General features: G+C 35.2%; 2 protein-coding genes across 3 annotated transcripts; one reads left to right on the top strand and one right to left on the bottom strand.

The window, feature by feature from the left end:
• Positions 1 to 155: 155 nt before the first annotated feature.
• LOC149786803 (interleukin-1 receptor-associated kinase 1-binding protein 1-like) lies at positions 156 to 4,657 on the top strand. Its single transcript, XM_089977307.1, has 3 exons — positions 156 to 574; positions 2,232 to 2,428; positions 3,844 to 4,657. The coding sequence occupies exons 1-3, from the start codon at positions 287 to 289 to the stop codon at positions 4,109 to 4,111; spliced, it is 753 nt and encodes a 250-aa protein (XP_089833433.1). The 5' UTR covers positions 156 to 286; the 3' UTR covers positions 4,112 to 4,657.
• A 9,378-nt stretch (positions 4,658 to 14,035) lies between these two features.
• On the bottom strand, positions 14,036 to 59,191 carry LOC149786804 (CTP synthase 1-like). Of its 2 annotated transcripts, none has more exons than XM_089977305.1 (16): positions 59,046 to 59,191; positions 52,306 to 52,506; positions 51,548 to 51,718; positions 50,557 to 50,657; positions 46,110 to 46,226; positions 39,588 to 39,671; positions 37,918 to 37,998; positions 36,643 to 36,797; positions 34,381 to 34,513; positions 32,619 to 32,707; positions 31,906 to 32,000; positions 30,718 to 30,824; positions 28,632 to 28,728; positions 27,463 to 27,518; positions 22,606 to 22,702; positions 14,036 to 19,302 (listed from the first exon to the last, which is right to left on the bottom strand). In XM_089977305.1, exons 1-16 carry the CDS (start codon positions 59,095 to 59,097, stop codon positions 19,046 to 19,048), a joined length of 1,893 nt encoding a protein of 630 aa, XP_089833431.1. In that variant the 5' UTR covers positions 59,098 to 59,191; the 3' UTR covers positions 14,036 to 19,045. The 2 variants fall into 2 exon arrangements, with proteins under 2 accessions (XP_089833431.1, XP_089833432.1); XM_089977306.1 differs by lacking the exon at positions 59,046 to 59,191 and adding an exon at positions 58,946 to 59,028.
• Positions 59,192 to 72,089: the final 12,898 nt, after the last annotated feature.

Raw genomic sequence — 72,089 nt, forward strand, 5'->3', positions numbered from 1 at the left:
ACGTAAGTGATGCACTCTGCCAAAAGAAGTATCGCCAAACCCATCAAATCTGTTTGTATTTCCGATCTAAATATTCGAGGTTTTTCAAAACCTGATGTTCCGATTGTTGATAGAAAGCCACGATGTGTTCCGATTGCAAACGTTAGCATATACTATCAAGCCTCCTCACGATCGAGACTTTCGTAGAATACATGTTAGAACACATCTTTAAATGTTCTCTAATTTAGAGGGAAATTCCTATGTTACTTACAACAAAATGCACCGATTTTGAAGTGTAACCTGAGCAATGGCAGGTTATACACCATCGAGAGTGTTTGCCTCAATCCCTATACCATTTAAAGAGAATTCCAGGCCCGTGCAAATGGATGAAAATTTGGACATGTTTCTTCCCGGCAGAGGGTCGACCAGTCGCCAGATAGCAGTGACAGCAGTTGGAGAGGTGTCCCTACCCCCAGACAGGTGCAGGGTGACGGTCAAGGTTTCGAGTCAAAAGGACAATGTATCAGATCTTAAGAACAGCATTCAGAGGCGATTGGAGTACATTCTGCAGACCATTCATAACCAAGGAATTAAAGTAAGATGACGGCTAAAAGGTGTCACGCATTTTCGAGTCTTTCTTGTACGATAAATCAAACCCCAAATGTGTATTGACACAGAAGGACGTTTGTGTTTTATCACACCTATTTATTAAATTGGGCAATTGGTGAAGACAGATCTGTACCCAACAAAATAGTGTAACAGTTTAGACACATTTTTCGCGGTTCTTGTGTTACGGTCGGCTGCAAGAGGTGTGTGTTTGTGTGTTTTGACTTTTAAGGTAGCTTTAAAAAAATTTCAGTCATATCACTTCGACGTCTGCAGTTTGGCCGTTTATAGTGATGTCTAGCACTCATCATGCCACATGTATCATCTTGTCCCACCCAATCACATTACCCTGACACCAGGCCGACCAGTCCAAACACAAACCTCTTATTGCTAAACACTTAGCGAGGCAGTACCATTTTTATAAGTCTTTGGCATGACTCAGCCAGGGTTCTAACCCGCAACCATCCTCATCTGAGGCAGATGCTCTATCCACCAGGCCACCAGAGTGGTCATTCGCCTGAAGGTCCCGAATATTTCTGGATATGGAAATATATTTTACAGCTACTAACTTAACACAGAATAATGCAAACCCACAATTTCAAATTTTATGACTTAATCATGCTGTTTCATCATAACCAGCAAACGGTCAAATTCAACTTTTGCCCAATTGCTCATTTGAAAGTTTTGACTATCCATAGATTTGTTATGTGACAATGATTTGCACTTTAGAATCAATTATCAGGTAAGAATATTTAATTAGGAGGATTTCTGATTCAATTCATTTAACAGGATTAGACCAGCGACAACAAAAATAACGGTGAGCTATATCCTTTCGTCATCACATAACTAAGGCAACTGAAACTTTCAAGTACTGAAATGAGTGAAAGCTGCATCAGATCAATTGATAGATCTTATGAAACAGATGAAGGTAGTCATTAAATTTTAAATGGTACCAGGAGGTACTTGTAGGATTTGTGTTATTCTATGTAGAATTACATGTTGTTAGACATGTGATTTGATCTGGAAATAATCTGTACATATCAGTACATATCACCAAAAGGACTTTTCAACCAATCAAAAAGCAAGAGCTATTAAAATTATTTATGTGTCTAAAAGGATCTGTTGAGCATAGATTTGTCTCAACCAGTTGCACATTTGAATGAATAGTTGAGCTCAGATTTGAACCATTAGGCAGTATCAGTATAGATCTGTTAGCTGATATAATTGACTTAAGTGAGTGACCCTCTCTGGAAACAACATTACCATCTTGATGGCCATGATAAGAATCATCTCACGCAATATTAAAATATGTAAAAACCAGAAAACATTTTTTATGCACAGAAATGTATCTCCCCTGCAAATACATTTTATTAGTTGAATTACTCTATAAAATGCCAAATTTACAATAAATTAACAATGGGGGATTGAAAGAGGTCAGTGTGAGATATTTTTTGGAAGCATACTTCAAAAATTACATTACAGTATACTAAGAGTTAATATAAATGATACGAACTGTATTTCCCGTGGTGGTATTTTATCAGAGATATCTTACTAGTGAAAGCCATTCATTTATTCTTCTTTGTTTTCTTATCTAGGTAGGAAGATTTTGATTTTTAGATAAATATATCAAACTGATTTACCTTCAGGATACTGATATAAAAGTACACAAGCAAATGAGAAGAATAGACTCCTTTTATGAGATGACTGCAGAGGTGGTTGTGGTGTTTCTGGACTTTCACAAATGTCAGACAGCTTGTAACCTTCTTGTGGAAAAACTTGATGAGACAGTCATTGTGTGTCCACCAGAATTTTACCATGCCAGCTCCACGCTAGAAAATCTCAGGTATCTCAGACAATTTGTATATTGTATTTTGTTTGTGTTTTTTTTTTTTACTTTTTGCATCAGCACTTTTACTTAAATAATGATTGGTCCTTTCCTTCCATGTGGCTGCCCATTGGTCTCTTGGTTCTCCTTGCAACCTGGACTTATTTATAACAAATGAGTGAGAGTAATCATTTAGTAGTGTGCTTCTTGAGGATGAGAAGATGGAAAATACTCATTATAGCCTTGATGCAGCTCCCTTGCATGGAGCTGTTGGGCTTCAAACAGTCACTTTTTAATGGGTAATCTGACTCCTCCATGTAACCAGAACTAATTATATCCTGGATTAAGTCCCCCTGGATGGAGTGTAAGTTGTGGGTCATTAGGTCACACTTTCATGGCTACTGGTAACCTTAGCTCATTCTACACCATTTATGTCCTACATGCAGCTCTATGCATGGAGGAAGAGTTTGGATTCAAAAGGTCTAAATTGTAAGACTGATTTAAACTTCTTATATAATATGAACCCATTCTACACTAGTTGTATACTGGATGAAGCCCATGCATTGAGGAGGGTTGAAACATGGGGTTCAAAAGCTTTCACTTTGATGGTTAATTTGGACTATTCCATGTAACCTGAACTTTTTTGACACCAATTGTATCCTGGACTCAGATCCCTGCATGGAGGAGGGATTGGGGTTCAAAAGCTCATACATAGATAGTTAATTTGGACTCTTAATTTAGCCTGAATTCATTCTACACCTGATATATCATGGATGAAGCTCATTAGATGGAGTAGGATTTGTTGTTCAACTAGTCATACTTTCATGAGTTATTTGGACTCTTCCATGTAACCAGAATTCATTTTTCACCAATTGACATAGGGTAAACACAAGAATAAGTGGGATGTAATTTCCAATCATAAATGCATCCATGAGGCCAGAGGAGACAAAATAAAATTAAAACTTTGTTTATTTGTGATGGCTTCTGTCTGTAGTCAATATACGTTTTTACATGAATCTTTAATTTTTAGTGTAATTGCATTCTGTAGGCTTTTGAAAAAGTAAGTCCATTATATAGAAAAATGTGGAAAAAAATAATGACAACTGAAAATCCACAAGAAATTTAAGGTCCTAGAAGCAAGGAGTCGCACTGTAGAAAAAGATCTATTATGAACAACTATATAGATAGATGTGTGTCTGTGCTTGTACCTGTGTGAGAAATATATTTGCATTTATTAAACGTTGAAACAATAAGTATTATTATAACAGAATCTATATATCCTTTGCAGACCTATCTCATGCTTCAAATGAATTTGATCGATAATCTGATAATTTAAAAAATCTCACAAGTAAAACTAATATTTAAAGAGGGAGAGAGATAGATAAATAGATAATGTGTTTTCTTATAAATAGATAATGTATTTTTTTGTTTAGACAACAAGCAAGTCTTCTGGCCATTCACAATGCAAAGCAGAAAGCCCAAGAAATGGCAAGATTCGTTAACCTGGCTGTGGGACGACCAATCAGCATTCAGGAGGAGGAAAGCAAAGAGTGGGAGGGGCCTTCAGACAGTACTGCAGATGTAGATGCAAATCCATCAATACAACAGCGCATATCACAAAACACAGTCACAGTAGCCTGTAGAGTATCTGCCTGTTTTGAACTGAAACCCAAAGTGAAAACAAAATTAGCCAAATCATGAAGGATATCTTCCTAACCAGTTCTGTGATAATATTCTATATTTACTTGCTTACGAGTCCAAATGCAAACTGCACAAACCCAGATCTGCTGGCACATAATACACCAGAACATCTGGGTCTGTGCTTTTTGTTAGTAACAATCAGTAGAATAAACAACATAGACCCTGATTGCAGTCACATTACACCTTGGCAGATCAGGATTTTTGTTATTTGCAATTTGACTCAACTTATAAGCAAGTATATACAATACTGTATTTATCTCATGATAAGCCCATGCTTGATGATGAACCTACCTCCATTTTTTTAATAATTTATTTGACTGGACCCCAGATCTTATCACTGGGAGAAATACTGCATGGAAAGAGAACAGTTTCATATACATCAAGCTAAATTATACACTAAAGCTTATTAATATCATTTCGTTTATTGCTAACAAAGGAAAATTTGCCTTGTAATGTAGAAATAATTTGTCTTTGTACTACAATCAGAAACCTGCAATGGACTTTCTGTTTGTATCATTGTTAACAAAAGTAAAATATAAATAAATACATCTCCTCCTTTATTTCTTTTACCCGACATGCTTAAAAAAATTACTTCCAGTGGATGACATCCTTAAATCATGCAATGAACTTCATCTGGTGGCCTAATGGTTAGAGCATCTGCCTCGGATGAGGGAGGTCATGGGTTCGAACCCAGGCACAGTGATACAAAAGACATAAAAATGGTACAAGCAGATGCTTCAATTGGCATTCAGCATTAAGAGGTTAGTCATACCAAAGCTGAGTCATACCAAAGATTTATAAAAATGGTACTAACAGCTGCCTCACTTGGCGCTCGGCATTAAGAGGTTAGTGTTAGGACTGGTCGGCCTGGTGTCCGGATAATGTGACTGGGTGGGACATCATGCTACATGTCTGAAGCATGGTGCCCCAGTGCTAAAGTTCACTAGAAACTGCCACACAATAGACATCAAGACATTGTAGCAATGTGACTGAAATATTGTTAAAGCTATGTTAAAAATCCAAATCACACACACACATATTGTCTTTCCGGTTGAGTGTGCAGTTAATTGTACTGATAGGTAGCAGTCACTTTTGAGTGTTGATTAACTTGGCCAGCAAATGTTTTCATTTCATTGGGCTGGCCCCTCTCACCATTTCTATTTTTCATCAATAAGCATGGGACATGTACTGTACAGAAATATGTTGGAAATAATTAACATGCTTTGTTCTAAACAATACCATAAACAAATTGAACAAAAAATAACTTGTCCTCTGGATGACAGTGACCTAATTAATGATGAATTCCATATAGTAATACTGTGTTCTGCCGATGGTCGTTTGACACATGGATTTGTACACAGTAGAGTAGATAAGTATTATAAATTATTAGAATGTTTTATGCCTGGCCACAACAGCATTGGTTCCTTCAAGGGATGCTTGCATTGACAAATACGATCACATACCAATGATTGGAACTGCCATTTTGTTGGATTTCAACCACATTTGGCATGCAGCTTTATATTGATAATACCTTGAATACAAAATTCCACATGTTCCTTTAGAGGAATTATTGCACCTGATTGACCATTATTTTGATTTCTGCAGCATAATGTTGGTTTCGGCTGGATAACTTTACCAAAGATTGTTGGAATTCAGTTAAATGTATACCCGTTATCTTAAGTGATATGTTAGATGAGCTAGATTTTGAGCTTTCTATATACATGTATAGGAGTCATTGTCACTGTTGCTCTGACCCAACAGACAGTATTTCAAAGCATTACATGAGATATGAATATTAGAAATTAATTCAGTTTGTTGTCATGCTTCATGTTTGTGAGATCTTTGAATGAACTTGACTTCCAGGAGAACAGGGAGCTTCCCATTGTCATAGCAACAGCTTTAAAAAAAAAGTTATAAATATTTTGTTATAATTTGTTGGTTAATAAATTTAACACCAATTGACAGACACAATAATGTTGTATAAAATGGCTGTTGCTGTATGGGCAACATGCCAGACACATGCAAATATGTTGGATGTAACATAGGTAAATGACAGTGATGTAAAAATGATGGAGAATGAGAACAATTCTTCTACTGAGCTAACAGCATACTGTAAAAACCAGGTGATCTTAGGGTACTATCACAATGATGCCAAGGCTGACTTGGATAAAGGTTACAGATGGAATTATCTGTCATCCTACAGTTTTTAGGTGGTATCATCATTTTATAAATGGGGGCTGATAATGACATTCATTTTTTGCATTTTATATGTCAGGAATACACAGGGTGATATTACTTTAGCAAAGACGGAACTTTACTGTTTGACCCTTGCCACCACCCTCAGAGGATATGTCCTTTGTAAGCTTTGACAAACAGCACTATTTTGTTTTGATCACAAAAATGATTTTTGAAAAGCACACAAATCAATTAAACTGAATGTCCTTTACATAGTCCCTGAATCTTGGTTTGACTGGCTGATTGATCTAACTGGATCTTTCTGACAAGCTGACTAACTTGGTTTGACTGGCTGATTGATCTAACTGGATCTTTCTGACCATATGTCTTGTTGAGGAAGAGGTCAAAGTATGTGTTAAATCAGAGTGGCAGCCATAGGTCTCTCCTCTACTCAAGCAACAGGATCCTCTCCTCCAAATACCCAGGACGCTACCCATGCCAATAATGACCTTCCATTCAGGAGAATATAGTGACTAAATGATGGCCATATTGGATGTCAGATTGGCATCATTTTTGTTCAGGACAAACTAGATTACATAAGACTTCTGGTGTAAAGTCTGTGTTGATATGACTTTACATTTAGCTGAAGTAGAAAGATTTTTAAGATGGCTGCCACATTCAAGGTCTGATCAGCACCATATTCGTTCAAAACTAACTAAATATCATAATTAGTCCTCTTGTGAAAACTTTATGATAATCTGACTTTACATTTGGGAAGAGCAGCAATAATGATTTTCAAAACAGCTGCATGGTAGCCATACTGATATTAGATTCGTACCATTGTCATATTAACTAGAATTCATAAGAAATTTTCTAGAAGACGTGGCAATAAGATTTTCAAGATGGCCACTGTGGCAGCCATATTCATTCTCAGGATTGGCACAACTCGAATCTATCGCAGACATCACAAATATTCCAGTGAAAACACCATGAAGATTCAACTTAGATTAAAAAAAAGACGAGTAGCAATAACAAGATTTTCATGATGACTGCTGTGGCAGTTATATTGGATATCTGAGAAGCACCATTTTCATTTAGGACCAAGTAGACCTTAGAATGAATGTGTGAAGTTTCATGGCAATCCTCGAATGAATGTGTGAAGTTTCATGGCAATCCTCAAAATAATTTAGTTAGAATTAGTGATAATAAACTTGGGCTAATTTTCAGACTACAACATGCCACCCCACCAGCTCTTCTGATCTACGACTAGTCGAGTTAAAAATATTCAGAAATGGAACACACACACACACACACATATATATATATATATATATATATATATATATATATATAGACACTCACACACGCACCAGTCAAAGGTAGACTTGAATTTTAGGGTGTAGTGACTTTTGGATAGAACAGGATGAAGTGAGAGCAAAGCAAGAATATGTACCATATATACTCGTGTATAAGCCGAACAATTTAGGAAAAAAATAAAGGCCTGGAAGAAAGGGGGTCGGCATATAAGTGGGCCATTGTCTAAACTTTACAGTTTTGAGGTATTTTTGTTGACTACTATAATGGCTGTAAATCTTGGGACACGAACAAATATTTTTTCCATGTCCTAAGACAGGCATTTAAAAAAAAAAACTTTCCGTGATCCGACAATTATTAAACTGTTATAAAGTACTATGATTGATTTTGCTATTATTCTGCATGTGCATATTTTCTGATTTCTCCAACATGAAATCAGATATAGGTAAATACAGACTTGATAATTTGCGGACCGGTTGAGTTTACCCGGGAGACCAGGCTGAACTATAATGTACAGTACTTACACAGTGCAAAGTGTGAAAAGCATCAGTTAAATCCTTATTTATTCCCAAATCAGATGCACATTTTGCTTTATTCATTGTTTCGACCAAATTGCATTCTCCAATGAATCATGAGTTACTCATTTTCACTAAGCAATCCTAGAAATTTAGGTAATATTTTGAAAAGGGTACGCATGTTTAATTGTACCAGACACATAACTATCATAATTTACATGTTCATGAAGAGTGCTAATAATAAAGGCTAAAATTCTCATATAGATCATCTAAAATCAGCATCAATCAATTTTAGTTTTGTATTTTGTTTGAACAAACATCATAACTTTCTACACAATGAAAAGCTTTATGTTTCGGTGTGTCCTATGTTGATAGTGGGCGAATTTCTTTTCTTTTGCGATAGCATTACAGGCCAGTTAATCGTTAAAACCCTGAAACTGGCTTGTGTTAAGAGGGAGTTTTGACTGGCAACTATACCAGTACATTGATTAGTTTTATAAAATGGGGTGTAAGGCATACCTATGAACTTGTAAAAATCCATGTTTTTGAATTAAAAAAGACTGAATAAAAATAAAGATTGGGAGCTAAAATCGGGAGGTTCTTCGTGGCATTTTTAAAGTCTTGTTTTCACTCAATTTTGATCGATCTTCCTTGTCCAATATGCGTGAACTTCACAAAAGACTTGCCGGTCTTCCCTGTGACTTGCCCTATTTTCATATTCAGGTCAGCTATGGTCAAATGGCACAATAGCTACAGATTAGTCTTAAATAAACAAGCAAGAAAGACAGGGGGTTAATTAAAAGTTAATCCTTATCGATGCAACTCTTTCTTAATTAAAGGTAAACAAGGTATATTGTGTATAATATGCAAGCACCAGCAATTGATTGGCAAATTAAGGATTCCCAATTTTGTTGAACTAAAGGTACCTAAATAGGCAGCCTTATGGTACAGTACATGTGGCAACTATTTTCCCCTCGTTGTATATCCGACCTTATATCCTTATTATTAACTCGTAAAGCATTTAGTATTATTTACTATAAAAGAAGTATTCTGAATTAGTTTTTTGAGGACACATTTGCTGCGTAGTATGTATTTTCATTCCTTTTATTGTAACGATGGTAATTAACATTAGTATATTCTTTCGTGGGAATGGTGCTATAGCATATGGAGTTAAGCATTCGTGGTGATCCTTCTTCGGATCAAAATTAATTGTGGACAATTTTATTGTTATGATTTATGTGTTTGTTTTGGTTTATTTTTTATTTTTGTATTGCTGTAGAGATATAAAAAAAATCATTAATTTACATGAATAATGTTTAAACTTTTCATTCTATTTAGTGAAGAAACGAATTCTTTCTAGTAATTATTTCGTCACAACAATGTCACAGGTGATAACACAGAACATGTAGGACTTTTCTTGTTTAGAAGAAATGAAAATCGAAGACGTAATGTAATAATCGGGAGTTCTATGCAAAACTCGGGAGGTAGGCGTGGAGCGAACCCAAAAATTGAGTTTTTCTTCTTCTTCTCCCGGCATGAAAGTTGACAGGTATGTTTTAAGGTCGCTTACATCAAAGCAAATTACAACTGAGCTTTTACGGTATTGGAGATATTAAAGTTTAGTGCTCATGATTCGACTCCAAGGGATGTACTAAATTTAGTGCGCAATCAAGCCTAAAATGTACATGCGGTGGTGCCATTATGTAAATACGTTCAGTAGCCTAATTGCAAGCATTGAATTGAATCGTATTGTTGTCATACAGGGATTACACTTTAATGTGTTAGGTATTTACAGTTTCAAAGCAAAGTAAAAACATAATGACCGGTGCACTGATATAAAATGCCCAATGCAATAATGCATAAACAAACAATAATCGAGAGGTAGTGTTACAGCAACTCGCGATTCCTAAATTCTTGTCATCATTTGATCAAATTATATACAAATCTAAATAAGGCAGGAAAAAAAAAGAAAACAGAAAATAAAATAAATTACTTTTTAAACAAGTTTATACCATCTCTTTTTAATACTCATGCATGCCTTTGTTGATAAATCAGCACTTCACCCGAGATGATATTGATTTTCAGGTGAGGGGCTAACACCTATTCATTAAAAGCTGCAATTATCTGCATACAAATTTGGTTGCAAACATCGGTGTACATGTTATACACTTACCAGTTTTTCTCGTGGCAGTGCAGCTACTGTTGGCTGAAGGGTTCTTTTGGTGACATGTAGATTATATTTCCTGAGCAAATCGTATGTCTGGTGACTTGTAAATCCACCTGGAATAGCACAACCATCTGTCATGTGGCCATTTTGAATTTCGTGCTTGATATGGCTGTTACCAATTACCGGTATGTGTATAAAGTGTATGCCGGTTTGTTCCAGAATGATTTGCATGCAGCAAAATTGCGTCCATCATTATCAACACAGATTTGTGGGGTTGATTTATCAGACTAATGCAAGCAACCTCGAGAGAAGTATACATGTAATTTGTTTAAAATATAAGTGTGCCTAAGTAAATGCATTTAGAAATTACCTCGTGTATCTTGAGGTGTCTCATAATTGTGGGCTGGCTTATACGTGGGTCGTGCATTTTTTTAAAGTGTTTATATCTGTTCAATTTGGGGGTTGGGTTATACACAAACGGGCTTGTATGCCAATATATATATAGTACCCCTCATGAAAGGCCACCCAGCTAACACGATCAGCACATCAGTGCAATAATATAAAATTTACCCCTCACAAGCGGCCACATTTTATTTTAATATGTATCTAGAACATGTATTTTATTCATAACGTGTGTCCGATTTCTGTTTCCCAATGTCAGGTTTTCGTTACTGAAAGAAGTGTTGAATAAAGTACATGTACCACTAAAGTTAATATTGTATCATTTACGCCTCATGAGAAGCCACATTTATTCCATAAAGCTGAGAAAGACTAAAATTTTAATCCATACAAAAGGTTAAGTACATGTAATCCAACTAGCCTTACTCCTGTATTATCATGAGATGTCCGGTTTACAATTATTGGACAGTAGTAATAGCTGAGAAGTGGCAGTATCAATGTACAATACACAAGTCAGCAGGAAAATAGTTTGATAGCCTTTATGGCTTCCATTAGTAAGATGTTGAGCTTGTTCACTTTGATAATTAGTGGCTATTACTACTGACAATAATTGTCAAGATTACAAATCCTAATGGCCACGAGATCAGATCTGTGTGATGTTAATGGTACATAACGAAGCCGTTTTGGCTTCTCTCACTTAGTTTAAAGAAATGTATAAAAACAATAGGGTACCAGACTACGACTAATGAATCATGCGACAAGATCACTTCCTTTAAAAACACGTGGCCATTTGTTTAAATGCATAAAAAAATTGTTTTACCAGTCTTGTAGTTGGCAACTTGATTAACTTACTGCAAAAAGATCAACATGTCATCTACGAAAAGAAAAATTCTCAATACAGAAGAGAAAATGAAAGTAATTCAACTGACTGAAAAGGTGTTTTTTTTTTTCTTTCGAGGATCATTGCAGAAAACTGTGATGTCGGAAAGACTCAGATAAACAATATCATGAAAACTAAGGAAACAACTCTGCTGAAGTGGGAAGGTGGAATGGATAGAGAAAGGAAAATTGTTTGAGCCAGGAGATGTTTGCATACTGATTTGAATAACAAGGTTTTTGAATGGTTTTGCACTGCGTGTGCTAAGAAAATTCCACACACTGGTCGAATGATCCAAGAAAAAGCAACAATTTTGTCAGTTGAAATGGGATATGACGACTTTACCGCAAGTAACAGATGGTTGTACATATTTCAAGTCTGACACAATAATAAGTGTTCTGTCCTTAGTGGAGAATCAGCTGATGATGATAATGAAGTTGTCAAAAATTGGAACAAAAGACTCAACGATATATGCAGGGGATATGACAGCAAGGATATTTTTAATTGTGACGAGACTGGCTTGTTTTTTAGACTGTTACCAACAAAGTGACAGATGATTTGATCTATAACATAATTATAAAGAAAGTTTTAAAACTATATCAATGGTTATTCATAACATTCTTTTGAAAATGATGAAACAGTTTGTTTCACAACATTCATGTGATTTTTTAATGAAAATATTAAATGTTTTAGAATTAAATGTACTTGTGACTCTCTTCATATGTATTTACTATTTGCATTGTCACCCCCCTCTAGAAAGGCCTCCCTCATTATACAGCCACTTCCCTGCTGCAATAGGGGTGGCCTTATAAGAGGGGGACTACTGTATATCCAGTATAATGTGCCAGTGAGTGGGGAGGAAACCTATAGGAGTTAGTTCCCTTTGTTTATACAACGTAGAGACTTCAGACATTTCAAGTCTGTGGCAGGGCTGTTTCCAGAGGAAACAGCAATAATTCCGAACATTAATGTGATTATGAGACTGTAAAACTGCTGCAATTTTCAAGGAATGTCAAGATCTTGATTACATAAAGACAATCAAGTGCTTTTCAAGGAAGCATATGAACCCTGATGATTTTTACTAAGCATTGGGAAAAGAAAACTATAGTACATCAGTTATTTACCATTTTAAAAAATCAATATGCAGGGGATATGACAGCAAGGATATTTTTTATTGTGATGAGACTGGTTTGTTTTTGAGACTGTTACCAACAAAGTGACAGATGATGTGATCTGTACCATAATTATAAAGACAGTTTTAAAACTATCAATGGCTGTTCATAACATTATTTTGAAAATGAAAAGTTTTTTTTAACTTTAATTTCACAACATGAATGTGATTTTTAAATGAAAATATTAAATGTTTTAGAATTAAAAGTACTTGTGACTTTTTTCATATGTATTTACTATTTGCATTTGTCATCCCCCTCTAGAAAGGCCACCCTCATTATAAGGCCACTTCCCTGCTGCAATAGGCCTTATCAGAGGGGGACTACTGTAGTATGAAAAGATTTGGACAACAAGGAAGTTTTTTATATAAAAAAAGCAGACTAAAATTGAAAAGTTCAAGTCCACGTGTAAACTTTGTAATGTTCTGCCTGTACTCAGAACCTGGTGACCAAGTAGTCAACCATTTGGCTATGGAACCACTGGACTATCCTAATTACCTTGTAGAATAATCTACGCTGTTGACATCAGGCAACAACAAAAACTTGACATTTTCACAACATGTGATCAAGCAGTTCGTAAACTTTTTAAAATTAATGCTAAAGGAAAAATAAACTTTCATTTTGAGTCAGTTGGTGGAATGAATGAATCACTGGTTATCAGCATTGTATCAGCCATGTGATTACAGAGTTCTGGAGAGTGTACAAAGTGGGATGAGCATTGTTGCACATGAATTCCTCTTCTCACTGAAGTGGATTAATGGTGTGATAAAGTTTAAATATGTATGGGACTTATTATCTTTGTTTTCCTTTTTCCAGTACACTAAACTGGTATTACATTTATTTCTGACGCAGCAGTCAACATCTCCAACACTATATTTTCACAAGTTCTTGATGTCTCAGTTTTATTAAATGACATATTTCCTACTTGTATCCTCATTTTCAGTTCAGTCTTCAAACCTATAACTGGAATACAAATGATGTTATTTTGCAATACATGAACAGGTCTAAGTGAATTGTCCTCAATACATCTTAGGGCAATGACTGCCACATTTTAAGTTTTAGTGTCAAGATCACATAAAGCATTTCTGAAGGAAAATTTGGGTCATCTTTCATATTATCAGAAATAAGATAAATTAATCAGAATTATTTTAGTGATGCATCGGTTAAAGACTATCTTTATATTATGAAACATTATTAATATCAAATCATTCAAAGATCAAGTTTTCTTGACAACCTTATCTGTTATGGAAGTAAATGCAAATGATAAATTAACTGTTGTAGCTTTTACAAACAACAAAAACTAATCCAAAAGAAGCAGAAATTTTTATTTGTAAAAGAACACTGAAACATTATCTGAAATTTCTCTTCCTTCTCAATCAAGGATATAATGCAAAACTGGTTTTCATATCTAGGCAACATAATAAAGTTATTAATTTTCCCAACAACATTCAGAAAAGTTGATAAATTATCCAGAGAAAAATAACTAGATTTTAGTGTCCATATATCTGGATCAACAACAGTAGAATCATAAAGCCACAGAATTTAATTCCATTATACTTCATTTCCCTGCCGATAAATTTCGTGTCTCGCATGCAAAGCAAAACTTATGTTATCAACCAAATGAATAGTCACCATGGGTCAAAGGTCAATGTGTCAGACTTACAATCAGTGGGTTCAAATTCTGCCCAAACAAGCTTGAGACATGCCTATGGTGGCTTTGGGGCAAGGGGAAATCGGTTGCATTGTCTTTGCACTAACCTCTGACATGTTGTTTTTAAAAAAAATCATAATCAATCAAATCAACGAAAGTGATATGATTTGGAAAACAGAATGATTCATTTCTAAGTTATAAATGCAAACTGAAAGTAAAATCACAAAGTCTGAGTGGTTCAAATAGTCTATTTGATTATCATCATTTGTTTAAACTCAAGTACACATAGGGGATGAGGAAGAACTATAATACAGTTCCAACACGATTATCCTGTAATATGGCACACAACTTAAAATAAATCTTCATAAAAACTACCATGATTTCATTTTAAAAGATGTACAATGAAAGGAAAACAATACTTGCTAATTTGAGATTACTTTGAAGTTGATAAGATGAAAAATGCCATTAAAGAAATCCAATAGTAAATGAGCATACAAATCAGAGTCAGCTGGTAAATGGGTAAGAAAATAAAACAACCATTAAAAAAAACCCATTGATCTCATTCTAGCATAAGCTACACTCAAGATTCCTCCATTCTAACACATTTCACACATACATATGAACACTATGAATTCATTTGTTCTCAACTTTATCACCAAATTTACACACAAATAAATCACACCCAACTGTAAATATCTTTAGATTTTAACCATACATCAATAAAGTTCTAGTCACACAGTACCAAACAAAATCTGGTTAGCAAACATGCTGCCAAAATTCCAGGGACAACCCTCTATTACACAATGTAAATACCTGCCATGAGACAAAATATAAATGTTAAAGATGTTGCTAATGTGCCTCTGAAAGGCATACAGATTAAAGGTTAAAGGTAAACGCAAACAAGGGCAACTTATAATGCAAGGCAAATTTTTCCTGAATGAACCTCAATAACATGCAAATCTGCTTTTGCATACAATGCTGACAAATCATTTCAACTGTGTAAAATCAAAAACTAGAAACTGAATAGACCCATGTCGAAAGCACATTATACGATGTCTGATATGGGTCTAGATCTATGCTATTTGTAGACCCACGTATGCTGACACACTGTGATACCTGATTAATCCAGGTGTATGCCATTTCTAGATCAATGTCTGCTGGTACATTATGTGACATCAAAATGATCCAGACCTATTTTGTTTGTAGACCCATGTCTGCTTGCACATTATGTAACATCTGATCTGGGTCTATGATGTTTACAATAGGGTGCATATTATACAAGAGCAAATATGGTAAAGATGAATCCAGAAAATAGTGCCAAATAACAAGAAGCACAAGTAGGTCTGATGTTACTCACCTGGCTTACATAAATTAACAGCTAATCAAGTCATTAAGCAGATTTATGAAGCAATGTCACAGCCTATTTAAACTCTCCCAAATTTCAATTGTTGATATTACCTACATTTACTATATCCTGATAAAATTATTTCCCAATATGAAGGCATAATTAATATGCAGTCTCTTGCTCATAATCAAAGTCATCTAAAGTTCTGATGATAAACTCAAAAGTAAAAAAAAAGGTAATTTATTGCAAGTTTGATCAAAAACTTGATCAGAAATATAGCCTCTTGAGTGATAACAAGGTCAGCCAATCAGATGCAAGATCACATCATTAATATGCATGGATCTTGCTCATTATCAAACTCATCTGAAATCTTAATGAAACGAGTATATATTCCAGGTGCGGATCAGAAATATAGCCTTCAGAGTGATAACAACATAGGTTACTGAATCAAGTCACCTGATCACCTCAATAATATGCATGGAACTTGCTCAATATTGAATTTGTCCAAGATTTACAAACCCATACTGCAAGTAAGATTTAAACTGGATCAGAAATATGGTTTCCAGAGTGGTAACAAGCAATTGTTGGAGAGACGCATGATGGACCATGAACACAGTACCATACCATAAGCTCATTTGGTGTTATGGTCTGGTGAGCTAATAAATATAGGCCCGTATTAACCCCGATTAAGAGCTTTTTGGAATGATCCTGAATGTAAGATATTGTAATATGTAAACTATTTCACACTGTCAATTTGACAATCTGAATCGTGTCCATTGTGAACTTTATTGCTGACATGTTACTTGCTTAATGTGAAACATTTATATTTATCTCACAAGTCTATGACCAGTAAAGCTAAAAACTAGATGCATGAATGTCTTCTATGTACAAGTGCTCAACTAACACGAAAATGCAAGTAATTCTAAATACCCAGGATAAAAAAATTATGAGAGCATGAATTATCCTGTACATAAAAATATCGAACATAAAACTGCATTTCTAAGTATAATAAATCTGATCCTTCTAAACATTTGGAAATATGATTTTGCAAAGATATAAAATTTTTGTTTGATATTTGTATAAAATGTGCCTGATATGGTTATAGAGTATTAATGGAAAATATTTTGACAAATATGGGGAAAACAGGAATGGCACTTAATGAACTTTAACAAGGCTGGCACACTGTATAAAGTCTTCTTGATTTCTTCCTTGCCAATGGAAAAGATTGTAAGAATTGTGAAATTTCTGCAAACGAGTATCACATCAATAAAATGATTAAAATTTCTCAAAGAGCATAAATCTTTATAGATTTTACTGCATTTACTTGGAATAGTCTGAAATCAAAAACATTATCTGACAATAAAAACAGTGCATGGTTTATTGATGTGAACGTGGCACTTAAAAAATAAAAATGAAGATTTTACAATGTCTACAGTACTAACTGATGTTTACAATGGCAAAAAATCCAACTCAAAATATAGGTCATATTTATAAACTCAAAAATGACTGTTACAAAACATATTTCTGCATTGATTTCAGAAACATTACATAAAATTAAAATTTTGAGACAGAGAATTGTTGAGGATAATTTGACTAAGAAAATTATTCCTGTGTATGAAATCCGTTATTTGCCAACAAAGAATCTTTATTCAAGCAAACTGTCAATATCACCACATAACCATGATCTTTCAAGACATTATTCAGCAGTATTCTTTAGTGTTGAAAAAAAGTCAAAATTAAAACCAAGTCCTTTTTAAAAATCATCCCAACATCAGTTTTCTTTTTAAAAACACGACATTACATGCAGTAACTTTATAAATAATTTAACTAGAACTCTGCTGAATGCTGTGATTCACCTACAAAGTTGTAATAAAATCCAAAAACCTTGCAAAGTCATTTGAGCAAGAAAAGTAGTTCACTGTATCCTAATTCTGCCTTTGGTGTATAGTACTCACCAAAAGGAATGCATCTATCAAGTTTGTTGACTGTACATACAACACTGTCATGGTAACAGCTCCATATGAAAACCTGCTGTAATCAATGGAGTGTAAAAAGTAGATCACTGTAACAACATTGCCAGAAAAAATAAGCCAATTGCAAGCAATTTTTATGGAGATATCTACACCAAAAACAATGGCAAAACCTATGATTTGCAAGCAAGACAAAGAATACCATTCCTGATTCATAATGATCATTCAGTTGAAAGGTCTGTATATGGGAAGCAAAGTTATATCATAAACAAAAGCACCAATAAATGTTTAAGCATTGATGCATCCACTTCAATCAATCGGTGGCAATGAGGAATGTTTGAAGAGAAAGTCACACTTGTTTGATTTGACATTGGGTAAACAAACTAAAGAAACAAACAATGGCAGTTTCCTTTCTGCCTGTATTTTTTCACCTTCTTTCGTCCAAAGGCTTAATATGTTCTGAGTAGGGAACAGATCATATCTTATTTACAAGACTGGACTGTACCTTCTCTCCAAGTTCATTTATTATAAATCTAACAGTCTAGACCAGTCTTGGCATAAATTCTGAAACTGGCAGCACTAATGTATATGCATCTCAATATGAACTTAAGATTCCAGTACAATGCGAGCCCCATTATCCAAAGCTTGATAATCCAAATATTTGGTTTATCCACACCAACACAATGCACCTCAAAAATTTCTAATATATACACAAACAACAACAAAGTGTTTATCATGTTCACAAAGATTAATTAATGTATCACTGTACAATATTATGAACTCAAATAGTAGGCACATGTAACAAGCATGCATTAAATCTGTTCAAACTCAAATCTAGATGCACATGTGAACTATGCTGATTATCATCATACAACAAAACATGGTTACAATCCTCTTGGAGTCCAACTTTAGTTGCATATTCCATGAGATTCAAACAAAAATTAATTTTATCATTCCATCAGGTCCCCAAATAAAAAACAAGGTTACAATGTTCTTTGAGTTCAACGCTAGTCATATATTCCATGAGATTCAAACAAAAATTAATTTCATCATTCCATCCCCAAGTCAAGAAAATTCTTGAGCATTAAAACTAAAACAAAAAATTCCTGTCTTTCACCTCAAATAAGGGAGACTATTTGAGCAACAGAAACACTTTACCCAAACTTTTCCACAACCTGAAAAACTTCACTCATGACATATTAAATGGAATTTTTTATATCTTTTTTGACTTTATGCTTAATTATCCTCTGACAAAGGAACCATACAACATATTATCTGGAAGATAAGAAAAGAAGGAATCAGAAATGCCCTGTGACATTTAGTCATACAGGCCTTATTATAATCTATCCTAGTCATAATGTCGCAGCCCCTGTGCTTGAGGATGACACAACCTCCGTCGACATTTTCTTGAAAATCTCATTCAAATCTATATCTTCACCTTCACCTTCCTCACTATATGACATCCGTGGAGATTTTCGAAACCCACGACTTGCAAATCCCTGCAGCTTTCCAGTGGCAGCAAGCAAAAGTCCGAAATAAGGTGGAGAAGGTTTCAATGGACGGGAGATGTACTCTGGATGATATTGCACCCCAACAAAGTAGGGATGGTCTGCCAATGAGAGCAAAGGTCAAGGTCATTCTAGTGTACAAATGATAACTTAAATAATACAGATTAACATATAAATATATCCCCATAGGAAGAACAAGGTCTCATGACATCAAAGCAAAGAGTCAAGTTTAATTAATATTCAAAGTCTTTAATAATTAACCCACTGGGACCATGCAAAGTTTTTGATAATTATCTCATTGGGACCATGCAAAGTCTTTAATAATTATCTCATTGGGACCATGCAAAGTCTTTAATAATTATCTCATTGGGACCATGCAAAGTCTTTAATAGTTATCTCACAGGAACCATGCAACGATTTTAACAATTATCTCATTGGGACCATGCAAAGTCTTTAATAATTATCTTTCTGGGACCATGTAATGTCTATAATATATATCTCAGTATCATGCCAAGTCTTTAATAATTATCTCATTGGGACCATGTAAAATCTTTAATAATTATCTTTCTGGGACCAAGCAATGTCAATAATATTCATCTCATTAGGACCATACAAAGTCTTTAATAATTATCTAAATGGAACTATTGTTGTTGTTGTGGGGTTTAATGCCATTTTTCAGCACACGATAGGTTATGCATGGCGGCCAGTATTAATGGTGGAGGAAGAACAAGAACCACCAACACACAAGAAGCTACTGGCAAGCTTTTTCACATATCCACATTGTCCGAATCCTGGACTCGAACCCATGCAGACAGAGGTGAGATGGCAGTGATTCGTAATGGAGAGTGCTTTAGACCACTCGGGTTCCACCCTAAATGGAACTATGCAAAGCCTTTAACAATTATCTCATTGGGACAATGCAAAGTCTATAATAATTACCTCATTGGGACCATGCAAAGTCTTTAATAATTATCTTGCTGGGACATGACAAGTATGTCATAATCTCTCCATACAACTGTGTAATAATTCTCAGGATGTACTCTAATCAAATTTCAAGACAGAATGGGCAAGGGAATAGAAGATACAAACAATGACAATAAAACTTGCAAGCAGCATAACTAAAAAATTCTTCTCTTAATCAACATGTGAATACAAGAGGTTAATATGAATTAATTTATAAATTTCTGTGATTTTGCAAAACATATTTTCATTGGTACTTAATATTCACATTCTTTTATTTAACTTGGGGATGTTGGGTACAGATGTTATTGTAAGCCTTAAGTTGTGTCACAATATTAATTTTTTATGATAATGTCATGAATATATTGTCGCATTTTAACTATTGTGTGCTAGTAAAGGGTCAAAGCCAATGTTACAAGAAAACATTTTGGCTACCCACTGCCTGTCGCTGGTTGTTATTTTAGTCAGCTAAACATGTACTGATTGAAATAATAAGGATACTGCTTATAAAGGTAAAAACATGCTATTCTGTATTAGTGGTGTAAATTGGAAACATATTTACATGGGCTGAGGGGAGGGCAATCCTAAAGCTATTTAATATCAATGATGTATCATGCTTGCAAAATACGATTATAAAACTAGTGTTGTTCGGTTATTTTGTTAAATTTCTGCTTTACTGCAACCATGAAATCCAGAAAAACTGGAGCTAGTAGTGATGGATACTAAGCAAAAGGTCCCACTCTCTCTACACACTGTTCAGAAGGCCTTAAATAGAGAATATAGGCATTCAGGGACAATAACTCTTCTATATGATCACATGCTGGTAAAGCAAAATCACTCATTGTCTCAGCAACCTAACCTTATTGAACCAAATGAAACTATACACAGAAACCAAAGTCTGACAGGCAATCAGGGCCCATAACTCTTCTACACAATAACAACTTACAGTTTCATCAATATAAAACTGCACACTAAATTTTGCTTGAAATCTCCCAAATATGGTAAAGTTGAGCTCTGGAAACCAAAATCTGGGAAATAGGTAACTAGGTGCCACAGCTCCAATGTGGAATGCTGGAAATCAAAGATACTCTAGGTATCGTCAAGCTGAAGCCACGTACCAAACTTTGTCCAAATTCAACAAACTCTGGTAAGGTTATACTGCAGAAACCAAATTCAAGAAAATGATTAATAAGGAGACAAGAGCTCTTCTAAATGGAAACCAAACCCATATATGGCACATGTAAGTCTCTGAAACAATGCTAATAACAAAATGCATCAGAATATGTTAAACAGTTTGCGAGTTGTGTCGATTACACGGATTGGCTGTAGTCAAGATGTAATAGCACTGGATAGCATCAAGGACAGTGACCCCTTCAAAATTACACCCAAAAACATGAATTTATTAAAAATTACATCTAAATGTAATAGGTAATACATCCACTAAATGGCATCCATTTTTCTTGCAAGGGCTGCACAACTATGCTGGTTGCAACAACATCCCATGCAATAATAACCAGACATGCCAACCCTGCCAAATCCGTCTTAGTAAGGCAGATGATTTTTTCCATAAGTTTGACCAGTTTTCAGTAAGGTACAACAAAATATCATAAACTGCTACTGAAAAGCTGGAAAACATAATTAAAAGTTAGGTATTCGAAACATGCAGCGACAATAAACATGTTCAACCATGACAACGGCAAACATATCTCCCGCCATGAGACATACTCAAATCGGCATGTGATGTCCAATAGACATAATTGTGTTCCTTCCAGCTTTTATTCACAAGAATCTGAATATTCATTTTTATTCTACTCTGTTGATTATTAACACTTTTCAAGAGGCTTATTTTCCCTTTTATCTTAAACATGCATCGCTTGCTGGACACCATTTTAAATTTTTTTTATATACTCAACAGTTCGATCATGCACTCGCATCACATAAATAAGTGCAGTTTAAAATATCTGAGGTTCTGCTGTAAAGTTAGTCTGCTTCCCTGACTAATTTCACTCATTCTAATATGAAACCTGAACCAAATAAAACATGGATGAACAAATTATCCTGCTTTTAGGCAATGACCATTTTCCCAAAGTTCTTGTTTTTATGCCGTAAGTCTGTATTTTATGGGTAATTTTCGTAAGACTTGTGGCAAAATCATAATGGTTGGCAGGTCTGAATAACTCAAGGCTGTAACTCTATTCAAAATGCAGCTGATGATATAAAAAGGTCTTTGAGACAATTTACACCCCAAACTGCATGCATGAGAATATGTTCAATGGCTTTAAATCCATGCTGGTTACATTAATCACAGTAGTGATGGAAAAAAGGCAATAACTCTGTCAAATATGTACCCTGAAAAACAAAATCATGAGCAATTCACCTATCAATGAAGTCCAGTTATGTGTAAGGGTTTGCTACTTTCTATTTCCATGGTAACTGTGACTTACCATCAAGCTCCATAATCTCCATTCTCTCACCATCTTCACTACGTCCCACAAATTTCATTCCCTTCTCTTCAAACTTGGGTACCATGGTAGGGTTTATCTTACGAAAATACAGAAGAATACACATATTAATATGCTTATTTCAAACTTTTTTCCAAGGTTTATGGTTGAAAGATGGGTATACATATTGTAAGAGTCAGCCTCTATTTTACCCAGGCTTGACAAGATCATGTGCACTGTGCTGTCATTTATTGATCACTGAAATTGTTTTACCATTATGCATTTGGTATCACTGTGACTTAATCATAAATGCAATACATACACTTTTCTGTCAGTGACCTTGACCTTCAAACACAAAAATTGATAGACTTCTTCCTTACCCCAAGTGCTAACCATCTATAAAGTTTGGTTGAGGTATGTCATATGGAAGTAATATTATTGTGCAGAAACCATTTTACTTCTTTCAATCACAGTAACCTTGACCTTTGACCTCAAAGTCTATAATGTACATCCTTGTTCCAAATGGCAAACCATCTACAAATTCTGGTCACTATACCTGATGTAGAACTTGTGTTATTGTGCAGAAACCATTTTTCTTCTTTCAGTTAACGTGTCCTTGATTTCTGGCTCTTTTTTAAGCTTATAATTGATGGGGTTTTTCCTTGCCCAAACCCAGATATGTTATATCAAAAATGCACCATCAGATATGCAGACCTGCCAACCCTAACAAGAACTTGACAGTAAGACAGTCATTATTTTTCTCCAAGTCATACCAATTTTCAGATAGGTGTAATAAAATATTATACTGTCAAGTTGGAAAATGTGATTTCCAAAAGTTCAGAAGTCTAATTAGAGACTGATGCAAAGAAAGAAATCATTATGTTCAACTAAGAATGCTTGTAACGTACACTTAGACCATAAATACAACCAGTAGTTTCACAAAATGCACTACCAAAACCCATGGAGCTCAAGGACTTCTTGCTATCTCTCAACTTGACATGATCCTATGCCTTTTTCCTCTTCTTCCAATTTCGCGTATCAATCATCGCTTCCACCATGACATAATCAAATAAATGTGATTTCCAATAAATATAATTGTTGCCTTTCCTGCTCTTTCTCAAGAATTCTGAGTATTCCAATTTATCCTTCTTTGCCAACCATTTAAATTTTTTAAGAGGGCTTTTGTCCCATTAATTTTGAACACTTGTCGTTTCCTGGACGCCATATTTAAAAAATCCTACTGGGGAAAAGCTTGATCATGTATGTATTATGCATGACAAAAATATGTCTGAATCTGAGGTACTCCTGTAAAGATAGTCTGGTTCCCTAACCAAGGCTGTTGATTGTACTATAAAACTTGGATCCAAATCAAACACAGACAAGCAAGTATCTAGATTTTATTAACAATGGTATCTCCATAATTTTTTGCTAATATTCCATTTTAAGGGTCATTTCCTTAATATTTAAGGATTGGCAAGTCTGGATCAGGGGAAGTAGACCATGATTTATGCAAGGTTGCCTTATAATGAAGTTTATTATATGCAATAATATAATTCAACCAGTGTAATGGGATCCATTTCCATGTTCATACCAGTGTTGTATCAGAAACAGTGTTATACTGAGAGACAATGCAAGTGATCAGTATGTTTGGATAATAGATGGGTGCACATTTGCTATACACATAAAGTACTGAAAATACTGTTGGCTTGGAGGGTTACATCATGCATGTGCAACCTGTAGCATGTGACCTGGTTTTCTCTTCTTAATTACATCATAAGGTGTGGCTTCAAAAGTAACTCATCAGCCCAAAATGCTGAAGGAAGTTGCACATGCCTGGTTTATGTTGTACTACATCAACAAGAGTCACCTTAAAGTACAGTTGCTCTATTGTCTTAAAAAAGTTTCTAGGAATTCAAGACAATATCATTTCTTCCTTTAAACTGCAGAGTGTTGACACCATCTCTGATATTACTGAATAACATGATTTTCGAGTCAGCTACTGTGGCAGCCATTTTGGATGTACAGTGGCACCATTTTCATTCAGTGCAAATTAGACACCCTTTGAAAACATTTTATGTGACTATCCATTCAGAAGGAGAAGCAATAACAATTTTCAATCTAGACTTCATAAGAAATCTTTGAGGAAAAACTCCATGCTGATGTGATCATTCATTTATTTAGAAGTAGTTTCAACAAAATTTTCAAGATGGTTGCTATTGTGGCCTTACTGGCTGTCTGAGCAGTGCCATTTTCATTTGGGAACAACTATACCTCGGGATGAAGGTGTGTTTAAAGTTTCATGGAAATCCTAAAAATGGTTCAGAAGTTGTCGTCAGAAACTTGTGTTAATGGACGTATGAAGGTCCAGAGACAGATGTTGGATGATGGACAACAGGACATCCCATAAGCCCTTCTGGTCTATGATCAGTAAAGGTAAATATTAAACAGAATCACTTGGAGTTATTGTTAATCATGTTCCTTTTCTATTATTGCAAGCAAATACCAATAACCCATAAAATACAGTCTTAATTATGAATGTGTTAAGACTCTTCTTATTTCTTATACTTAAAAGAAAACAGAATAAAAGAAAATGTACAAAATATTTTGAAACAATAGTTAATCAGTTACCTTTAATGAGAATTTTAAATTCTGATGATTTTATTGTAGGTATTAGTATTACACATCTGTGAAATTACATCAAGGGAGGTAATCACTGAATACTTAATAACCTCAGGATTAGAATTATATTATGTCCCTTTACATATACTGATAGACCTTTCCATGTAAAAAAAACCTATATGTAGAAAACTTCTATTCACTAGAAGCATTTTTTATAATGGAAAGTAAACATCTCAAAATCCCTGCAAGACCAAAATGTCAAGCACAATCTGAGATCATTTATTATATGTCAGAAAGAACACAAGCTGAGATCATTTATTACATGTCAGAAATTACACAAGCTGAGATCATTTATTATATGTCAGAAATTACACAAGCTGAGATCATTTATTACATGTCAGAAATAACACAATCTGTGTATATCCCAATGGTAGTGTCTTGGTGCAAAACGTCCATGTGGTTTCTCTTCACTATAAATGGTATAAATCTGCATTAATTTTTTGGATTTTTTTCTTCATGTTATCCTTATCATATATCGAGCAGTACAATTCTATACATCAGTATTTTATCTACCCATGCGTCAACTACACAAACATTTCTGATTTGACGCACAAAAATTGTTGCAGTACGCAAAATGACGCACCTCAATGTTGTTTCTCTGATTAACACAAAACAAAGGTTTGGTCCAACTACTTTAATGGCTAGGTCACAACTCTCCCAAAAAGAGAAAACATGTGCACACCAGTTTCTTTCGTTAATGTTATCATAAGACACATAGTTATAACTGAGTGTAGAGCCTGGAGTTGACCTTATGTAATCTGTAACTGTCAGATCATTTGTAGAAACAGGATCTTAGAGCTGTAGATTACCACACCGAAGAAAGAGTCAGAAAATAAAGTGGTTTTAAAGTGATTATCACAAGAAACTATTATTTTATGTGCACCCTTGTCAAAAAGTGAAACAACAATTTCCATTCACTCAATTGTATGCCTTGCTTTGTTCTAAGATACTGTCAGTGTTCAACTGAAAATGGCATCAAAAGCAAAACAAAATTAAAATAGATCTGAAACAAATGAAATTATCTTTCGGACCCCCTTTTACAACCGACCAATGATAACAGTAATGTTATCAAACCAGTGGAGCCATCATCATCCAAAGATGAGATAACAGTTACTCGTAAGATAAAACATAATTTTGTGTACCAGTGGTTGAAAACATACAGCTGGCTACATTTTCAAAAAGAAATCAAGTCGTTTCTTTCCAGAAGAGGATCTTAACCACCTTTAGGAATAGGGTTGGGATTGAGAAATATAGAAATGTGATGCTTATCAAGATTGATGGGGAAGACAGAAGTACATTAAATTTTGAGGAAACTTTGAAGAAATGGAAGAAAACAGAAGAGAGAAGAATCTATGAACTTTAAAACATGAAATGATTTGTTGAATTGTGAACAGTTTACTGAGTCAGAGTTACATTCAGAAGACTTAATCACTGAAAACATTGCATGAGATGTTGGATAAGCTCTTCTCTGCCTTGTAGTCAGATTAATACATTCTAGTCACTACTACCTAGTGTTATGTTTTCTTGTGTAAAAATATTTAGAAAACATGCCTTGGCTTTACTTACATTATAGAACTAATATTTTTGTTGTGTACTTAAATAATATAATTATTTTTAAAAATTACTTAAGACTAATCATGGGCTTCAATAAGACTCATATGTCTGGATTCTGACTCGCTGTTTTTTGCCTTGATAAGACAGATACATGCTTGTAAGTCAAGTTAAACGGCAGATACCCATTTCTGCAAATATATAATGGGCTGGCAGATCTGGCTTTCAGCAGTTTGTTAAGACTGGGCTTTCCTTAACAGCCAGGAGCCAGGTGTTAAGACTGGGCTTTCCTTAACAGCCAGGAGCCAGGTGATTCACCTGACTACTTTCACTTTACACCCTGCCAGTTAAAAAACCCAAACAATCTGTATCCCCATTTGGGAGGTCCTCCAAATCCCTTTCCCACTTTGGCAACTCACCCTTGAACTTTAAATCAAATGGAAGGCCCTATAAGAGTCATCAGTAGAACATGCAACACAGACCCTGACCTGTTAGTGCATTATATGACAGCAGATCAGGTCTATGTTCTTTATGCAGTTTGACTTGACTTATAAGTGAGTGTCTACAGCATATCATTAAATGATAAATAAAGTATGCTGAACTACCTGTCTGAAGAAAAGAACATCTTACCTCGTATCTATGCCTGTGTCTTTCTTCTACAAAGTCTTTGTTCCCATAGAGTTTTTCTGAAACAGATTCAGAATTTGCATTGAAACTTCATTAATTTTGAGTCAGTGATATAAAAAACATTTATAAACTAGTATAACTGAATACAGTGCCATGTGTCAATGTGGAACAATGTGTACCAATGACCAAAGCATGACTGAATGAAATGTATAATTCTTTTTTATTCTTAAGGACTGTTCCAATAAAATGTACTTGGTACCCAGGGAAGGCATTTTAATGTGGGCTGGTCACCCATGGATGCAGTTCAGAACCTTGTATAATTCTGATTACACATACTTTCACCGCAGACTGACTGTACTGGTCTCTTCCATGGATAAGCAACACACTATGTTCCTACACCAGCACTGAGACAATACTAGTCTTTCTCCAAAACTAGCTTAAAGAACCACCACAATCTTTTTTGATCCTGCAGAGACTGCCTATGTACTTTTCCTAATCATTTCAAAAGGGTCAGAAGGTAACACAAGTGTCACTACATCACTACACATACTAAGGACTGGACGGTCCTGGTGCTCAAATTTCTCTGCTGGATGCCGCTATTAAACTGCCTAAGGGATAGTTTTACATAAGCTCCAATCAAGACTGTTTACCATTTATACATTCTACATGTAATGGGTATATACCAAAGTGTTGGGGCTATTTTAATGCTGATAATTGTGTTTTCTCAAAAAACGATAGTGTCAGGGGGTTTGGGAATATAAAATCATATTCTTAGCATGGCATGCCATGCTTCAATTTGATTAAAATCAGATCTCAATTTCACATAGGACAGTGGAGACAGATTTAGACTGTGCCATGTTATGGCAGGTATGTCAACATCTTGAAAATACATTTACACATTAGTGCGATCAAAGTTTCCTCAGGCAAATTAAAAAAATTTTTTTACAACCCCAACGGTCTCCTCACTTAAAATACAGGATGAGCCCGATCTAAAATTAGAGGGGCATTGGGGTATCAAATTTTTTGAGCACTGGCATGTGACTCTAAGAATCCTGCTTTCCATGAAAATGAACCATATTCAACTGATTTTCAGTGAGGGTTGCCACAAGTTGTAAATTAAATAAAGGCAGACACTGCAACTGTCAGTCTGAATCCATCTTAAAATTACTTACTCATCAAGCTGTTATCTTTTTTGAACAAGGTCTTTCTCTTTCCCAGTCTCATAGTTCCTCCCATTTGACCTGGATTATGTTCTGGCATGTCAATCACCTGTAATTGTAAAAGATTGGGAGAGTTAAAGGAAAACGAGAATACCACAAATGGCACATGATACCAAGCCGCACAATGTATTTTCCGCAGTATACTTTGTGTAAATATGAAAAATAATATACAGACAGGGATCTTAAAGTACTCCATTTTAACCCATTTGGGATTTATTTATTTTCCATAATTGTCCAAGAACTGAGCTGTTTCGTGTTATATTTGGACTAGAGAAACATATGGGCCAAGTTTCCTACAATCAGCTATAATGCAGTTCAGATGCTGTCCTGAACAAAATACATAAGCAAATTGTATTTATTTGGCAAAAATAATTTTAATTATGTTATATTTATGTATTATTATTACTTTGCCTGAACTTTTTCTGGTGTTAGCCCAGTTTAAAGTCCATTCCTATCTCCAATTAAAATAGAACAAAAATAAACACCTTCCAATTGCCCTAGTCACTTATGTCAGTCGGAATATTGTTCTTCTTTGTCTTTGACCAAGATTGAAAGGACATCATAGTGGGTAGGAGGAGGGAAATTGGTTGGTTGCTTGGTTGTTATGAGTTTGATGCCATTATCAGCACATTATAGGCTATACATGAAGACCAGTTTATTTGTTGGAGGAAAAACCCAGGAAAACTCCAGGAAGAACCGCTGACTCATGAACAGCTACTAGCAAACTTTCTCACATACCCCTCTTGGCAAAGCCTCAGACTTGAACCCATGAAGACAGGTGTGATATCAGTGATCTATAAAGGCAAGTGCCTTAAACCACTCAGCCCCAGGGCCCCTGGGAAATTGGCAAATTTTTCCAGCACCCCAGCTGATCAACAAGATTCACCTGAGGCAGACCTGCCTCTCTTCATTCATTCACCAATCAATGTGTGTACCACATGCAAATGCTGTTGTTATTAGATTAGTCACTAACGAATTTGTCAAATGTATCGCATCACTACTTTTACAGCACTCTTGAAAAAGAATGGAATTATGAGCAACTTCATTGACTAAATTAAGGGGTGACGGTGTCTTAGGTACACAACATCCATCTGGTTTCCCTCCCTGTAAATGGCACCTATTAAACCTAAAATGAATATCTGAATGTCGTTTAAACCCAACATCATAATTATTTAAAAGAACGGTTTATGTCAGATAGCTTTTTAACAAATCATTTCCTTCCTTCTAAACTTTAGTTAGATTGGAAGAATGGTGAAGTTTATTATAAAAGGCAGGATTATTGGGTCTTTAATATTTATCCTCATACAAAACTTATTTCAATCAGGGTAACTTGTAGTTTTTTGTAAAATAAATTCCTTGATTTTATCTCTTACTTTGCTGCTAACTTCTGTGCAAATCTAAAACAAAATACATCTATTTAGCTGTGAATAGATACAACACTATCTGAAAAGTCCTTTACTTTAATATATTGTTGAGAAACCACTGACTGTTTTGGACTGAGATTACACAAAAGACCAAAACTGACATTCAGAAGAAAATGGTGAAAATCGAAGATCTGCAAAGTGCATGAAATATGAGTAGGTCTGAGAAATTACTGAATCTACGCACAAAAAAATTATTAACAAAATCAAAGTATTAATATTAATCAGTTATTGGAGTGTAAAGTGATACTAATTTACAGAAGTCCTTGCCATTCATCATTCTTTTTACTGTTTTAAACATATGATCAAAATCATCTTTATATATTGTAATATGACCATAAAGTTTGTTACTATTATCAGTAACACAAACTATCTATGGTAGATGAGAATGAACACAATGCCAAATGTATAGAGGAACTGAAATCTCTCCAAGAAAAATTACTCTCAAACATGAATTTGCAAGTGCTGTTCACTCATTCAGTACGTGAGACGCCCCACCCCCATCCCCACTTGAACCTCCATCACATATGCACACACATGAAGCTTTATCTACTAATGGGAGATGAAAAGCTTTATCTACTAATGGGAGATGAAAAGTGCAAGAAGTGTTATCTCACCACAGGATATTTGGTATGTTCATCATTTTCAGTTGAATTCGCATCTTTCCATCCCAGTACATTTCTAGCAAATTCTATGACAGAACATTGCAATCCAAGGCAGACACCTGAAATAAGAGTTCATATTTAATTAACTGTAAATTTTAAGAGCTCATTTTTTGTATCTATGTGTTTAAACTAACAGTCTTAACAGAAGGTATAAAATGAGATTTTATAAGTGGTGATTACAATATTTCCATGTAAACCCTTGAAAGTAGGAAATTGATGGAGAATGAGGGATTTCAATGTCAAAAAAAATGTGCTTGTGCTTCATTCAAGATGCAAATCAGTATGTCTTTTACAACAGCCACTCGGAAGACTCTTACCTACTAGTCAAGGCAAATGTCGTGCTACAGTGGCCTCCCTTTAAACAGAATAACTTGCATCCAATCCTGTAAATTATCCGTTACTTCAGGGTTGGCAAGAGAGGGCACACATGTATAATAATTGGGCAAGTATTGGGATTTGGGGACTGGTTTGAGCAGATTCAGCGTGTATTTGAATATAGAACCTGTGTGTGTGTTACTGTCCTGACAAGAGAATGTAGGACCACCCAGGAAATTTCTCTGCCACAAGAAGAAAGTTAATCCACGATTTTCAGTTGGTACGCAGAGTTCCTCATTTTTGAAAGACTTTGGGAATTGGGTATGTAAAGGGAAAGGTGTTTATCCAGATCATTTCATGAAAGCCACATTAAAGGAGCAGTTTTAATACTAGTAAAGGCAAGTATTTGGAGTTGGGGACTGGTTTTAGCTTAAAAAGTGGTATATATTTGTAATTAGGAAGTGTTGATTCATTATTTAGTTGCTGCATATTATTCTCATGGTCATCCAAGACAATCTGAGGACCATTACCACTTGCCAATTGGGGGCCCTGAGTGACAGCGTGGTCTAATGCGCTAACTATTGCGGATCACCTCTGTCTGCATGGGTTCGAGTCTCAGGTTCGGCCAATGTGGGTATGTGAGAAAGTTTGCCAGTAGATTCTTGTGGGATGGTGGTTCTTTCCGCAGTTTTCCCGGACTCTTCCTCCACCATTTATACTGGCCAACATGTAAAAGGGCGTTAAACCCTACAACAACAACAACAACACTCACCAATTACTGCAGAAACCTGGGGCACTTGTATACATATTAACCTGAAACATTACCTAGGAAAGGAATTTTCTTTGTTCGTGCCCAGTTGACTGCCAGGATTTTTCCCTCAATACCACGACTTCCAAAACCACCTGGCACCAACACACCACTGAAAAACAAAACTTTCATTGTTAAAAAAGTTATGTTCACATCAAATGACCAGATCTCCTTGCACTTTACAACAAGCCCATTTTAAAACTAAATGTATAAATTTAACATCCAGGTCTAAAAATTTGCCAAATAAAAGTTGTGCCTATCTGCACCTGAAATATATATATATATATATATATATATATATATATATATATATATATATATATATATATATATATACACACACACACACAGATTGAGAGAGAGTGTTTTGTATGGTTTAACATTCAGAATGGATTCTAGTGGGTTTGAAAAACAATCATATATAATCCATCTAAACTGCGTGCATCTAAGAACAGGCACATGAAAACATGCATGTATGCATACACACTCATTATTGTGGTGGGGGATATAAGAGACATGCATGCAATGCCACATTAAGAAGCTAATCTGCACAAACTTTGGATCTGTACTTTAACCCATGCCAAGATTCATTGTATTTGTAAAGGAAGTCATAGTTGTATTTTTAATGATAGCACATAATAGCACTTGGTGAAAGCCATATATCTTCAGGAACCACATATTAGGAATTTTCATGAGAATTCAAGTAAAACAGGTCCTTGTGCATACTTACTTTGCACTGACCAGCTGGTGCCAGGCTTCATGATATCTACAGGGATCCTCCTGGAGCATCTCGATTTCCAAATCCGCAGCCTCTATATACTGAAATGAGACAGGAACATTGTTTTAATTTAAATTTCAGACAATAAAAAGTACTTGTTGTCTTGAATTTTTGGGAGAAAAATGCAAGATAAAATGAGCTTGATGAAACTTCAAAGAAAACTGATTCCCTAATCATTCTGTATAAATACTAAGCACATGAAGAACAAATTTGGTCTCAATCAATGTATTACAATTATTTGATGTTATCACCATAAAAACAAACTCATTTGTTTGGACCTCCTAAGTTGGCCTTTAGCGGTGACTTCAACAACACATGCACCCTTCAACAAAGCATGTTGACTATGACCTTCAATAAAGAAAAACATAAAAAACATCAAACTTAAATAAAAGCAACAGAATCTGACTGATTGTTGCATTTTCCAAAGTGAGTGGAATACATTTATTGTGCCATGAAAGTTTCCATTTTGCCAGAAAAAAGTTATGCTTACGATTGCTACCAATGTCAGCTTTAAAAAAAATTAAATTTCAAATCTTTTCAAACAATAGATATCTGGCTGTCAGGCTAATTCTAGGTGGAACATCTTGCAAATGTTTGCTAAATTTTTTGATCATGCATTTTCATTTCCCTATGGCATACTTGTGGCAGCCTTCGCAAGATGATAATTGTCTACAGCTGACCAAAATATAGGCCAATTTATGCACATTTACATGTGGCATGTAAACAATGTCTCAGTCACGTTTTAATGGGGTATAAAGAATAATGTAATGAATTGTTTAGTGACACATTTTTTTTGACAATGGGATATAGATCAAATGATGACATATTTTTTTATGTTATTTATGTTTTAAAATTAGATGTGAACAGTGGATTACTGCTAAATAAAGAAGTTAGAGAATGCAATAAAAAAAAGTGAGGGAACACATACTACTCAGATGCGAGGGAGGTGGGCAGGTGAAACAATGGCGAGCATAACAAAAATGTAAGGGAAAGTACAAATAAGGAAGAGAACACCATTCCCACAGCAATAAACCCCATGATATGAATGATGTTTTAATTTTCTAACGCATCTATACCCAAATTCATCAATTTTTTATATACATGTACAGGATTTAATGCATTATGGATTATACTGCAAATTATAAGTTGTCAATATACCAGTGTATTTCAGACTATGTCTGTCTTCAATTAATCAAAATTTCCATGTTTATTTTCCCCTCAGTGTAATTCCTACTAATGACAGGTCACCTCGTATAAACTTCACTTGTGTGCAAAATTTTTTGTTGTTGCCCCAACCCCACCTCACTTATCTCAGCATCCGCTTAAGTTTACAATATTAGTTTGGTCCCGAGGATGTGGTGATAAAAAGAGAGTATTGTACTATGAAAATGGTGACATCTTTTGAAAACTGACAACAAAATATTGAGGTTGGTGTTTTTTTGTTAGGGACATTTTTAAAGCCATTACCATCACTGAAATTACTTGATTTCAGATGTTCCTTACCACATCCATTGTCCTTCACAACATTTATCAATGTTCAATGATGTAATCCCATTGCATGTCTACAGTTGTAAAAATTCGGTTATGATTTGAGCATAATGCATTTTCATTTGCACAGCTTAACATTATTAGACATCCATGAACAACTCTATACCAAAGCTTAGTTTTTCCCTTGTTACAACATAATCTTTCAGCCAATTAAAGAATAGCCCACCTTCAGGTTAAGCCTGTGGCTGACAGCCAATGCTGAGTGTTGAAGTGCTTTAATCACTGAGGCGTAAGAGTCTTCTAGCTTAGTATACTTTCCAACAAGTGCAATGGTTACCTCTCTCAACAAACGATCATATCTGAAGAAGAAAAAAATTAATGGTTAGACATACATGCCAATCCCACAAGAGGTACAAGTGTAATTATTGCTATAATAAGTGGTAAAAAAGTGTAATTTGGGCATAAAATGTGTAATCTATATATATCTTGAATTACAGCACATTTAAAAAAGATAATTTTTACTACAAACCTGGTTCTGCAACTGGTAAAAATTCTTGTCACAAAGGGCAAAATCCATAAGGATTAGAACCAGAATACAAACATAAAATATACTGAAAAATTATTTATATTCAGCACTCATTCAACTAGTCTGCATGTGTAACTTTTGCTGAATGATCATGAACTGGAATCCCGCAATGATCATGGCAAGGTTCTCTGAGTGCTGATTTACATTACTCTCATATCTTCTTTTAACATTTTTTTAAAAGGTGCTAATTTGTCCCTTTTTCCTATTTGACATGTTTTGTAGTTTGAAATATCCATCTGCTCCAATATTTTCCATCATATAAGATCCATAACTCACACTGTAAAGCGTTTTACTTAACATCGGGCACCATTATCTTTAAAAATATTGACTGGTTCTTTAACTAACTAGTAATAAAACGAATCTGTTTGGCAAAGTTCACGTTGAAGAAACCCATCTGTTTTCTTGGAACGGGATTATATACAGTTGCTATAAATAGCAAATAAAGAAGTCAACTTATGCTATTCTTATGCAGCAGTCACTTTTTAAAGAATATTCTCAAATTTATATGAGTGAAATTAAAAAGCTGATAACAAAAATGACCAAAAAGAATTGCATTGTTTTATTTTTGTTGTTCTTAATGTAGCAGAAAAGTGTAATCCATATATGTTTATCAGAAAACATATTTTTTTAAATAAAAAGCCTAATTATTAAGCTAAATACATAATGGTTGGCATGTAGGGTCAGATCATTATAACTCCCAAGATGCCATTTGTTAGGCAAACCAACAATATATTTATAAAATATTTAGTTTTCTGGTATTTACCCTTTTCATCCCACTAACAATAAAAAGTTATTTAAATCTTCTTAGCAATCAGTTATGCATAAAGATGCAGTAAAATATTCTTCCCTTTCCTCCACTGCTGTGTCCACACAAAAAAAAAATGTGCCCCTTGGGTCAACTCCTAGGCAATAAGAACAGATTGCAGGGCCAATATCAATGAAGTAAATACAGTCTCATCTCACTTATTTGACACAAATACGGCTCCTGATAAGTTTATCATATAAAAGCAAATGCTGGATAAACAACCTTATTGTTTACTTCCAAAATGTATCAAGATCTGTAAGAAATAAATAAAAGGGATATGAAACACTTAAAAAAAGCAAGAACACTGCATAAATGTTTTTGTTTCTTGTTTTAGAAAAAGGAAAAATATTGGAATTTTAAGGGGAAAAAAAGAAGAGATTTATATTGTGCATGTTTTAATGTGTGTCACAGATAGAAAACAGACAAACATCTTGTAATAGAAAATGATAAAGGAAACACCTTTCATGCTTAGATGTCTAAATGACAAAAAAAGAAAAGAAAATGAAAACGAAAGTTAACAAATGTCGAATAAGCAAGTCAAAAAGTAAAATCATACTATTTAAATGTAGAGATATTAGCCATGCAAAAACAGAAAAATCTGAGTGTCACACAAGTTGTGTTAAATCAAAGTTTTAAAAAAAAGTCATCAACATCTAATAAGGGGTCACCTCCTGTAAAAAGATTAGGGTAACTGACCATATGTTGCCTTAAGGTACACCCATATCCTGAGGACAGCATTCAAGAAGATAGTATGTACCTTAACTCTGAAATCTGTATCAAACGTTTGGATGTTAAGTTAGGTAGGTAACTTGTCCGACCTAGATCAATCACAGTGTATCCATCTGGTGTCGTAAGCTTTCTCCAAGTCAAAACGACGGTAACATGATCACTGAATTCTGACTGGACAGTTAATTGTACTACAAATACACTTAAACAATGCTACCACCACCTGACAGAAAACAATTTTATTTATTTATTTTCATGCAAGCAAGGGAGATAAATAGTGATATTTCTAGAAGAAGCTTAAATTAGAATTAAATATAGCATGTAGTAAAATCAACTTCATGTTAGTATGACACAAAAATAAAGCATCTGACCGGTCAGCAAGTTCTCTCCACCCAGACATAAATTTTTTAGGTTTGGAGATATGGGGTTCAAGCTGCAGTCTTTGGATCAAATAGCTGGTAACTCCCTGTTCATCCAGAAGGAGTGGCACTCTGTAGATTGATGTCAAGTCATGAATACTGATAACCTGCAAAGGATATAAAAATTTACACTGGATATTTTTTGGCTTTCAATTGTTTCATGTATAATGCCTCTCACGAGGAACCCTACTGAAATCAAAGTACTGAAAACACAGATGGTTTGGAGAATAAAAATAATATTAACTGACACAAGTTCAAAGAGAGCACATAATTCCAGAGTTTTTTGTCAGTCATGGTTATTTATATGTCCACAAAAACATTGCTTTTGTAAAATTGTTTTAGTTTGCTTTCTTTTCAGGTCACTAGAGAATTTATATTACAATTTGAAACATTATTTGAGGAATTCCTGAGGGCATTTCTTTTATAAAATATTTCTGAAAATGATTTCTCGTATCACCAACAATGGAATAATATGGAAGGGAGATTACTTTATGATCTAATCATTGCCTAACTGTGAGTTTCCTCCTTCGACATACAATAAATAGATCTGAAACACAGGTAGATTTATTACGGCATGAAATCAGGAATAGTCCACTAGACCAAGGCTAGCAAAGTTCCTGTCAGACGAGCAGTATTCACATTTTCAACAGCCTATTAAGGTTTAGTTGTTGCCAAATAATCTAATGAAGAAAGAATAACAGAATCAGCTGAATTTCTTAAACACATCTCTGAGACTATTACAGAGGTAAATCATGTGTATCTATGTATGTGCATGTGTGTGGGTGTATGTATATATGCATGTGCATGCATTTAACAGTACCTCAGCACATTCATGGCCATATGGTGCCAATTAAAAGAAAAGTTTGAAAAATGTAAAACTGAAGATTGCACAAAAAAACTTTATGCAGATAAAATGTTAATTTAAAGTACTTCAAGACAAAATTAAAATGGAAAAGATTTTTTAATTCTGTAAATGGCATATACAATAGAGAAGCATAAAGCATAAAATCTTGAAAACATATCATCAGAATTTTATATAACAGCATTCCCTCAAAACAAAAAGGAAACTAAACCATAGATGTTAATGAGTTTGGTTAATATATTAGATGACGTATGTTTTCTGCAATCTTTCTAACAATCTTCTTGGGATGGATAGGCATATGGATGGAATAACCAACTCAAATAACTCCTATTGAAAAATGGCATAAAAATTACACTATAACTAACCTGATTTGGCTCCACATGACAGAAAAGTGAGACCTTCTCTTTAACCGAGTCAACAATAGGGGTGTTGCTGCGACACACAATCTGTAATTAAAGGAGATAACGTGTTACTGTGACATACAACTTGTAATAAAATGGAGATATCATGTTACATTGACACAGAACCTGTAATAAAATGAGATACTGTGTTACTGTGACACTGTATGTAATTAAAGAAGATACTGTTACTATCATAAACAACTTGAAATAAAGGATAGGAACTGTTAATCATGTAGAGCTAATTAGTTACATATGATCTCAATGAAAGTTTGGGATATGAATGAATATGCTTTCATTTTTATTTTTATATTCCAGCATTTAGTTCACCAGAAAGGACCAAGACATTTGAAAAAATGTCAAATATACAAACAAGGAAACAATGCTTCAAGTTAATCCTATTAGACTTGTTACTTTAAGATGCATGGATTTTCTGTGGAGAAAAAATCTTGCCTAGATCATCAATCTATTGAATGCTCTTTTGATTAATGTTTCCAAGGCAGTTTTGCTATCTTGGCAAATACACAACAAAATTATTTGTTCATTACACTGATCTACCTTATCTACCACTGTTGTTGCAGTGAAAAAGTACTTCATTACCTCTTCAGAACCATTTCATTGTTTTAAAAGTTTTCTTAAGCCTTTGTAGTGATATACTACCAGGATCCTATACAAATACAATTACGACATTACCAGACCTGCCAACACTGGCAAGACCGTCTCAGTAAGGCAGTTAATTTTTCCTGTAAAGTTTGACCAGTTTTCAGTAAAGTGAAACAAAAGATCATAAACTGCCATTGTAAAGCTGGAAAACATATATAAAAGTTTGGGATTCAAAACAGGCAGCAACAGTAAACATTATGTTCAACTGAAAAGTTTGTAAAGTACATGTAGACCTTATTTACCACTAGTGCAGTTGCAGTTCCAAACCAATGCAGCTCATTGGCTTGTTGCTATCTCTCAATCTGATGTAATTCTTGGATTTTGTCTATTCACATGATGACGGCAATCATATCTCACAGGAAACATATTCAAATTGGCATGTGATGTCCAATAAACATAACTGTGTCCCTTCCTGCTTTTATTTACGAAAACCTGAATATTCTGGGTTTTTTAATTATTCTTCTGTGTTGATTATTAGCACTTTTTATGAGGAGGTTTATTTTCCCTTTCATCTTCAATATGCATCAGTTGCTGGTCACTAGTTATAATTATATAATAAATAGTTTGACCATGCAGATGCTTTGCATGAAAAAATATGAGCAGTTTAAAGCATCTGAGATATTGCTGTAAAGTTAGTATGGTTCCCTGACTGATTCCACTAATTCTGATATGCAACCCAGATCCAAATCAAAGACAGATGAACCAATTATCTGGAATTTTTTTTGGCAACAACCACTTTTCCGCAGTTTTTGCTTTTATCGTGTAAGTCCATATTTTAAGGGTAATTTTCATAAGATTTACAGCAAAATCATAATGGTTGGGAGGTCTGCATTACATCACTACCTAACGACTGTCCATGTATTTAATGACGTCATCATATCAGTCTTGAAAAAGTCCAGATGAAGGCAAGTATTAAATACTTGTCCACAGTATTAAATCAATTAAATGGATACAGAGTATGCAAAAGTTCTTACCAGGTCTGGAGACAAACCAAGTCCTCTCAGCTCTCGCACACTTGCTTGTGTTGGTTTTGTTTTCTGTTCACCTAATGATTTTGGCTTAAATAGACAACAATAAAGTTTATTAAGTCAGTACTATAATAACAGAAAGAACCCACAAATACATTAATTTCACTGCATTCGAAAATACTTCTGTTTGTATCATTAATGATCTTATTTATTTTGTGCTCAAAGCCTACAGTCTACTTGCAATGGGTCTGGGCTACTTGTTTTGTGCCCCTGTTAGGCATGGGCAATTTCATCCAGGACATGAGCCGGATATCATATGTGATTTTTATAGCCACAATCTATAATGTAAATTAACTAATAAAACCAAGTCATGGGCTGTATTTGGCCCCTCTCTGCCATCTACCTGGATGTGGGTATGGCCTACTTTATATTATGATATTTCCAACCATCTCTCTTCTTAAAAATGTAATTTTTTTCAAATTTAAAGAATCGATTTCTGCCACTTTAGTTGGCACAAACATTATCCAACTACTCATAAAATGTGGCTGAAATCCAATTTAAGTACTTACTGTGCAAAAAGAAAGTAAACTCCATTAACAAAGCAGAATCAGGGCTGAGCAAATTTTTTTTTTTAACCACTAGTCCAGGACAAGTGGTTTCAGAAAATTCACTAGTCCCACCTTTCTCTTCACTAGTCCACCTTACTCGTCACTAGTCCCACCTTATTTTTCACTGGTCCCAAAATGGTAATCACTTGCTGAGATTTGATGAGACGTATGTGCTTAATCCATAGAAAAAACAAACAAAACGATATACAACATAATTATTTCTTAAAAGAATTTAATTTTTCAAAAACACTAGTTGTTATACATTTGGCTTTATCAGGTTCATGTATATGTTTTAGCTGATGGATTTGAAAATATGTCCATGTATATGTCTGCCACCTGCACCAGCACTAAGCCAGCAGTTGATAGCTGTGTCTGGGTTAAAGTCCTCAAACTCTGGTCCATTTGCAGAAATGTTCATTAGCATTTGTAAACTCTTTTGGTTTAAGGAATTCCTTAAAGAAGTCTTGATTAAGTTCATTGAACTAAATCCTCGTTCACACGCAGAAATAGCTATTGCACACTCAGTATCAGTCTTATGTTTTATCCCTCCATTTTCAAACAAATTTACCTTCGCCGAATCGCCGTTATTACCTTAATTGCGAAAATAATTTAGAAAACTCATTTTATCCACAGAGTAACTATCAGCTTGCTTGACAACTACTTCTAAAGTGATCATAACATCAATTTTCTCTTTTAAATACGAACTAAAACAGCTCATTAATTAGCGTAATTGTTTTGCTTCAAACACAATATCGCACGTGGAAGTTAATCATCTGTATAATCAATTATAAATTAAAGAATCATTACTGTCATTTAATCAGTTCATAATGGAAACCAACACTAATGTCGGTAAAGTACCTTTCATTAATTTAATTACACTGACTCGCTGAATTAAAATCACAGTGAGCCGCTCGTTATGATCTAGATTGAGTAAACTCATTGCAACAAAACCGCTTACAACACTGCTAATTGATCATACTGGCTTTCTTTTCTTTGACGTGTTTTGATTTGCTGATAATTTGGTCGCTTAGCCCAATATGCAGTCAAGCTGTGAAAGGATGTAAATGTATACACAAAGAGGGGTAGAATCAAGTATTCAGTACGCCCAGAGGGCATGATTGGCCAAATAAAGGCACATATAGTGATTAAAGCACGAAAATAAGGACTAGCCCGATTTTTTTAAAAAGCACTTGTCCCGGACTAACGACTTGGAAAATTTTACTTGTCCGACTTCAAAAATGACTAGTCTGGGACGTCGGGCTATGGGATGTGCTCAGCCCTGAGAATGCTGACAAACTTGGCCAAAATCACATGAAAACAAGTTACATACCCAATTTTGTTGAACTCCAATAATTAATAAAGCAATTGTGCAGCAATGAAAGTGGGTGTATCTGACAATTAAAAAATGACACAGGATGCTAACAATCAAAACCAACCAAAATCTGATCAAGATCACATAGCAAACCTCAAATTTGTGTGCATGTGTGATTTGGCGTTTTAACACTGCTTTGTAAAAAAATTCAGTCATATCGCTACGATGTCTGCTGTGTGAGAGTTTATAGTGACATCTAGCACTGAGGCATCATGCCATAGACACAGCATCATGCCCCACCCAGTCACATTATCCTGACACCAGGCCGACCAGTACTAACACTAACCTCTTAATGCTGAGCGCCAATTGAAGCATCTGCTTGTACCATTTTTATGTCTTTTGTATCACTCTGTGCCAGGGTTCGAACCCATGACCTCCCTCATCCGAGGCAGATGCTCTAACCATTAGGCCACCAGAGCGATATACCTCAACTTTGGTTAAAATCAAGTAATAATCAAGACATTTACCATTCGAAAAAGAAAGTGAATCAATCTGATGATCTGGCTATAATGGCACTGAACAATGATGCCAAATACTGACAACTGATCTCATCAATATCAAGCAGTATGCCAAATATGGTTGAACTTAATGATAATCATTGGATTCATTCAGTGGAAAGTGTGTGTGTGTGTGTGTGATTTAGATTTTTAACGTAGCTTTAACAATTTTTCAGTCAAAGCGCTATGATGTCTGCAATGTGGCAGCTCATAGTGATGTCTAGCACTGGGGCATCATGCAGCACGATGTCCCACCAAGTCACATTTTCCTGACACCAGGCTGACCAGTCCTAACACTAACCTCTTAATGCTTAGCACCAAGCGAGGCAGCTGTTAGTACCATTTTTATGAATCTTTGGTATGACTCGGCTGGGGATTGAACCCATGGCCTCCCACATATGAGGTGGATGCTCTAACCACTAGGCCACTGGAGCGGTCTCTGTGGAAAGTAAGTGAGCTGGAAACACGAGCATGGACCAAAAACTCTGCCAAATCATGTAGAAGCATGACAACTGAACTCTCACACTGGCTATACTTTTGTTAAATGATAATGATAAAAATAAAAATAAAAAACACACCTGCTAGAGCTCTAATTTGATTTGACATTTTAATTTAAATCTGAGCTGGGAGATCCAAAAAGCACAAATCATGTGACAATAAATTTTATATGGAAATAGAATGGTGGTTTTGAAAGTGGTATAATGTGATCACTAAATGAAGTGTTAACTCTGAGAAAATAACTTTTTCTTTCACTCTCATTCTTGTTAGTGTCTGCAGGCATGTATGCTCATATATGCATATGTTTGTGTGTATAGATAAATGTGTATGTATGCATATATGAATGGTTTTTGTAAATGATTATGCCTGTACATGCATGCTCTCGCATTTACTTTTGTTGTTGTTGGGTTTAACGCCATATTTCAGCACAAGATAGGCTGTAAATGGCGGCCAGTATTAATGGAGGAAGAAACAGGAAAACCCTGGAAAGAACCACCAACCCACGAGAAGCTACTGGCAAACTTTCTCACATATCCACATTGCCCAAACATGAGATGCGAACCTACACAGACAGAAGTGAGATGGCAGTGATCCATAATGGTGAGTGCTTTAGACCACTTGGCCACTCATTTATTTTTGTAGCAATACTAGTATTTTCATATAAATTGATATGTTATACTGAAATTTTTAATGCAAGCTATGTTTTTTTTTATTCACTACTCTCCTCTTTATTACCTTCTTTCCTTTTATCTTCACAAGATAGGCTGTACAAGGCAGCCAGTATTAATGGTAGAGGAAGAAACCTTTCCTTTTATCTTCCCCTTGCTTGTCTAATCGTTTAAGATATATGTAAGTAGTATTTATCTTTATGACAATAAAATCTATTTTTTTAAAAATAACCACCGAAGTACACATTTTTTAAAGAAGTTATTTTGCTGTTGAATAAAATTTGTTATTGCTGTTGTTCTAGGGTTTAATGCCATTTTTTAGCACAAGATAGGCTATACGTGGCGGCCAGTATAACTGGTGGAGGAAGTACCCTGGAAAATCCAGGGAAGAACCACAGACCCATGAGAAGCTACTGGCAGGCTTTCCCACGTACCCACGCCTTGGGGAATTCCATGCAATTTTTTAAAGGACATGAATTCTATCTGTAGTTCTGAGGAAGACTTGAAAAATAAAGCAATGGTGAGCAATTTGCTCATGTAAATGTACCTACATTCATCCCTAACCGATGATGGAGACCAGGCTACAGTTAAAAATAGGGCATAACTCGTTGGAAAATAGTTTGTGTACAATGACTTGTCAACATGCATAATGCATGTCTTCCGATGACAACCAAAATATGTGCAAAGTTTTACAAGTTGAGTTAATTTATGCTGCTAGTATGGATTTGTGGGTCTGTCCTTACATCCTTAGGGTCATTACATAGGAACCAATAAAATCCCACCCATAGTAGCCACTTTGGTACACTGGTTAAGGCATTTCATTTGGGACAAGAACAGCATGCGTCTGATTAACACCATCAGATCAGACACAAAATTTCTCAGGACTTTTGTTAACCTCACAGCTTTCTTTGATCACAGTAATTAAATCTGGAAGTATTTTAAAAGAAAAGCATATTGGGCTACTTTTCATTTTGCAAAAAGCTAACAAAACAAATTTCAAATAATCAATAAAGAAAAATGCATCTATATGTCAGAAGTTTTTCAAACATTTTAATATGGCAGTGCCACGTTAAGGAAATCAGTGGCTTTTGTTAGTTTTTGTTGCAGAAAGCATGTTACCAAAGAACACAATACAGCAAATTAATTCAAAAGATTGTTCATACTCAAATTTTCCAAACAAATCTTATCCATAATTTATTTAATCTACTGCGAGTGTCACTATATTTCTATTTAACACATTCAGCTGTTTTTAAATCTTATTCCCAATTTATTTTTTCAACTACAAGGTTTACTTGTCATATTTCTAGTTAACATCATTTCTACACCTTCAAATGACAGATTACTCAATTTAACCCGTAAGATGTATTTATCTTGATAATTTATCTAACTTATTTTATTAAAATTTACATAATCCTGTGTTTAAAAATGATTATTTAAATCTGTTAAAACTGTTTTCTACATAAGAACTCTGCAAAACCCCAGATCTGTGATTCTCATTTAACAGTTTTTCATTTTTTTTAGAAACAGTGGCCATATTTGCTGTTGGATCTTTATCATCTGTACAAAGTTTAAAATTCTTCATACCAGGGAGTTTTATGTCAGCTCTGGCCAAGTCCTATTCTGAAAGTTGGTTGAAAGCTTATTATATTTCTAGCAACAGTGGCCATATCTGACAGTCGACCAAGAGCTTCATGCAAGGATGCATTTTGTCAATTATGATCAAATTTTGTTCATAGGATAAGAAAAACAATTCATTTACACATTTTTTTGTTTCTAATAACACACAACCATGTTAAATGGAACAAATCTGATGGACCTCCAATCTAAGTTGCTTTCTTTCAAGTTTGTTCTATTTCTATTCAACATTTGCTGAGATGTTATTTACAGTTTCTATTGTTTTGTAACAGTGGCCATATTTGATGGCAGATCATATATATATATAGGTCTTCATGCCAGAAGGCTTCATGTAAACTTTGGTAAAACTCTATCAAGCTGATTGGAGAAAAGGTAATTTAAAAGCTTTCATGCCAGAATGTTTTTGTCAACTTCAATCAAATTCTATTCTTCAGTTTTGGAGAAAAAAAAGTCTCTTATTTCTTCTTATATTAATACATGTGGCCATAACTGGAGAAGTAATTTTAGGGGTTTTTCTATTTTATTAACAAAAAGTTGTTTCATTTTTATTAAAAATTACAATTCTTGAAGATATATTGGCATCGTCTGTACAAACTGGAATAGTCTGCCAGATTCTGTCATATCTGATCAAATTCTGTTCAGTGGCTTTGGAGAAGTCATTTAAAAGGTTTATGCTATTTCTAGTAACAATGGCAATATTTAATAGAAGGATGTATATAGTGGTGGAAATTTGAAAGCTCTTCCTGTCAAAATATTTGTTGCAAAATCTGTCCAAAATCAAAACAGTGTAATTTATAAATAAGTTTCAAATACCAATTAGTGTCAGACTTTATGCAGGATGGATGTAGTACCATACCATAAGCTCACCCAACTTTATGACCAGGTAAACTTAAAATAGCAAGACCGACAGACAGACGGATTCCTATTTACCCCTGCCTCTATAATTCCTCATCACTGTGTCTTCACATCTTTGCACATGTGGTTAAAATGAAAGAGCAATAAAAATTTTCACAAAAAAATTAAAGCAACAAATTTAAGGTAACTTCATCTTACCTGGGGTACAATGAACAAATTTAAGTAATTTCATCTCACCTGGGCTACAAAATAATTTTAATATTTAATTTAAATGCATATCACATGGGGTACTAAATAAATTTAATTTAAATTCATCTCACCTGGAGTACTTAACAAATTTAATGTAAATTCATCTCACCTGGGGTACTAAACAAACTAATGTAAATTCATCTCACCTGGGGCACTAAGCTGACATGTACACAGCAGAAATTTTCCCTCTTCACACGAAACTGGAACTGTCTAAATGCTTCCACAAAGGGCATACCCTCAATATCGCCTATAGTCCCACCTAACTGAAAGGAAACATACATCAACTGCATGTTATATTAAATACAACAGGGATCGTCCTGGGCTTCGCCAATGTCGCAAATTGCGATTTTTTTTCCTTATTGGCGACAAAAATATCCCATCTGGTGATTTTTTTGGCGACATACTTTTTGGTTATTTAATTTGTACATACAATCATGGATTTGGACTGGATAAATTAAAAGGCAGAACGAAAGGAAGCCACAAACTTGACTAAGCAATGCATTGGAATCAATCTGTTACGCAAACGATCCTTTGTTCTTATTGACAACCCCATCTTTACAGTGCATTGTTACATCATAATCTGCTTATGCTGACATCTGGGCTGAGGACTGTATGCTGATACAGTCAATCATGCTACCGCATTATACCTACAACTGACCGACTTCTGAAGACGCGAATAGGACAGATACAATTAATTGTATGGCTAATCCTTCTGTTTTTTTTTATACATATACCAATACAATAGTTTTGCTGAACCTTCATAGAAAACTGATAACCTTTGAAGTACCGACTACTGTGTATAAATACAAAGCAAATGGAAAAAATCTCAATCACAATTACATCTGTCGCCAGTGCAGCATTTTACTCATTGATCTTTTCCTTTTGCCATCAGTCCCGTGTTACGGCTGCATAGACTTAAACTCCGCAACAAGAAATAGCAAAAAAAAAAACAAAAAACCAGTTTTGCATAATTAATAATAATTATTTATTTCTCAAAATACAGGAGTGAAAGAATCCCTAAATTGGGTGTGAATTTATGCTTATATATACGGTCCAGTATTGCCAGGTGTTGACTCGTGTACGTTTCATTCGTGGGAATGGAGATCCTATTTTTCTTGTCGAGAAAATTTATACAGCATTCAGTGTACATTCTTGGGAGTTAGGAAGCAATTCGCTATACGCTTTGTGAAGCTAGCCATGGGGGGCGGGGGGGGGGGCTGCTGAGAGACTACTGGTGTCACCTGTCAGCACTGTAGACTGTGAACGTGGATTCCGTATGATGAACCTCATAAAAACTGACATCAGAAATAAGCTCTGCATCTCATCTCTCGAGAATTTAATGAGAATCAGCATGTACAGATGTGAAAAATTAGACTTTGAAACTGCATTCAACAAGTGGGCAGCCCTAAAATCGCGACGGATCTTCATGTAACACTTTGTAACATTTTGTTAATGCTTGTTGTAATTAAAGTATTAACTAACCCATCTTTTGTAATTTTCATTGCCTGTTACATTAATAGACTAAATTAACACTTGGAAAAATGTACACTACTTGTTTTGGCGACACTTTTTGAAAATTGGCGACAAAATATTGAGGTTGGCGATTTTTTTTTGCGACAGCTTTTTAAAAGCCAGGACCATCACTGATACAATAAGCAATTAATCTTCCTTTGGCAACAAAATTACAATGCCCCATTACGGGGAAAAATTCTATTCTGACCTAATAACACATAAAGGAAGATGCACAGAAAGCCATCTATTTTTTCTATTCCAAATTTGGCAAGTTAAATGAAGGCTTTTAAGCTGTCTAGGCATATAATATAATCCATCCAATCATATAATTAAAAAATTAAGTTTAGGTGGCTGCTTAATGCCAAATGGTCACACAATTTTAAGTACTGCCAATAACAAACTCCTCTGACTTTCACTGAATCTTGCAAGTACAATACCCTGAATTTACATGGTCAGTGAAAATCTCTTGTCACAATGCAAATTAGGTCAGGGAACCCTATACAACTAGTTTAACTACCTACAGATATAATGGTTTTCAAAAAATATTCATCACTGTAGTGAAAAATTATTCTTCATTAAAAAAATAAAGTTCTAAGCATGAATATTTGTATTAATTTGGTGATGCCAAGATGCCCATAGTAAAACATAAAAGAAACATCTTTTACTATATATGCAATGTTTGTAAAAATGGAATCTGTGCAACTGAAAAAAAGGAGCAATGGTTATCAACAAATGAACTTTACCAAGATGATCATATCTGGAACCAATTTCATCAACACAACACTTCATGTCAAGTCTTGACATATGATTGGTCAAGTTTAAAGTCACATTTAAGTTATAGGCAATCAGAATACTAGAAGCAAGACTAAAGTTAAAGTCTAGACATGTTTTGTAGGTATAATCCTTACCTGACCAGTCTCATCACATGAAAGTGCAAAGTCTATGTAGTATAAATATCATGGATTGTGGTGTAGTTATCCCCAAATAACCGTAGAATCAAAACCTTAGAGAAACAGTTTAAAATTAAGCACTATTACCAGAAACAAATGTCCCATGAAGAGACATGACTCTCTACAACAGAATATAAGTTGCTGGGCTTCAAGATAAGACCATTTCTTCTTTTCAATTGCAGAGTGTCACAAACTATCTCTCATATCTTTCTGAATTAACAAATTTGTCAAATTAGCCTCTGCGATGGCCATACCTGATGCAAGATTGACAACATTCTCATTTTGGACCACCAAGACACAATCAGAAGTCAGATGGTGGCAACTCAGTGTGAATACGACCATTTAGGTGGTGTAACAATAACAAGACTTTTAAGACGGAAACCATGGTGGCCATACTGGGAGTCAGAAGACTGGACTAATTTTCATCAAGGCCCTCCTAGACACCAATAAGTCTTCCAGTGAAAACCCAATGTTGATAAGCCTTTCCATTTAGAATGAGTACCAATAACAATATTTTTAAGATGGCTGCCAAGGTGGCCATATTGGATGTCAGATTCGTACCATATTCATCTAGAGTCAACTAGATTGCATAAGAAGTCTTCTTGTGAAACCCTCATAATGAAATAAGGCTCTATTTATGAGGTGTAGTGATAAGATTTTTATGATAGCAGCCATGTAGCATTTTCATTTTAGACTGACCGGATATTCAAAAAATCTTTTGGTGAAAATTCAACGTCAATATGAATATCCATCTAGAAGTAGCAGCAACAACATTTTTAAGATGGCCACTGTGGCAACCCTACTGAAGGTCCGTTCAGCACCCTTTTTTATTAGGGACCAATTAGACTTCATTTTTGTTATTGTTGTTGTAGGGTTTAACGCCATTTTTCAGCACACAATAGGCTATACATGGTGGCCAGTATTAATGGTGGAGGAAGAACCCGGAAAACCCAGGAAAGAACTACCAATCCACGAGAAGCTTCTGGCAAGCTTTCTCACATAACCACATTAGCCGAATCCAAGACTCGAACCCACACAGACAGAGGTGAGATGGCAGTGATCTGTAACGGAGAGCACTTTAGACCAATCGGCCCCCCCCCATTAGACTTCATAAGAAGTATTCTAGTGAAAATCCCACAGGAATACATGCTTAAATTCAGAAAAAGTACATGCTACACATATTGGTTGTCAGATTGGGGCAGTCAAACTGAATGCCCCCACCCCCCCCGTAGTTTAGACCTAAGAGACATAACTGAAAACCATGTCAACATGACTTTGTGTTTAGGAACAGTACTCAGAAAACAAGATTTTAAAGATCATTTTTATCTAGGACTAAATAGACATCCTAAGAAGTTTTTTTTTAATATAAGTGAAAATTCCATGCTGATATTACCAGTCATTCATATAGAGGACCAATAACAAGATTTTCAAGATGGCTACAATGACAGCCAAACTGGATGTCCAAGTGGCACCATTTCCATTTAGGATTAACTAGACATCATAAATAGTCATTTGGTGAAAGTCCCAATGTCAATATGACCATTCAAGAGGCATAGAAAGTCCCAATGTCAATATGACCATCTATTCAAGAGGCATAGCAATAAAAACAAATTCAAGCTGGCCACTGACAATATTTGATCTCCAAGTGGCTCCATTTTCACTAAGGTTCAAACAGACACAAAAAGTCTTCTGGCAAAAACCTCATGTTCATACGTCTTTCCATTCAACCATACTAACTATAACAATTTTGTTGATGGCTGCCATGGTGGTTTATTGGAAATCAGATTGGTACAATTATCATTTGGGACCATCAATTCTGGAGTAGTAGTATTAACAAGAATTTCCAGATGGCTGCTGTTGCATTATTGCTAGATTTCTGAGCAGCAACATTTTCATTTAGTGTGTGAAAAGTTTAATGGCAACATTCCAAATAGTTTACAAGGAGCAGTGTCAACAAATCTGTACTAACAGACGAGCAAACAGGCCATCTGGAAAGCTACTCTTTCTGGAATTTGACCAGATGTGCTAGCAATATAACTGTAAAAGTGATGTCAGGAGTCAAGATGAAGTTCTCAAATATTTCACTAACTGGAAAAAGATTTGAAAAAGATTTGAAAAATAAGATAATTACCTCTAAGATACAGACATCTGGTATTGCATTGTCCCCATCAACTGGTATTTTGGCCACTCTTTCCACCCACTCCTGTATGGCATTGGTAATGTGAGGCACGACTAAAATGATCAAAAAACAAAAAGAAATGACCTAAAAGGACACAACTAAGAATTGTGTATGTGTGAATTAGTGCATGTTAGAACAATCCTGGCCATATAGCAATGATTGAAAGTTAAGCCCGAAGATGAAAAGGTACAAATTTCAAACTCTTCCAACAGATACTCCTTTCAGAAAATAGATCAAAATGTTAAAATTATGTAGAAGGCAGATAAAAAAGGTACAAACTATATAATCTTTAAAGGACAGAATTACACATTTTAAAATGATGTCTAGCACTGAGGCATCATGTAGCACAATGTCCCACCCATTCACATTATCCTGATATCATGCTGAACAATCCTCACGCTAACCTCTTAATGCTGAGTGCCAAGCATGGCAGCTGCTAGTACTTTTATAAATCTTTGGTATGACTCTGGCCTGGGTTCGAACCCATGTTCTCCCACATCAGAGGTGGATGCTCTAACCAATTAGACCATCTGAGTAGTCCAAAACCGAGTGACTCACCTGTATGTGTGCGATTTGGACTTTTAACATAGCTTTAACAATTTTTCAGTCATATCACTGCAATGTCTGGTGTGGCAGTTTATAGTGATGTCTAGCACTGGGGCATCATGCCGCATCATATTCCATCCTGTCACATTATAAGTCTTTGGTATGAGTCAGTCAGGGTTTAACCCACAACCTCACGAATCTGAGATGGATTTTCTATCTGCGTAAGCCACCGAAGCAGTAGACTCACCTGCACCTGTATACTAGCACATTATCACATTTAATATACTTTCATATAAAACTTAAACATCATTGAAAATAATGACTATGCCATTTGAAAATGGGACAAAAACACATCATTCCAGCAGGGATGATAATTACAGTTGTGCAAGATACAAACCCTGCACTGTTTTGCCAAGGTAATCTCCCCGCCTCTCCTTGCTAATGACATGCTGGTATATCTTCCCAGTAGTTATGTTGTTATCTCCGTGCAAAGTGATGTCAAGAAAACGCTCATAGTTGCCAAGGTCAAGGTCTACCTCACCTCCATCATCAAGGACAAATACTTCCCCTAAAAACAATAGATGATTTTTAGCATTTTCAAATTAGGCCAAATTAAAAATGAGACCATGGAAATTACAGTAACTACAGTCAGCAGGAAGTTGTTTGACCAATCAGAAGGAAATATAATATCGTTTGTTAAACATTATTAGAGTAAGTACTAATTACTAAAAGTATATATGTTAAGCCACATTTGGAGTAACTGTATGTATAATGACTTATACAAATATAATTTAGGTAATGATATCATATACTACAAAAGCCTAAAATTACCTAAGTAAATATAAGGAGAGTATGAAAGACAACATGTTACTGTGAAAGGGCTGATGTGATGAGATGTGTACATTTGAATACAGAAAGTATCACCTGAAAATACAATATGATTCAATGACTTGCCTTTAGCAAGTACTAGTCACTTATTTATGGGAACAGTTACCCATTATCTAACTTGTCATCTATTTTTCTATTTACTACACAATATGACACAGCTTTGTCAAATTCAAGATAGAACATTCTTAATATTTTCTAAAAACTTTTCTTAATTCAAATTAGAGACATTTTAATATCAGTTGTTGTTGTTACATATGTAGTATTTACCATGCTCATATGGAGAGAAGGTTCCAGCATCAATATTGATGTATGGGTCAATTTTAATAGATGTTACCCGTATCCCATATGACTTAAGGATTGTTCCCAGACTACTGGCAATAACACCCTTTCCAATACCACTGATCACACCACCTGTAACAAGAATGTACTTCATGGCTAGGTTTCTCAACAGTGATGCCAGGATGACAGCTGAAATGAAAGAGACATATTGTTAATTGATAAGAGCATTAGATAAGCAGCATATCTGCTCATAGTACACACAATTACCATAAAACTACATCTATCTTTTAATGCATTCAAATTACACAAAACAATTTAATTTTAAGCATTTAATCCAAAGTTGCCATAAGCACATTCCATGCTGTATGGTGGCACATTCAATCAATATAGACAATGCCAGCATTCCTGATGTTATGTTCATATCTGAAATGACAGTACTTGATAACGATTAGATCACTCACCCACACAGTGATTTGTATGCACCATGGAATGCTCTCTGCCACTAAGCTGTTACAGTAGAAGTCATACAGGCCATGTAGGCATTCAACACCAACTATTTCAGTAACGGGTGTCATTTTTTAGAATTTGATTCTACATAACTTTAAGTGACAGGTATTCACTTTATTTGGATTCTTATACATCCACATTCTTTTGGAAGGTCATTATTTACAAGTCCCAATGATACAGCAAAAATCAATGATAAATTACATAGACGTTTTTGGATGAAATGAACCTAAAGGTGTGATCCAGTACAATCTGAATTGAATGTCACACTGTGATGTCACACAATCAAAGCTACGCACAATGATAAATAAATTCGTACTACCCTATATTTTGATGATTCCACTCAAAGTACCCTTTTCCTAAACGATGTTCAGCACATGGCCACCACTCTGAAAGACCATAGAGATTGATAATTTTTGTCTGGAAGTTTCTTGTGACAGTTAAGGTGCAGAGTATTTAATAATCAGGACTGAATACACTTCGGTTAAATAAAATTAGTGTTAAAATTTAAAAGAACAAATTACATTAAATTTAAAATGAGTAAATATGCATACATGACCAGTGTGACTTGTACTATAGACGGAATTAAAAAATGTGTGATACTGTTGGACTGGAATTACTTAATCGCTAGTACCAACATTTTCACTTTCATGGTGACTTGCACTGAGATAGACCTTTAGTTCTTGTTTTTCTTCTTGGTCTCTAAAAACAAAATCAATAATTATGAATTTTGCTATACCAGTACATAACCGTTAATAATATTCATTCATTAACATCACCACCTATCAAACTGCAGCAAGATTCATTCACTTAGATCTTTACATTTCAAACTTGGGTAAAATTCATTCACTTAGAAGATTACATTTCAAATCATGTTTAATAAGAATCACTAAAAACTGGTCAGTACTTGATTTTTTTATGGCCATCAGGTTCACACTGACATGACCAGACTTGCATGTCTAACAGTTTCTGTCCTGGAGTTCATATAGATGCTCTGTCGGAACTATTTTACCGCCTAAGCTCAGTCCAGCTACATCAACAAAATGAAGGAAGATCTTCCTCAGGATGAAGCCGTTATCTTACTGGGAAAATTAGCTTCATCGTCCAAAATGTTGTGGAAGGCTGTTTCTGGGACAACTCTCAAGCCTTGTTCCAGTGAAGTGACTAGTTGCTTGAGCCACCTTCCAATCAACAGTAGATCACATTTTGACACTGACTCAAAACATTCAAATGGGTAGCAAAAATAAACGTTCACACAGTGAAATTTTATTATGTATCTGTAGATGATGTTACAAGCATCGCAGCGAAGTTTCTGTTGCCTGAACACTTTGCTAAATTAAAGACTTACAACCATCTGTTCTCATCATTGCTTTATTCCAGTATCTGAAGTGGAATTGAATATGAAAAGTACCTCTGCTGACTGTGATTTTACCAGGGTCACTTTATTACCAGAGCACTGCCTGATTTTGTAGACTATAAAAAAGCCTGGTCATACTAACACTGCACACAGGACGAGGCAATGATTAAAGAGACAGTGCCAGCATTTTTTTGTAGTTAATATGAAAATGTAGGTAGTTATGTTTTTAGTTCTGCTTGTAACTTTCAAATATAAAAATAAATTTGCTATAGTTTGGTATCTATTATTAATCTTTTAATGTGGCAACATGCTAAAAATAGGGAATGCAAACACAAAATGATTTAAGGGTGAAAGAACTAAGACACAAGGTAATTGCCCACATGATCAAACCACTCCTGTTATGAGGGCATAATTTTTACATTGTTATTTGTCTCAAAGCCCAAGTAAGCTAAACAATTGATTCAGATAAGATTAATTTGGTAGAATCCCATGTAGGTAGAGTTTTCAAATAAAATCATATTTGGTCTTTGTGACTGATGAAAACGTAGAAGTGCTACCTGAAAATCTGATGAAAAACTCCATGATTAACAAATAGGCAACTTTAGGGGTGTATATCTACACAAATATCTGAGATTCAGATTCCACAATTCAGAAATATGTAGGAAAGTAAATTTCAGCCCGATATCTATATAATAGAAAAGCTACATGCATCTGAAACTTTTCAAAAGTCTAAAAGAAAACCCTGCAGTTAGGCCAATGAATTTGCAAGTAAAAAGATAAAATTATGTTACCCCTTCCCACTTCAACTGATCCTAGCTTCATAAATAACTATAACATTTTAATAAAATTTTGAATGCAGCCATCACTTACATAGATGTACACACCTGGAACAAATATCATGAAAATCAGAGATGGTCACTCAGGGACCTCTGGTTGGTTGGCATGGTATGACCGTTTCATACATGTTAATTGCTTCACATTTCTAAGTATAAGTGTGAGAGGTTGGATGTTTTTTTCAAGTACGGACATCATTCTGAAGTATACCTATCTAGCACCTTTTCATTTACTGACATCTTTCTGATCTTAGAAATCAGGAAAGCATTTTAGCTCTTTTCAGGTCCAGTCTGGCATCTGGAACAAGGCAGAGGAGATGGATTAACTTGGATGCTCTGTTGCTTTTAGTTGTTGATACAATGTCCTCATTTAGACATGTCCAATGCACCCAGCAGAAGTCACCAGGATTAGTTCAAACTACAACACTGGTATATACAACCTCAAAGACACGGCTTAGGTCAGTGGTCGGCGACCTATTTTACATAGCATGCCACTTTTTCTGGATTAATTACAAAATGAATGAACGTGTGCCACCAGTATAAGGGAGCAACACTTAAAATCGTGAGTTTTGGCTGCCATTTGTGTGACACAAAATCTCTTGACATGTGCTGTAGGCTACTAACCCCTGGCTTAGGTCTTCATAAGAGATGAACACTATTATTTGGTGAGGTACTTTCTCCCAGGAGCTGTATTTCCCTATTAGATGTACAGAGTCACCTGTCATGGTTACTGACATTAAAATCCTTTACACTTTTGCTATAAAACCTGGTACTGATCAAATCACTATGGGAAATGTAAGGTGCTATTATCTATGCATGTACCAAAAATTGACCTAACACTTAACAAAATAAATCTGGAACACAGCCATTGTCATTGTTTGTTTAGTGTATATAACTGAATAGGCATGTTGCAAGTTGTCTAAAAAATATGTGGGCCAATGTGCTTCACTATTAGTTGATAAAATATTTATATATTTCATACACCAAAGCTACCATTCATTTTAAATATCACTCAATGGTCAACTTTAGTGTCTAAAATTTGTGAATTTCATGCTTTATAGTTGTATGACGCTATCATATAAGGTAAAAAAAATTAAATTATAAATTTGCACTTGTATTTAAAATTTTAACATGCTTGAGTTTAAAAATGTTTTTCTATTTCAAACACATTTTCAAATAAAATTGGCCATACTTAAGTTGGCCTGGTAGGACTCACATTTATAACCTGCACTGCCATAATGTAGGGGAAGATCTGTTGCCCAACCTCAAATGCATGATTATTAACACAAAAAATATGTTTAAGCTAACAAAAAGTCTAGTGATTGCATAATGTGTTTCGGAAATGAACATTCTTTTCAGCTTGAATGTTTTTATGCATGTGATCTCTTTTTACATGTTCATTCTTAATTGTTGGATCTATTTATATTTATGAATATATTAAAAAATATTTAATATTGTGTTACATGCCATGTGTACTATTTTTCCTAAAGAATCACACAAGATTTATATGACACTTGTTACATTTATATAATATTAATAAATTAAATTTCTGTCAATGTCTATATACACTGTAGGCTCAATGTGTCCTTCTGCATGCCATAAGAGGTAGGACTGGAAATAAATATCCATAAACTGTATAGGTAGATATTACACACCAGTATCATGACCAATAATCATTATTACTGTTCAAAGATAAATTTAAAAATCTGGCAAACACATGACTTATCAAAATATATGTTTTGAAAAAATGAATGTGTGCGTGTGTGTTTTGGATTTTAAATTTAGCGTTAAAAATTTTTGTCATATTACTATAATGTCTGTAGTGTGGCAATGTATAGTGATGTTTAGCAGTAGGACATCATGCTGCAGACACACGATGATGTCCCACCCAGTCACATTATCCTGATACCAGGCTGACCAGTCCTAACACTAACCTCATAATAAAAAACAGAATAAATCAATAATACTGAAATGTTTTATATGAAACACTATCTCACAAAATGCAGGAAGTAACCAAAGTTAACTATGTGAAGTTACACATCTAATTTTTAAATATATATAGCCAATAGTACAGCTGGCATGTTTCCATATTCCTGGTAACTGAAACGTTTCAGTTTAATATGATGCAAGTTCAACAAACAACAATCTATGGGTAAAAAAGCATTAAATATTTATCATCAATATATATCTATGTGAAGTCACACATGTCATGCCATATATATCAAAAGATGAGCTGCTGACACCAAACCCAAGACATATCGCTGTATTATGCATCTTACAAGTGTAATCCGACTCAGTCTTGAAGTTTTTAAATTAGGGCTGTTTAAATTCTGATTTTGTATTTTAAGGATTATTACCTTTTTTTTTTTCTTTTCTATAACTTTTAGCAACACATTTGCCCTTTTTCATGATACATATTTATGGCTGAAGAATTGTCCTCCTATGTCTTTGGCAAGGTTTCTGCATACACCAATTTCACTGCCTACTAAAGGTCAATACAAACATGGATCTTTAACTTCATGATTTTTTTTCTTCTTTTTATGCCATAAATAGTAGTGTATTGTTTTTTTTAAACACATGATAAACACCAAAAGCTGATAACATGAGAAATAATATTAGAATAACATTTCTTATTACTAACATCATTCCAATAGATAAAAAAAAAGTCATGATGACTTACATGGGGTAAGATGCTTGAAATATAAGGTTCAATTACTATAAAGGCATGATTTGTATTTTTAAAAAATAAAATAGCTTTTATATAAAAAAAAGTCTGCCATGTGTAAAAGTTGAGCATAATGACATAACTAATGGGGGTCAATGTTCAACATATACTAACAAAACCCAAACTCATTCAAAATAACAAAGTAGGCCACAGTGACCTAATAACTGTTATAATGATTACACATGCATCAGTGACAATGCATACAAAAATTAATGAACATGAAATAGCAAAATCATGCTGATCATGTTAAACACAAGCCTATCTTATCAAAATAACTGTGTACTAATTTTTTACCTGAAACATGACACTACTTGCTACTCATTGGACCAGGCGATTCATGGTGTGCATTACTATAAATGATAACAAATACAGCTACAAAGACCGACAGTTACTACAGTTATTACCGTTTATTATAACAATGATACATTATACCACATACTTTGTCCATATGACTTCAAGCAAGTACATCAGAAAGTACCGGTATACACTACAATGAATTCAAATTACTAACAGTACTTAGATTACATTATGAAAACTGCCAATACCTGAAAATATTGAATAATTGCCACTATGACAAATTTATATCTTTAAAAGCATCACCAAACAGTGATAAAGTCCACAGCATTTTTTAATTTAATTTTTTAAAAAAATTAAAAGTACAAGTGAGCACATGGAGAAATATATTCACACCAGAGTGGCCATGTATTTAGAACATAGTACTCGGTAACCTCAACTTTACAACTACACCTTATGGGATCAATTCAAACACGCATTGGAAAGCCTTGTACTCTGGTGAAATTATAGACAGTGAGGAAAACATTATATATTGTTTGTTATAGTGACAGCTTATTCAATATGTTTAGCTATTCGCAATTATAATTAACGTAATAAAGGTACAACCATCAGTTAATTACCGTTATACCATGTGTATCTTCGAAATTGTAGGGTTAAGTAATAACGACAAAAATATTTTTCAATTCATATTTTTCGCATTAAAATATATGGTGATAAAAAATAGCTGATTGAATGATCTGTGCTTGAATAATTAGCTTTGATGGAAAACGGATTCAAAACGTCCTTCCGCATGGTCCATTGACCAGTGTTGACTGGATATTTAAAATACAAAGCAACGTTACACAATTTCCTCTCCAGTTACTCAGTATGGTTTAAAAACTAACAAAAAAGAGAAATTACTTATGTATTTCATACCTGTAGTTTCCAAGCACCTACAATTCAAATCTAAATGTATTCGAGTCAAATTCTAAAACATTTAAAACCTTGTTTTTATAAAGAGAAGAACAGTCTTTACCTGAAAAGTCAATCACAACAATGAACATGCGGTAGGCCCTGGCTTCCAACATGTGATTCACTGATGATATCTCGAGTTAAACATGGCTCGGCCATTTCCGTTAGCCTAGAAATAACATCGGAATTGGTTGTAGGAATACATATCGATTTAGTGTTTTGCAAACTTCACAAGTTCCGGTATTTATTAAAAACCGATCGCTGCTATTTATGCATTATGGGATTGCGAACTACATGCAAGATTTACTTACCTCCAAAAATAAAGAGGCTGACAACGTGCAAAACTACGTACCTCCGAAAATGAAGATTTGACAGCAGAAGTACACCAATAAACATCGACAATTTCAGGCTTTGCAAAAACACATCTTTGCACAGTTTCTTTTAAAGAATTGTACTTTGTTTAAAATTACTTGCCAGAGATACATAGATTGACTTCAATAATTCATGAAAATTGTGAAAGTAATGGAGCCACGTGTTTGGAGCTAATTTGAAACTTATAATAAACACGTGACCTCAGAGATAGTCGGCGTAGGGATAATATCCAAAATTGAACGTACCGCGATATGTACCACGGTATAGCTCAGGGACCAACATTCAATGTTCTGGATAGGGTCTGACACTTTTTTTATTTAATTTCTGTCTGTCAATAGTTGGAAATATATTTTGCTCATAATTATTGCAAAATAACACCTTTCTTCATCCATTATATTATTTGGAAAACGATATTAATTATCTTAAGATAAAAGAAAAGAAAATAGTTAAGAAAAAAGAAAATCTAAATGCCACGCCTCACCCGAAAATTAAATATGAATTGGTCGTGTTAAAGGTTGCATAAGCAGTGCCGGAATACCAAATAGACAAAGTAGGCACCGGCCTTTTGGGCCCTGCGACGTCGGATCAAAATAGTATTGATAAACCGTATTAGGAGATAATTTGCGAGGAGACCCCAAAATTTCGACATCCTAAGGGCCTAAGGGCATCCACATCGTTTAATCTGGCACTGCGCATAAGTTGCAATCTAACAGCTGTAACTAAAGTGGGATAATTTAGCTCACACAATAGCTGATAATGTTAAAGTCGTGGAGCTGACATTCAAAAGCATATTGATACAAAATCGAAGGTGTTGACAGTGAAACCAACAATTTAACAGCAACACTATTGGTATAACAGGGAGAAAACAGGAAACACAAAAGACGCTTAAACGTCCACCAGAAATTATTTTGTGGACTTTGAGAAAATTACGAAATAAACAGACAGGAAACAAGCGCGCCCTTGAAAATAGTAGGATGATTCTCAGCTTTACAAAGGAATGCATTGGTATGTATGTTTACTTTCCATTAGCAGCAGAAAGAGTTTTCCCACTTTTTACAAACCATCTTTACAAGGTCTTTAGTAAAAAAAAAATATAAAAAAATTGCTGCAATCGATGTTCACGAGCAGATTACAAACCTCCTTCGAGCGAACAAGGCCCCCCCCCCAAAAAAAATAACGCGATGATGATTTTTCGAGAGAAGTCTTGTAGAAAAAAATCCCATTCGCGACTCTGCTGCGTTAAATTAAAAAATTAAGTTAACAATAATGGTCGAAACTGGAGAATCATATACCGCTAAATTCGCTCGAGAACGTCTAGAAGCAATCAAAAAATTTCTTCCCGTGAGAGATTCTGTAAAACAAAAACTACAAGCGTGGCAAAAAGCTCAAGTTGAATTTGCAACAGGCGCAGAACAATTATTTAAACCTGTAACAAAAGATACCAGTAAAATTGTGACGGGTCTCCTCGGTAAGGAGGGTATTCTTCCAGTGCTAAAACAAACCGCCGAAGCCACAACATCATTACCAAAAACAAATTACTGAAGCTGTGGAAGCTGCCAATCAAACACGCGCTGAAATCGAGGATGTTAAAAATATTGTAGAGGATTTATCTAAACTGGAATTAAAAACCAGATATTTTAATCGGAAAGGTTAAGCGCAAATTATGGAAGATCCTGTTCATTTTGCTAGGACTGAATATCAATACCGGCATCAGCTTTTAAAGCCAGAACATTACAACACTCCAGAACATGAGTGGCCCGCTAAAGTATTTCGCGAGAGCAAGGGTATTACACAAATCAGCAAAAAATATAAAACCGAATATGATAATTTTGTTCAACAAGTTAATAGAATAAAACCGCCAGTGCCAGAAAAAAAACTTCGGTCACGAAAACGACAACCCGATCCTGACTCAGGTCTTACTATTGGCAGTGGTTTGGGAAGTGGTTTTACTTGTCCTAACAATATCATCGATGATGTATCACGGTTGGAAGTTCTCATCGGAGGCAAACGTGCCGGAAATCGTCAACGAAGCCGCTGATATCTGTCAGCGATTGTTTCAAAATAATATCATGGATGCTAGCATCTACCGAGAATTTATTGATGAACTCGTTGACAGCGACTAGTTAAATAAATAACTAATTAAATATAATGATTGTACACAATTCTCATCGTAGATCAGCCATGGTCAGGGTTGTAAACTCACGACATCCTGTCTACAAAATGACTTACGGAAATGGATTTGGTGATGTTGTTCAAGGTTTATTTGCGAGGATGGCACCCAAAGCGATACCAATCGCAAAACAATTATCGATGAAAGCCATTGATGTTATTAAGGATAAAGCTACTGGTGCTGTTGGTAGTGCTGCAGGTAAAGCGTTCTTGGCGGTCAAGGATAGACTAGCACGATTACTACGCAAATATCAAAAACCTCAACCTGTAAAATTACCAAGCACCGCAGACATGCCGGCAAATGTTAGCAAAGTAATAAACGAAGCTGCAAATCAAAAACTAGCAGCGCTGATAAATCAAGGGATAAATCAAGAAATAAATACAAGTCTGGCGGCGGGAAGCGGTCTTCGTTTTAGATAATAACTTTTATAATAAAATGTTTAAACATCAATCTGACACGGCGTTTGACATCGACGAACCGGTTCTTAAAAATGAATCAGTGCGTGATTTTCAGTATTATTCCTATGACGCACGAGACCCAAATCAACGAGGAGGACAAATTGAATTAGAGGTTCATGATACAAGTAGATATTTCTTGCCTGCTGAAGCGTTTATTGAAGTAGCAGGTGAAATTATAAAAACAGACGACACAGAATACGACCCGGGGGATAAAATTGGTTTTGTCAATAATGGAATTATGGCTCTGTTTGAAAGCGCTGCGTATCTCATTGACGGACAAAAAATCGAGTCAATCGAGGATAATGTTGACGTAGCTACAACATTAATAGGTTTAGCAAGATATTCTGATGATTATACAAGAACACTTGGTCCATCAATGATGTTTGTCAAGGACATTTCTAATTTTCCTAACAGTGATCAGTTCATTATTAGACGACCAAAAAAAGTCTCTGCCGCTGCCGATGACGCTGACGTGGAGTCGGTGGTTCATGGTGCTAATCCGGAATTTAATTTAGGTTTCGCTACACGCAGACAAATGTTAAGTGGTAATCGTAGAAAATTTTCATGTGTAATTCCACTATCGCATATCTTTGGATTTTGCAGAGATGTCAGAAAGGTAATTTTCGGAGCAAAACATACAGTTGTGCTTTTTAGAAAAGGTAACGATGTTGATGCTTTATGGCGACCCGCCGCCGTGGGTGACGCTGGTAAAGTAACGCTGAAAAAACTCTCATTGTGGATGCCTATAATGACTCCGGCAATTGCTGAAGAACAACGTCTACTTTCTTTTATGGATCAAGGCGGTAAATCGCTGTTATCGTGGCTTCCAACAACCTCAGATAGCATTCAAAGCGATAATAATGGTTTATTTACATGGCATATAGCATCACAGCAGGGAGTTTCCGCACCGCGACATATTTTCGTTGTTTTTCAAGATGTTACACGGCGAGCACAAACACAAAGTCATATGATATTTGACAAACTCGGTGTTACTGACGTTTCCCTGAAAATAAACGGGCATCAAGAACCATATGAAAACATACAATTAAATTTTGATAATAATTAAGTTGCACGTGTATATGACAAAATATCTGTCGCGTGATCTAAATATTGATACTGGTTTGCAAATATCACAATTGGATTTTATATCTTATTATCCAATCTATTACTTTTCACTAGAGCATCTTGCTTTAACTAGACAGTATGTCGTTGATGTGTACTTTCGAGCTATGTGAATAAAGGGGCTATAGCTAATCACAGAGCAATCGCAGTCATACTCAGCGATAAAGCAATGCTACTTGAAGGTGCTGGCGGTCGAATGAGAATCGTTGATGCACCAATAGAAAACCTGTAAACAATTAGATCTATCTCGTATTAAAAAAAAATGACATATAATTATGTTAATGTCACTCTGACTCCTGGTCAGGCGAAAAAATCACAATCGAAAAACGCGAGTGCATGTGGAGCAACGATAACATTAAAACAAGATCAAATCACTAATGGCGGTCCAAACAAGTTATCGCTGACTAAAACTCAACTTAATCATTTCAATAAAGCGAGGCAGGAGAAAACTGGGACTCGACTTAGTTTCGCTCCAAAAGCTGTCAACGATATGGTTAAAACCTGTGGTATATTTCCTCTTCTCGCAGCAATATCAGCGTTGATAGCTGCTGATGCCCCAGCTGTCGCTAATGCAGCCGCGTTAGGAGCTGTTAGAACCGCTGCTGGAATGGCATTAAAAAAGGCGACTGGGCGAGGATACAAAAAAAGGAACGCGGTCTAAGACTTCCAGGAACTCCGCCTTCATGGTACCCAAAGCGATTCTAGACGCAAAACGTCTCACCCAAAGTGTTTTCGCACCGATGTCAAATTTTGATCTACTTGATGCTGCCAAAAGTATAAAAAATTTCAGAGGAGTTTTTATGAGAGATCAGTTACCGAAACAACCAAGCAATCCAGAAACTGGAATTATTAATCTTGATAACAGCGAAGGTCCTGGAACTCAATGGGTTGCTTACGCGAACGATCCACGTGGAATTATTTATTTTGATTCGTATGGGTTAGCACCGCCAGTTGAGTTTCTCAAATACACGCAAAATATTCCCGCGAAAGTCTCGTATTCAACGTTACCAACACAAACACTAACCGATCCTCCGATATGCGGCCAACAAGTATTACATGTTCTCGATGCGATATCAGCGTCAACTAAACCGCCTCACAAGGTCGTACACGAATACACTTCGCGACAACATGAAATTAAAAGCAATTCTAAGAAATAATGGTTGATATTTACGGAAGACCCTTTGCTCCAAAGACAAAAAGAATCACCGATGTAGATTTGTCAAAATACGCAACTAAAGATGATGTCAGCAATCTTTTATCGTCTGGAGTAGACCCAGATGAAGTTGTTATTTTTCAAGACATACACGGTGAAATAAGAACCAGCGATATCAAATGGCACGAAATAATTCGCAGGGTTCTTGGAGCAAAACCAGATAACATTCCTGTGTTCACTGACAGTGGTAAAATCAGAGATTCACTAATATCGATTGCGGCGCTGAGAAGTGAAATGCAAAGAGTTGCATCCGCGCATGTAAAAAAACCGGCGACATAATGACCGGTGAACTTGGTCTCAACGGAAATAAGATAACCGTGTTAAGAGATCCAGCAGATCCAGAAGATGCCGCAAACAAGCGATACGTTGACGCAAGCGCTAAGGCCGTTGACGATAAAATATCCACGTTGCGGGCCGAGTATGACGTTCACGTAACTGGTTTCAACAGACTTCGCAGAAATTATCAGCGGACAGACGAAACCATAGATAAATTTTTTGGCACTCCGACCATCGTCGACATGAAACTTTCTGATATCAAGACAAACATCGACACAATCAAACAAACACAGCAAGATATCGTAACGGGGATTCCTGATATTGTTAGTAAAACCAATTTGATTAAAATTCCACATACTCAGCAGATCAAAAACATTGTATGCACGGTAGCTTCTCAATTTGCAACATGGTACAAACAAAACAACACCATTAAACATACAGCCACGGTTACGGGCGTGTACAGATTGTCTATATTCGCCGCAGCAAAATTTGAGATATTTACAACGTATCCTTGGCGACATTCCACTGATAAGTTTTCCGGAGTTGTAACTGTGATATTAAATAAAAACACTGAAGAAACATTTATACTGGAAGCCGCCGACAAAACTTTAAACGCGATGTTTTATTGGTGGTGTTTGGAATTTGTAGCTGAAACGCCTCATTTGGTTACCGCGTAATACAATAAATGTCAACGACAACATTAGATGCGCAGCAATATAGATACGATCAAGTACGTGAGTGACAGTCTTATTGATAATTATAATTTAAAGATAAAAAAATATCAGCGATGTGTAATTGTGCTAGACGCGATAGTGTATTCAGTATCCGCGATAGTTGCGTCCACGGGAGTATTATTATCAGCGTTAACACCAGTGACAACTGCAATCGCGGTACAATTACCGTTTCAACATCAACAACAATTGCAGGCGTTGCAAATGTCATCGCGAAAAAAATATCTTCATGCGCGAGCGTAAAATTGCGAGAATATAAAAAAAACAAAACAACAGCGACCACTAACGCGTATTCGAAAGTATCATCACTGATATCATCAAGCATCGACGACACAACAATATCAGATTCTGAATTTATAAGCATGGCAAATATATACGAAGACTATACCAGTCATTTGAAAAGTAAATACAACAATAATGACCGATTTAGTTCAGCGAACACTCCTCGACATAGCCACAAATACAAATCATACAGTCGCAAATACAAAACCGATAAAAACTTCGATGATAACAGTAATCTCGACTAAACCAAAATTCGGTATTAATTTTTCAACTGCATTCCGGTAAACGAGATCGCGTTAATACAATTGCGAGTATATCACAGTTGGTCTAATATCAGATCAAAGTCGTTCGGAAAGTTGCTAGCAAATAACTCGTTTGTATTCGCGTGGAAAAACAAACAAGATGGCACTCCCGACTGGAATGTCATTGTGTTACCAACCGGGTCTTATCAAATCGAAGAAATCAATGAAGATTTACAACGTCGAATAAAAAATATCACCGGGGTAGAATCCAAGATAAAAATAACTGATTATGAGCCAACGTTGTCGTCCGCGGTCGAAATAGACTCTCCTGACTACGCTGTGGATATATATCAGAGTTCGATCAGATCAGTGTTAGGATGGCCTGAAATCATTCCGCCGACGTCATCGATACCACCTGAACCTAAAAAATCTGATTATATCACTGACAAACAATCATACCATGAAGTTGAACCATCATACAAAAAATTATTTGGGATCAAAAATTCAAAATTGAAAGAAAGTTTTACTGCCAATTTTGATAGTTTAGGATTGAGCAGAGATTGGGTCATGAAATGGGATTTTTGACCCTCCTCGTGTGGAAGTAGGAGGGAGAGCACATACAGGTTATTATTTTAAATTACACAATATTATTGAACATTTCAAAAGAAATTAATGAATTACATAAAACACAACTACAGCAAATACGGCAGCGCTTCCAAGAACATCTCTTTGAAACATCGTTACGCAGCGAAATCATTAAACACATAGAAATATTAAATCAGCTTGTATCCGACATGGAATATATTAACCAGCGAGCAATTCAGATAATAATTGATAAGAGTAGTATTATAGATAAACAAAATTTTCTAGATTCATTCTTGTTAACAAAAGTCACGCTGCCAGATTTTAAATTTCCGGGGTATAATGCAACCGAGTTAAGAAAATCAGTCAGCGATCTCATTATTGAGTTTTTCGATGACATACTCGCACAGCACAGACGATCACTTCCACAGCCAACTATTCTCAGACACAACAATAGTCTAGTCGGAGACGGACGACATATATCTCCGGGAATCGTAAATATAAGTGGTCGCAGTCAATCTTGTGTGTGATGTAATCTGTGACACCCAAAGCACGGACACGACGGTATCAAATCAGGCTCAACAAGGATTTGTTCTTTATTCATTTACTCCGAAAGAACCACCTGGATTTCTGATTTTGTAAGAGCCGATTAATCCCGTTTTTCTACGATGTCGTACTCAGTGGCTGAACAGAATAAATTTCCAACTAACAGACCAATCCGGAAACTTATTGATATGCACTGTGCAACACTAAGTATAAATCTGCTAGTGAAATCTTAAAAATCGAAGATTTTTTTGAATTCACAATTTGAGCGTGCATATAAATAATGTATCGCCACGCAAAGGATGCGTTTACAAGTCCTCTTGGAGGTGTCAAATTGATTATAGATGAATTCGATGACGAAGATTTCCTGCTGACACAACCTCAACTGGAACGACTTCAACGCGATCACATCACTATGATCACATGCGATCACGGTCAGATCTTAAACTACGTCCACTCGTGTATTTCTCGAGATCGTCTGTTGGAAATTTTGACGGTCTTACCATAATTGCTACTATAATTACCGATTATAATTTTTTTTAACGCTATAATTACCGCTATAATTTTTTAATTTTTTAATCCCACAGTTACCATTATCATTTCAACTTAAATTGTTTTTGTCCCCAATATATATAAGAGTTCCGACCTACTTATCGCCCGACGACGAAAAAAAAAATCATTGCATGCCGCGGTGTTAGAAAACCTTCCGAAGTTGCCACCGAATATAAAATCAGATTATCACGACTATATAAGATATGGCACGTTAACCACTGAGTGCTATCATACAAGGCAACGCTGAAGAATCTAAAAAAGCTCAACAAGAATATAAAACCAGCAAGCGAAAACTACGCGACGATATCGCCAAGTTGAAAAAAAAAATCGAAGAATCAAAAAAAAAACAAAAAAAAAAACTCGCGATGAATTACAAATACAATACAATCAATTAACGCTGGAGTTAAAAAGCCTTCAAGAATTAATAGCAGAAACAAAAAAGCAAATCAAGAATTCGAAGATGAATACGCGCTTCAAATAAAACTCAACGATAAGTTGTCAGCGAATTATGATAAAATTGTAGCTGCCAATGAAAAACTTACAAAAAAATAGAAAATAAAAAACACGATAGAATCATTAAGCGAGAAATTGAAAATGTTGATAGACTGTTCGATTCTTTTCCACGCTAACGTTAGTCGAGTAATTTTTCAAATTCAGAGGCGTTATCGTCTATGCGGCGTTGTTGTTAAAAAATTTCAGTAATTGTTTTAAGTATTGTTTTGATGATATTTGATACCGGGATAAACAATTCTTTGGCTTGATTTTCATAAATAAGTTTATTTCGTTCCCGAGTGATGATTTTCATTATCCAATATTCACTTTTGTGTGTCGGGTAACCTCGCTCACGTGCTTGTTTAATTTTATCGTATTCGTCGCTGATATACTCTCGGGTGTATATTTTACTGTCAGTGTAATCTCGAACGAGATCAAGTTCGGTAATCAACTCGGCAATATTTTCGTCGTTCATATATCTATGTGTGCTTGTTTAAATACACAGATTTCTAGCTAGGGAGAGGGGGGTCGATCGTTAAATCTATCTCTACGATAACAGAACTTGATAAATCTATTAGGGTTTTTGATCTCATCGTGGAAATATTCTATAGTTTTATTAAATTCACGTATATGATGTTGTAATTTATATTTGATTTTATCGAGTATCTTATATAACGGTTCAATCTCGTGAAAATGATCATATTTAGCAATTATAATTTCACACTGTGTGTTAAGCATTTTAAAGATTTCCTACTCTAAGGCTTTTATATCTTCGCTGAGATCGGATGCATATTTGTGTGCTTCATCTGATTCATCCGCGAGTTCGGCTGTATTTCGTATGCTCGTATCATCCACCACTCTTCTCTCTCTCAAGGCACTGTATTTGTTCATTATCTTGCTACGATATTGTATTGCGTGTGTGTGTTGGTTACGAAGTTCTTTTACGCGTTCGTACATGCAAGTTAGCTTTTCCGGGGGCATCAAATTGAGATGGTATTTACGATGCAAAATTTCAAGTTCAGTTATCAACAATATTTTCGTCGTTCATATATGTTATGTGTTTGTCTAAATAGATGTCATATTTAAGAAAAATATTACGCGATAAATAATACCCATGAGTGTAATTTTTTTGAGTACGTGGATAAGATCACATCTTTGAAACTCGTAACACTGATGCTGGTTTTACAGCAAAATATTTAGCTGCAGAGTAAATTGACGGAAATTCAATAATTGAGTTGTCAATAAACGCGGTAACTGGTTGTGACTGTCGTCGTCGATATTTTCGCGTCGTGTTACGAGCATTTTCACTAGCAGTAACAGCTCGCAAGTTATCTATGCGGTTATCCAGAGGATTTCTATTGATGTGATCAACATCGAGACCTTTATCAAGCGTGTTAAAACATTCATAAATAAATCGATGAGTAAGATATCCTTTACCGCCAATAGTAACTCTTATATAACCGGTGTTAATGATCTGACCAATTTGTTTCTTTAGTTTTCGATGTCTGATGACTCCATCTTTGGAAGCTTCGTAGTTAACGTAAACAGGATGAGATACAAACTCGTTTTGATCCATATATTATTCAAGTAAATTTACTGTTTAATTATCTGAAATCTACGATTTTACGATGACATCGCAGAATATAGTCCTGTTCTCACAGTGTAACCTTGTATTTGTTTGCGTAGTATCTTGCTAACGCTCTAAATCTTCCGCCGCAACAATCATTAAATAATTGTGTTTTACCTCGTGTACCATTTCCACAATTGATGCAATTAATAGGACCTTGAGAACCTCGTACAATATACTGGTTGTGACTTGCACAGTATTCTCCATCACATTTTTTGAACATAGTTTATTTGAACCCATCATTTTCCATTTACAATTTTTTGTCATTGTTATATCAACAGTATTATAACTAATTGAATGTAATTTTTTGTAAATATTATATGGAAAGAATTTCTAAAATTACCGACATAACACCGTCGGTGCCTCGACCGGTATTTGACTTAGATCGACGAATAAAACCTCAGCAATGGAAAACAAAAATCAAAAAAAGTATCAACGAAGCAAAGTATGAATTTTTGAAGGAGAAAGCCGATTACGTGTGGTCAACGTACAGAACTTCAGACGATGACAAGACTATGAACGATCCCCGAGCCGCTGAAATACTTTCAAGGATAGATTTATCAAAGAGGTATGTTATTCATGTAAAATATGCTAAATTTAGCGATGGTCCATTTCGGTGGTCTGTTTATGATAGACGTGACCGCGTAAGGAATACAAATCGTAGACCCGTAATTATTGACAGATACACCAGGCCTGGAGTGTTGACGGGAATTGATAACGTGTATTATCGTCAATCATATAAGTTAACTGTGGTTATTTATGGAATTTTCCAGAGAGAAGAAAAACCCGACAATGATGAATTCCAGATAAAACTTTCGTCAGAGTTAAATTGTGCAGGTGAACGTGTTATCGAACATTTCAAAACACAAAACGCGGAAACGGTTTAACTGATCTGAAGTTATCCAAGATAATGGGGTGGAATAAAACAATCAAAGATACAGGAGCGACAGTAAAAAATGTCGCCGTGTTGGAATTTTTTTTTTCTTCCAATAATTGTAAAAACTATCACCGGAGAAGCATTATACGATTCAGGACACTACAAAAGAAGTGGAACTCCAGTAATTATAATTACTTATAATACACACGCGTGGACATCCACAGATACAATATTTCCTCGGGATCGTGTCGTGAAATATTACCCAGGCGGGAACATGTTTGATTTTATTTACGAGAAGAGTAAAACCGAACCGATATCAGTTTGGTTGTTTAAAAGTTCCGAAAGTTGCAATTATGATCAATTTGTAACACCTAATGGTGAATTATATCGGACAGAAAAACTACATAGTGAAATGTACAAACTCGCGACACGGTATTCTAACACGGATATTGACCAGTTGTTGTGTATGTGTTTTACAGTTCCTAGTGTTGCTGCTCACTTTGCTCGGAAAAAGAATTCATGGTCGCCAACACGCGCTGAATTTCTCAAGGATGTCCAGGCAAGTTGTGTCGAATACGGACATGGCGGATTATGGAATACCAAGTATGAACTTGGGAATATTATTTCCGTGGACATGGTTGCGTGTTATCCGGGAAGTTTTCTCGGGAACGGCGAGTGTAACAAATATTTTAGGCGATTTGGCCATCCTTGTCATGAGATGACACGAGTTGCAATAAATGGTCCATTACCTGATTTTGATCTGACAGGATTTGCTTATGTGACATCGTTTAGTTTCGCTGAAGGACTTCATCCGATTTGTTATATTTGTTTTGGTAGACATTTTAATGAAAATCGCTGGGCGCCGATAGTGTTATTACGATATATGCTTGACAAAAAAATACTGATATCGTTGACGGTCAGTGAAGCGATTATATCATATCGAAAACAGACCTCAGTTTGGCTTCCAACGCCTGAGATAATTCCTGGAGATGATAGTGATACACGATTAGCTAATCTTAACGAGGAAATTCTCGCAAAGGATCTTGGCAGAAGAATTATCGGTAAGTTTACTCAAGGTGGTTCATGCGATCATAAACGATGCTGTACACGGTTGATTTTAAATGAAGTTCAGCGCAAATTTATAATCGAGGATGCAACTGAGAAGGATATGTATATGACACGGAAAATCGCTTATTTATCTAACAGGGAACAATTAGGTACAATTGTCGAGTATGTTGAAGGTGAATCACCACAATACACTCATTTAAGATCTTCAATGCTAGCTTATCTTTCTATTAAACTGTTATCGCAAATATGCAGATTTTCAGATATCGCTGTCAGAGTTGCAACAGATTCATTTTACTTTAATCGCAAGCACAAGGAAGCAGTAAAAGCATTTACGGGAAAGGGAGAATGGGGTTCATGGAGAATAAAACAAGAAAATCTATATAGATATGATGAATCAGCAGATGTTGCTATCAAAGATGGCTATCGTAAATCAGAATTATCTGAAGTGTCGTCTGCGCCATCTGTACATGATCCAATATCTAGACATAAAACCGTTTATCT

This window comes from Sinohyriopsis cumingii, chromosome 12, assembly GCF_028554795.1.
Source record: "Sinohyriopsis cumingii isolate HCF-2022 chromosome 12, ASM2855479v2, whole genome shotgun sequence".
Taxonomy (NCBI): Eukaryota; Metazoa; Mollusca; class Bivalvia; order Unionida; family Unionidae; genus Sinohyriopsis; species Sinohyriopsis cumingii.

Coding starts and splice junctions, on each gene's coding strand:
- LOC149786803 (XM_089977307.1), top strand. CDS start 287: ATGGCAGGTTATACACCATCGAGAGTGTTTGCCTCAATCCCTATACCA. Junction 575..2,231: donor TTCATAACCAAGGAATTAAA/GTAAGATGACGG, acceptor ATTTACCTTCAG/GATACTGATATAAAAGTACA. Junction 2,429..3,843: donor TCCACGCTAGAAAATCTCAG/GTATCTCAGACA, acceptor TTTTTTGTTTAG/ACAACAAGCAAGTCTTCTGG.
- LOC149786804 (XM_089977305.1), bottom strand. CDS start 59,097: ATGTTGGAAGCCAGGGCCTACCGCATGTTCATTGTTGTGATTGACTTT. Junction 37,999..39,587: donor TTGGTTTGTCTCCAGACCTG/GTAAGAACTTTT, acceptor CTTTAATTACAG/ATTGTGTGTCGCAGCAACAC. Junction 36,798..37,917: donor GTCATGTGGAGCCAAATCAG/GTTAGTTATAGT, acceptor TATCCTTTGCAG/GTTATCAGTATTCATGACTT.